The 66,901-nt window shown below is 45.9% G+C and overlaps 3 protein-coding genes, 1 long non-coding RNA gene and 3 pseudogenes across 4 annotated transcripts; 4 read left to right on the top strand and 3 right to left on the bottom strand.

Moving 5' to 3' along the window:
- Nucleotides 1-733: 733 nt before the first annotated feature.
- Nucleotides 734-2,223, bottom strand: LOC147980962 (uncharacterized; annotated as a pseudogene).
- Nucleotides 2,224-22,578: 20,355 nt separating this feature from the next.
- Nucleotides 22,579-23,598, bottom strand: LOC147980961 (uncharacterized). The gene has a single exon (XM_087515815.1). It carries the CDS (start codon nt 23,596-23,598, stop codon nt 22,579-22,581), a length of 1,020 nt encoding a protein of 339 aa, XP_087371941.1.
- A 10,182-nt stretch (nt 23,599-33,780) lies between these two features.
- On the top strand, nt 33,781-34,509 carry LOC147980960 (uncharacterized; annotated as a pseudogene).
- Nucleotides 34,510-34,879: 370 nt separating this feature from the next.
- Nucleotides 34,880-53,989, bottom strand: LOC147980959 (uncharacterized). Its single transcript, XM_087515814.1, has 2 exons — nt 53,054-53,989; nt 34,880-35,059 (listed from the first exon to the last, which is right to left on the bottom strand). The coding sequence occupies exons 1-2, from the start codon at nt 53,987-53,989 to the stop codon at nt 34,880-34,882; spliced, it is 1,116 nt and encodes a 371-aa protein (XP_087371940.1).
- Nucleotides 53,990-55,292: 1,303 nt separating this feature from the next.
- Nucleotides 55,293-58,820, top strand: LOC147980958 (uncharacterized). The gene is made up of 3 exons (XR_015599851.1): nt 55,293-55,691; nt 56,175-56,825; nt 58,139-58,820. It is a non-coding gene; the product is annotated as an uncharacterized LOC147980958 (long non-coding RNA).
- A 4,873-nt stretch (nt 58,821-63,693) lies between these two features.
- On the top strand, nt 63,694-64,344 carry LOC147980957 (putative E3 ubiquitin-protein ligase ATL45). The gene has a single exon (XM_087517001.1). The coding sequence runs from the start codon at nt 63,694-63,696 to the stop codon at nt 64,342-64,344; it is 651 nt and encodes a 216-aa protein (XP_087373127.1).
- A 1,152-nt stretch (nt 64,345-65,496) lies between these two features.
- On the top strand, nt 65,497-66,135 carry LOC125547089 (uncharacterized; annotated as a pseudogene).
- The last annotated feature ends 766 nt before the right edge of the window (nt 66,136-66,901 follow it).

Here is a 66,901-nt window from a genome sequence, read left to right as displayed (position 1 = left end):
ATAGGTAAACTAATTGCCTATCCTATTACATGACCGTCATACAAATCGGTTGAAGATATTCCGTGCTACCATCTCCCATCGGATAGATCCAGTAACCAAACGCTCCCTGGCCTCCGTCGGAGTGAGTAGCGACCACATACGGATCAACGCAGTGGCTCGGAAGATAACCTGTAAAAAATGAATATTTGTTGCTCTGTTGAAAACCAAATCATTTCTACAGTTCCATACTGCCCATAATAAAGCACATGCTCCTACGTGAATGTGTCGTGCTGTTTCGGACTCTATTCCGTTAAGCCACGTTTCAAATAACGTGCTGACAGAACTCGGAGGAGTAATATTAAAGGCAATATAGACCGTCCGCCATAAGACTTTTGCCAACTGGCACTCAAGAAAAAGGTGTTTGATGGTTTCATCCCGATGGTAGAAGCTACACCTAGTAGGTCCTGTCCAGTTATGCTTTATCAAATTATCCTTGGTCAAGATTACTTGTTTATGTACAAACCACATAAACACTTTAATTTTCAAAGGAACTTTAACAACCCAAACATATTTGAAATTAGGAATGGAGCTGTTGACTGATTCCTGTTGTTACACGCACAGGAGCTCTGCTCTCGTGATTTTTATTTCCTTTGATGTGATCCTGTAGAAAAAGAAATGCAGCTATGCGTAGTAAATATTTTTTTTTTGAACAACAAAAGGCGCACGAAGCGCCAAACTTTCCATTCAGCTCAGCTCAATAGCAACATACAGCATGAATTACAAAGCCCTCAAACTCGAAATTAGAGAGGAGAGAAACTACAGGGCAAGCCATGTTCCTGTGAGCCGAAGCAAAACAACATATGTCAGGTTCTACATTTGATGTAAGAACCTGATGAGCGACGTTGTGAGCAATTCCATTAATTTCCCTGGAAATATGGAACACTCTAAGTTGAAGGTCTGAAGAGTAGCAGAAGAAATCAACTAAAACTTTCCTGATAGTCCAAGGGGTAGCAGTTTCAGTAATCTTTCTACTAGCCGCAAATGAAGCCAAAGAGAGACAGTCTGTGAGGAAGGTCAGCTGGCTGATGTTGAGACATTTAGCTACTTTTGCAGCCAAGAGAAGAGCTAACGCTTCAGCGTGCAGAGGAGTACTTGTAATGGATGTGGAAGCTTGAATCTGCACGCTGACTTCCTTCTGATCGTGCGGCAAAGATATGTAGATACCAACTCCAGTGGCTGCTGTTCCCTGCAATAAACCTGGAATTTTTTTGCACTTAAAAGATGCATCAGTATATACTTTCGGTCCCGTGATAAGAAGATCTGATTTAAGCGTTTGTCCCTGCAAGGGAAGTTGATTAGTATGGGTTAAGATACAACTGGAGTTTTGAGGCTGATGGTGTGAAGAACTGTTAAGCAGATCACAGAAATCATTAGATAGAGAAGTAGCAGCAATATTAACTTGGTGAGGGGTAGCTTTCTTTCTATCAAAAAGATAATCATTCCTCGCTTTCCAAAGACACCACATAAAATTTAGAATGTTGACAACAGAAGCATGCGGATGGTTCATATTAAGTAAAGCAAGAATAATACTATGGATATTGGTATATGTCTGAACTAAAGCATCTGTTCTGATGAACCAAGGATGAGAAAACCAAGCAGCTCTAGCGAAGTCACAAAGAAAAAACATGTGAACCTCATCCTCTTGCTGACCACATCTGCAACAATATTGAGAAATATGTGCGGAAAAGCGCCCAACCCTCAAACCTGTGGGAAGCGCTTTCCTAAGGAGTCTCCAAGCGAAAGTTTGAACTCTGGGGATCATCAACTTTTGCTTCCAAATCAACTTGAGAAGATTTTTCATCTGCAAAGAAACTTGGGAAGGAGTATTTCTTGGATTGGCATGAATATCCTGCAAACACAATTTATAAGTGGACTTGGAAGAACAAGTACCATTAGGAGTTAGATCCCAACATAATATATCCGGGCAATCTTGGTGAATAATGTCAGTTTGATTGATAACAGAGGCTAGAGGCTGTTGAAAGAGAGAGTTAATGAGGTCATTGTTCAGACTTTCTGACCCGGTATCCAAAGGTCCTTAACAAGAGAAGGATATATGTATCCTGAAGGCTGAATAATAAGATTGTCATGATCAGAAGCCCAAAGGGAACACCAAGGGGTACTCCAAAGAGAGATATTCCCTTGCGTGAGTTGGTAAAAAGAGTGATCTTTCAGTTTAGGCAACATTTTTAAAATGGATGACCAGAAAGTAGATTTTGGAGTAGTAGAAATAGCAGTCCAAATAGAGGCATCATGGAAGTATTTAGATTTGAGCACAAGATGAAGGTGGGAGGAAGGGTCTTTAGCAAGCCTCCAAGCAGCTGCAAGAAGTAAGCCCTCATTAATTGCTTGCAAGTTCCTAATGCCAAGACCACCTTCCTGTTTGGAATTGCAAATGTCCTTCCAAGCCCTAAGACAAAGGCTCTTGTTAGAATTATTCTCTCTGATTCCTGTCCACCAAAAGTTCCTTATAATAGCAGTGAGCTTGGCTATAAACTTTTTGGTAAACAAAATATTAGACATGTAGTACACAGGAATAGCAGAGAACACAGATCTAATGAGCTCAAGCCTAGCAGCATGAGAGAGCATATTAGCTTTGTAAGCAGGCAATTTATTCAGAAATTTATCAATAACAAAGTTGTAAGCAGCTGTTCTATTTTTAGCAGGAAGAATAAGCGGATGACCAAGATGGGTGAAATTGTTATCCATGATAGAAACAGGAAAAACTTGCTTAATCTCTTGAATAGTGGTTTGACTAACATGAGTACTAAAAAGAATAGCAGATTTGCCCAATTTGGTGTTTGGCCTGAAATATAATAAAGGTGATGGATGAGTTGAGCCATAGAATTTGCTTCCTGCATAGTGGCTTGACCACAAACCAACAGATTATCTGCAAACAACAGAGAATGAATAGAAGGGCAATCTGGACCAAGTGAAATACCCTGGAGATGATGAGCAGCTAGAGCTTCATTAAGAGCAACAGATAATTCATTGATAGCAATAACAAACAAATAAGCGTAGTAAATATTCAGTACGATTTTGGTAGAGCCTTGGATGTATAAGGCCAAAGCAAGGAGCGTGCCGGATTGAGCAGCGTAATGGAATCGTAACTCCAAGCTGTTGTGGCATGTCATCTTTTTTTTCTTCGCGGGTGCTTGTGGCATGCCATCTGTCTTTAAACCAATATAATGTGAACATAGCCTTGTTTCACACAGTCCTCTTAATTTGCACCGATTTGATTCAACTGTGTGTGTATCTACTACTTCTATAAAAAAAAGAGGGCGGAGAACCAAACAATCAGACCCCTCCATCAACAAGATCTAATGGCTCTTAATCCTCCGATGTTTAGCGCAACAAATCACGCATTAAGCCAAATCCACCCATCGCTAATCTTCCCCGCCGTTTAGAAAAATAAACCCGTTGCCGGCACATGACTGTACGACCTCTCACCTGCTCTCCGCACGACCTCTCTCGATCCCTCCTCCACCTCCCGTGTCGTTCGCTGCCCCGCCGTTCCTCCCGCAGCCTCGCGTCGTCGTTAGCCGCGGGAGTCACCCCGCCGCGCCTAGAGCCGCCTCCCACAGCCGCTCCTGTGAGGAGGAGGCATCCCGCACAAGATCCGGCCAGCAGGTGTTCCCTCACCCTATCCCATGACCAGGGATGGACCAGGGAGGCGTGCGCCGCCCGTATGGTTCACTCAACTCACACCGCCGTTAATCTAGGCCTCCTCCACACGCCGTCGATCTTGGGACCTGAAACTCCTTCACCTCACGCATGCAAGTATGCCATCGACTTCAGAACGATGCATACGGCCAACTTTATAAATAAGCAAAAAGGTTCAACAAGGTCTTAAAGTCTCCAACGAAAATAAAGAAAAGCTCACAAGAAGCAAAAAGGCCAATAACAAAACTAGCCAAAAGAAGGCACAACCGGCTGGCATAAGAGAAATAGGTAAACTAATTGCCTATCCTATTACATGACGTCATCCAAACCGGTTGAAGATATCCCGTGCTACCATCTCCCATCGGATAGATCCAGTAACCAAGCGCTCCCTGGCCTCTGTCGGAGTGAGTAGCGACCACATACGGATCAACGCAGTGGCTCGGAAGATAACCTGTAAAAAATGAATATTTGTTGCTCTGTTGAAAACCAAATCATTTCTGCAGTTCCATACTGCCCATAATAAAGCACATGCTCCTACGTGAATGTGTTGTGCTGTTTCGGACTCTATCCCGTTAAGCCACGTTTCAAATAATGTGCTGACAGAACTCGGAGGAGTAATATTAAAGGCAGTATAGACCGTCCGCCATAAGACTTTTGCCAACTGGCACTCAAGAAAAAGGTGTTTGATGGTTTCATCCCGATCGTAGAAGCTACACCTAGTAGGTCCTGTCCAATTATGCTTTATCAAATTATCCTTGGTCAAGATTACTTGTTTATGTACAAACCACATAAACACTTTAATTTTCAAAGGAACTTTGACAAACCAAACATATTTGAAATTAGGAATGGAGCTGTTGACTGATTCCTGTTGTTACACGCACAGGAGCTCTGCTCTCGTGATTTTTATTTCCTTTGATGTGATCCTGTAGAAAAAGAATGCAGCTATGCGTAGTAAATATTCAGTACGATTTTGGTAGAGCCTTGGATGTATAAGGCCAAAGCAAGGAGCGTGCCGGATTTAGCAGCGTAATGGAATCGTAACTCCAAGCTGTTGTGGCATGTCATCTTTTTTTTCTTCGCGGGAGCTTGTGGCATGCCATCTGCCTTTAAACCAATATAATGTGAACATAGCCTTGTTCCACACAGTCCTTTTAATTTGCACCGATTTGATTCAACTGTGTGTATCTACTACCTCTATAAAAAAAAGAGAGGGCGGAGAACCAAACAATCAGACCCCTTCATCAACAAGATCTAATGGCTCTTAATCCTCCGATGTTTAACGCAACAAATGACGCATTAAGCCAAATCCACCCATCGCTAATCTTCCCCGCCGTTTAGAAAAATAAACCCGTTGCCAGCACACGACCGCACGACCTCTCACCTGCTCCCCGCATGATCTCTCTCGCTCCCTCCTCCACCTCCCGTGCCGTTCGCTGCCCTGCCGTTCCTCCCGCAGCCTCGCGTCATCGTCAGCCGCGGGAGTCGCCCCGCCGCGCCTAGAGCCGCCTCCCACAGCCGCTCCTGTGAGGAGGAGGCATCCCGCACAAGATCCGGCCAGCAGGTGTTCCCTCACCCTATCCCATGACCAGGGATGGACCAGGGAGGCGTGCGCCGCCCGTATGGTTCACTCAACTCACACCGACGTTAATCTAGGCCTCCTCCACGCGTCGTCGATCTTGGGACCTGAAACTCCTTCACCTCACGCATGCAAGTATGCCATCGACCTGGTCTCGTGCCAAACCTGCTCTCCCGCCAGCCGTTAACCTCGCCTCACCGCGGATCTGAAGCATCGTATTCATATATTCTTCTTTAGGCAGGTTTGTGTGGGCCTCTGCTCCTCTCCAGGCCCCCCCTTCAATCTTCCTCTGTCCCCTGTCTTTCTGGGTATGCTCTGCCAGTCATGGTGCTCCATCGTCATAATAACTGCACTAGCCTTATTAAATGCATGGTAGTGAACTGAACCTCACGTTCAGATTTCTGTTCGCACTATTCCCTTGTGAAGTCTCTTTGTTTTATCATGCACATGATTCAGATTCAAGAGGAGGCGAGGAACTTTCGGCTGTTGATGGATGTACGACAATGAGACCACTGAAATTCAAGAGCTGGCGGGCAACTTTGGGCCATTGATGGATGTGCTTGTCAGCAAGGGTGCTACATCCTCATTGCTTAACAAAGCTATGAGAATTAAGAGAATTGTTCAAGTATCATCTACCACTTCTGAAATATCTTTAACTGTTGAGGTAATTCAATGGCACATATATCAAATAGAATAGGTGAATTACTGTTCTCACCTTGTCTTTGCTTCTTGATTCTAGGTAAGAACAACTTTCTTTGAAGGAACTGTGTTGATTCTTTAGTTTCAGACATTTATGACTAGGGTGCTTCAGCCATAACAATACATGGTCGATCACGGCAACAACGCTACAACAAATTTGTCGATTGGGACTATACTAACCAGTGTGCATAGAAGGCCCTTGACGATCCGCACACTAGTAGAAAACAGGGCTATGGTCCAGGCCGGCTCAGCCCATTAGTCCCGGTTCAGTGTAGAACCGGGACTAATGTGGGCATTGGTCCCGGTTCGTGAGCCCAGGGGGCCGGCCGTACCACGTGGGCCATTGGTCCCGGTTCGTCTGGACCTTTTGGTCCCGGTTGGTGGGACGAACCGAGACCAATGGGCCTCGCTCCTGGCCCACCACCATTGGTCCCGGTTGGTGGCCTGAACCGGGACCAAAGGCTCCCCTTTCGTCCCGGTTCTTGCCACAAACCGGGACCAATGAGGTGCCTATATATACCCTCGCCCGCGAGCAGAGCACTCCAGTGCTCTGTTTTTCTCTGGCCGGCGAGGGGAGGGGTTTGTGGTGCTCTAGCTCACCTCCTATGCACATGAGGTGTTCGATGGAATGCCCGAGCCACACTACTTAAACTTTCTCCTCTCGAAGCTCGACCTCCAAGCTCCATTTTCCTCGAGATTTGTCTAGATTTAGCGGTCCGTCACGCCCCGTCCCCGTCTTCACCGCCGTCGATCACCCGCGCTGATCTCATCACCGACACCACCGTGGTGAGCCTCTTGTTCTTATCTTCTTTCTGAAAGGAAAAATATTCTTACTTGTCTGTTTAGATAGATACTTGTATCATTTTCTTACATTTATTATTGCATCTTATATAGTGCAATGGTTTTGGTATCCGCCCCCGTCGGCCCTCGTCCTGTCTATGATTCGGATTTGGTATGTATATTATCTTCATAACTATTGGTTCGTTTATTGTTTATGAAAATTATGCCGACCAACGTGACATAGATTTTATTTATCTAGGATGTATGTGAATCGGAAATGCCAACTGACCCTATTGTCGAGAGGTTAAATTTAGTTGAAGAAGAAAACAATTTGTTGAAGGAAAAAATAAAAAAAATTGAGGAGGAGAAGATGATATTGGAGTTGCATGTTGCGGATGTCGTCGATGATCACAAGATCAAGATGGATGCAATGCGCTTGAAGATTAGAAAGATTAGAAAATATGCCATTCATACCGAGGCTTGGTATCATTATGCCGTTGGATCAATTGTTACCTTGGTTGCGATTATGATCGCATTTGTTTTCGCATTGAAATGTTTTACATAGTTTCAATGTATGGTTTAATTAATTAGATGCTCTGGAGAGCTATATGTTGTTAGATGAGAACTATGTATGCACTTTGGTTTTAATGTGATGATGAACTTCTATTAATTTGGACACTTAATTATATATAATGCACGCAGATGAACCGGCAATGGATGTACGGTGACAGACACACCCGCGAGTACATTAAGGGCGTGCATGAGTTTCTCGATGCGGCTGAGGCAAACAAGCAGAATGGTTTTATGTGTTGTCCATGCACTGAATGTGGGAATACGAGGTCTTACTCTAACCGGAAAATCCTTCACTCCCACCTGCTTTACAAGGGTTTCATGCCACACTATAATGTTTGGACGAGGCACGGAGAAATAGGGGTTATGATGGAAGACGGCGAAGAAGAAGAGTACGATGACAACTATGTGCCCCCTGAATACGGTGATGCTGCAACGGGGGGAGCTGGTGAAGATCAAGAGGAACCAGACGATGTGCCCAATGATGCTGCCACGGGTGAAGCTGCTGAAGATAAAGAGGAACCAGACGATGTGCCCGATGATGATGATCTCCGCCGGGTCATTGTCGATGCAAGGACGCAATGCATTAGTCAAAAGGAGAAGCTGAAGTTCGATCGCATGTTAGAGGATCACAAAAAAGGGTTATACCCCAATTGCGAAGATGGCAACACAAAGCTCGGTACCGTACTGGAATTGCTGCAGTGGAAGGCAGAGAATGCTGTGGCTGATAAAGGATTTGAGAAGCTACTGAAAACATTGAAGAAGAAGCTTCCAAACGATAACGAATTGCCCGATAGTACATACGCAGCAAAGAAGGTCGTATGCCCTCTAGGATTGGAGGTGGAGAAGATACATGCATGCCCTAATGACTGCATCCTCTACAGCGGTGCATACAAGGATCTGAACGCATGCCCGATATGCGGTGCGTTGCGGTATAAGATCAGACGAGATGACCCTGGTGATGTTGGCGGCGAGCCCCTCAGGAAGAGGGTTCCTGCGAAGGTGATGTGGTATGCTCCTATAATACCACGGTTGAAACGTCTGTTCAGAAACGAAGAGCATGCCAAGTTGATGCGATGGCACAGTGAGAACCGAAAGAAAGATGGGAAGTTGAGAGCACCCGCTGATGGGTCGCAGTGGAGAAAAATCGAGAGAAAGTACTGGGATGAGTGTGCAAAGGACCCAAGGAATGTATGGTTTGCTTTAAGCGCGGATGGCATTAATCCTTTCGGGGAGCAGAGCAGCAATCACAGCACCTGCCCCGTGACTCTATGTATATATAACCTTCCTCCTTGGATGTGCATGAAGCGGAAGTTCATTATGATGCCAGTTCTCATCCAAGGCCCTAAGCAACCCGGCGACGAAATTGATGTGTACCTAAGGCCATTAGTTGAAGAACTTTTACAGCTGTGGAATGGAAACGGTGTACGTACGTGGGATGAGCACAGACAGGAGGAATTTAACCTTAAGGCGTTGCTGTTCGTGACCATCAACGATTGGCCCGCTCTCAGTAACCTTTCAGGACAGACAAACAAAGGATACCACGCATGCACGAACTGTTTAGATGACACTGAAAGTATATACCTGGACAAATGCAGGAAAAATGTGTACCTGGGCCATCGTCGATTTCTTCCGACCAACCATCAATGTCGAAAGAAAGGCAAGCATTTGAAAGGCGAGGCAGATCACCGGAAGAAGCCCGCCATGCGCACCGGTGATCACGTGCTTGCTATGGTCAATGATTTACACTACGTAATCTTTGGAAAGGGTCCCGATGGACTAGCTATTCCGAATGACGCTGAGGGACACGCACCCATGTGGAAGAAGAAATCTATATATTGGGACCTACCCTACTGGAAAGACCTAGAGGTCCGCTCCTCAATCAACGTGATGCACGTGACGAAGAACCTTTGCGTGAACCTGCTAGGCTTCTTGGGCGTGTATGGGAAGACAAAAGATACACCTGAGGCACGAGAGGACCTGCAACGTTTGCACGAAAGAGACGGCATGCCTCCGAAGCAGTATAAAGGTCCTGCTAGCTACGCTCTTACGAAAGAAGAGAAAGAAATCTTCTTTGAATGCCTGCTCAGTATGAAGGTCACGACTGGCTTCTCGTCGAATATAAAGGGAATAATAAATATGCCAGAGAAAAAGTTTCAGAACCTAAAGTCTCATGACTGCCACGTGATTATGACGCAACTGCTTCCGGTTGCATTGAGGGGGCTTCTACCGGAAAACGTCCGATTAGCCATTGTGAAGCTATGTGCATTCCTCAATGCAATCTCTCAGAAGGTGATCGATCCAGAAATCGTACTAAGGCTAAGGAGTGATGTGGCGCAATGTCTTGTCAGTTTCGAGCTGGTGTTCCCACCATCCTTCTTCAATATCATGACGCACGTCCTAGTTCATCTAGTCGACGAGATTGTCATCCTGGGGCCCATATTTCTACACAATATGTTCCCCTTTGAGAGGTTCATGGGAGTCCTAAAGAAATATGTCCGTAACCGCGCTAGGCCAGAAGGAAGCATCTCCATGGGCCATCAAACAGAGGATGTTATCGGGTTTTGTGTTGACTTCATTCCTGGCCTTAACAAGATAGGTCTCCCTAAATCACGGTATGAGGGGACACTGACTGGAAAAGGCACTCTTGGAAGAGACTCAATAATATGCAGGGACGGATATTCTTGGTCTCAAGCACACTACACAGTTCTACAGAACTCTACCTTGGTGACCCTGTATGTCGATGAACACAAGAACAGTCTGCGCTCCAAACACCCGGAGCAGTGCGACGACTGGATTACATGTGAACACATCACGACTTTCAGCAGTTGGTTGGAAACACGTCTCAGAGGTGACAACACTGTTTGTGATGAGTTGTACTTGTTGTCCAGGGGACCATCTTTGACTGTATTGACTTACAAAGGATACGAGATAAATGGGAATACATTTTACACGATCGCCCAAGATCAAAAGAGCACCAACCAAAACAGCGGTGTCCGCTTTGATGCAGCAACCGAGAGCGGAAAGGACACATATTATGGTTACATAGTGGACATATGGGAACTTGACTACGGACCTGATTTTAAGGTCCCTTTGTTTAAGTGCAAATGGGTCAATCTGTTAGGCGGTGGGGTACAGGTAGACCCACAGTACGGAATGACAACAGTGGATCTGAAAAATCTTGGGTACACTGACGAACCGTTCGTCCTAGCCAATGATGTGGCACAGGTTATCTATGTGAAGGACATGTCTACCAAACCGAGAAAAAGAAAAGATAAGGAAGCGAATACATCATACGATGAGCCAAAGCGCCACATAGTTCTTTCAGGAAAAAGGGACATCCTGGGAGTGGACGGCAAGAGAGACATGTCTGAAGATTATGAAAAGTTTCATGAAATTCCTCCCTTCAATGTCAAGGCTGACCCAAGCATCCTGATAAACAATGAAGATTATCCATGGTTACGGCGCAATAAGCAAATGACACAAGCAAAGAAAAAGTGAAGACTTTCTCCCGCAATAAGCAAATGCTATGTGGGTGAAATTATGATACCATCCCAACTTTCAACTTTTTCAGAGTTCATTTTAAATGCTTTCATGTCTTATGGTTCGAAACTTTGATACTTCGAAAGTGATTGTCCATTTTGTACACGAAGTGCATCAAGTTTTTGTCGTAACCCTCTCTACTTTTTGGAACATGCTATGTGGATGAAATGATGATACCATGCCAACTTTCAACCTTTTCAGAGTTCATTTTGAAACGCTTTCCAATTTCAGAGTCATTTAGCTCAAAGAATGAATTAATAGCAAACAGAATGAACTACAAAACTTTTATGAAAATAAAAACAATCAATTAAAATATTATGTTATGATCAACTAAAATAAAACTATAATATTCTTCAATAGCAAAAAGAATATAATTTGTGTGACCCAAAATCAATAGTAAAGTTATTCTAATTTTAAATAGAAATAAACTAGTGATTCACAAACTAGTGATTCATAAAAATAAATAGCAAAGAAGAAAAAAATTCTAATTTTATAGTAAAGTTATTCATAAACTAGTGATTCACACAAATTTTTAAAAATTCAAATTTAAACTATTTAAAATTTAAAACTAATGGCACTAACAGAAAGTTTATAATTTTTGTGACCTAAAAGCAAAAGGAAATCACTAAAAAACTGTAAGTATTTAGTTTTAAGTAGAAATAAAAAATAAATAGAAAAAAAATTCTAATTTTATAGTAAAGTTATTCATAAACTAGTGATTCACACAAATTTTTAAAAATTCAAATTTAAACTATTTAAAATTTAAAACTAATGGCACTAACAGAAAATTTATAATTTTTGTGACCTAAAAGCAAAAAGAAATCACTAAAAAACTGTAAGTATTTAGTTTTAAGTAGAAATAAAAAAAATAGAAAAAAATTCTAATTTTATAGTAAAGTTATTCATAAACTAGTGATTCACACAATTTTTTGGAAAATTCAAATTTAAACTATTTAAAATTTAAAACTAATGGCACTAACAGAAAATTTATAATTTTTGTGACCTAAAAGCAAAAATAAATCACTAGAAAACTGTAAGTATTTAGTTTTAAGTAGAAATAAAAAACCAAAAAATATAGAAATAAAAAAGAAAAAACCAAAAAAAATGCCACCTACTGGGCCTCCACGGCCTGAATACGACTAGAAACCCTACATGGGCCAGGATTCAGGCCCGCAGAAGGCCCAATAGGCCCACAGGCAAAGCAGTGTCAAATTAGGCCCATAGGCCTGCTATTCAGAGGAGTTCGGGAGGGAGGAGGCAGCAGACCTTATAAGCCAGTGCCGGCCGCTCTCAACTAGCGATGTGGGACTAAACTTATGGGCGCGGGCAGCACAAGGGCATTGGTCCCGGTTGGTGGCTCCAACCGGGACTAAAGGGGGCATTAGTCCCGGTTCGTGGCACCAACCGGGACCAATGCCACCCTTTAGTCCCGGTTGGTGCCACCAACCAGGACCAAAGGCCGCCGCTTCCCGCCCTTTGGGCTGCCGAAAATTGGCCTTTGGTCCCGGTTGGTGGTACCAACCGGGACTAAAGGGTGGCATTGGTCCCGGTTGGTGCCACGAACCGGGACCAATGCCCTTGCTATATAACCAGGACTTGTGAAAATTCCACATCTCCCTCGCCTCCCGTCGCCAGTTGCCCCCGCCGCCAGGCTGCCCAAATCGCTCGCGCGCTCCTCGTCGCCGTCGCCGCCGCCGGCCGCCATCCCCGTCTCCCCGTCCCCTTGCCCCGCGCCCGAGCCCACGCCGGCCGCCGCCCCGTGCCCCTGCCCCGTCCCCGAGCACGCACGGCCGCACCCCTACGCCCCGGCCCGCCCCCACCATTGTCGTCGTCGCCGGCGCCCGCCCCCACTGCCGCCCCTACCTCGACGCCGCCCCTCCTCCCCGTTCGGTCCGGCTCCGGCGACCCCCTTTTCTCCCTGTCCCCTCGATCATTTTCATATAATTTTTTTTCATATGCATATGTTGATTATATGGATGGATGGATGATGTATATGTTCATTATATGGATGGATGGATGATGTATGCTTTTTTTCATATAATTTTTTTAGGCAGATTTTTAGAATTTTTTGTGTATGTATGTTATGTTTATATGTATGTATGTATGTTCATATGTATGTATGTTTATGTTCAGATTTTTAGAAAATGTATGTATGTATGTTTATATGTATGTATGTTCAGATTTTTAGAAAATGTATGTATGTATGTTCATATGAAAGAAAAATGTATGTATGTATGTTCATATGCATATGCAAAAAAAATGTATGTTAATATATATGATGATATGTTCAAATGTTTGTATATTCATATGAACAATGAATTAGGCAAAACCTTTACTTTTTTCTACAATTTATATTTGATCATTATTTTAAAAAAAACAAGCAATACTACTTCATGTATTTTTAAGAAAGGAAGAAGAAGAAAAAGAATGAGAGGAAAAAGGAAATAAGAAGAGGAAGAAAGGAGAAGAAGAGGGGAGAGGAAGACGAGGAGAAATAAATAAGAAGAAGAAAAAAGAAGAAAAAGAAGAGGAGAGGAAGAAAGGAATAGAGGAGAAGAAGAGAAAATAGAATACTTTCTATTTTCTCTTCTTCTTCACTATTCCTTTCTTCTTCTCCTCTTTTTTTTCTTCTTTTTTTTCTTCGACACGTGGGGGGGGGGGTCGAGAACGTCGGACATTCATGAGAGAGGCGAGGAAGAAGGGGAAGAAGAGGGAGAAGAAGAGGAGAGGAAGAAGAGGAAGTCTTCTCCTCTATTCTTTCTTCTCTTCTTTTTTCTTCTTCTTCTTCCTCTTTATTTTATCGGAAACGAGGGTCGTCGAGAGGTCGAGGAGCGGTAGAGGAGAAACCCTAAATAGAAAGTATCGTCGGTGTGAGATACATGTACCGTCGGTGTCGGACACTACACCCACATCCCACAAGTGGCGCGGGCTTCGACGCCCACGTCACTTGTGGGACGTGGATGTAGTGTCCGACACCGAAGGCCACATGTATCTCACACCCACGAAACTTGCTAGCTATTTAGGGTTTCCTCTACCGAAAAGAAGAGGAGAAATAAATAAGAAGAAGAAAAAAGAAGAAAAAGAAGAGGAGAAGAAGAAAGGAATAGTGGAGAAGAAGAGAAAATAGAATATATTCTATTTTCTCTTTTCTCCACTATTCCTTTCTTCTTCTCCTCTTTTTTTCTTCTTTTCTTCTTCTTCTTCTTATTATTATTATTATTATTATTATTAGCCGGAAGTAGAGAGAGGTTTCCTAGTGTCAAAGTATTGAAGAAATCCATGCCTTCATCATTAGCCGGAAGTAACCAGGGCATGTTGGTACGAAGTTCTGCAAAGTTATTCTGGAATGGAGTCCCGGATAGAATAATCCGCTTTTTGGTACGAATTCAGCAAAGGCCTTCCAAATAGCGATATTCGGAAGGCTCTTGCTGAACTTTGTACCAAAAAGCGAATTATCCTATCTGGGACTCCGTTCCAGAACAACTTTGAAGAGCTTCGTACCATCATGCACATGTTACTTTCGCCTAATGATGAAGACATGGTTTTGTTGAATCCTTTGACACTAGGCAACCTACCGACCCCTCGGCGATCCTCTCGAACATGAGAGGAAGAAGAGGGTCATCTAGGGGTCGAGGGTTCCAGGGTCGTCGAGGGTTCGAGGGGTCGAGGATCGCCGAGGGGTCGAGAGAGGTTTCCTAGTGTCAAAGTATTGAAGAAATCCATGCCTTCATCATTAGCCGGAAGTAACCAGGGCATGTTGGTACGAAGTTCTGCAAAGTTGTTTTGGAATGGAGTCCCGGATAGAATAATCCGCCTTTTGGTACCAATTCAGCAAAGGCCTTCCAAATAGCGATATTCGGAAGGCTCTTGCTGAACTTTGTACCAAAAGGCGGATTATCCTATCTGGGAGTCCGTTCCAGAACAACTTTGAAGAGCTTCGTACCATCATGCACATGTTACTTTCGCCTAATGATGAAGACATGGTTTTGTTGAATCCTGAGACACTACGCAACCTCCCGACCCCTCGGCGATCCTATCGAACATGAGAGGAAGAAGAGGATAAAAAAAGAAGAGGAAGAAGAAAAAAAGAGGAGAAGAAAGAATAGAGGAGATCTTCTCCTCTATTCTTTCTTCTCCTCTTATTTTTCTTCTTCTTCCTCTTTTTTTTATTGGGAACGAGGGTCGTCGAGGGACATAGATGTAGTGTCGTCGTTGTCGATATATACCCCCTCCCGATAGCTTACTATGATTAGGTAGCAAGTTCTACGTTTGGCACTAATATATCCATCTATCATGTTTGAATAATAATTGCCATGTTGTAAATATTTGTAGAAACTATGGACACCGCCCTAGACGAAGCAACAAAAGAAGCGTTGTTGAGGGACATAATCGCAGAAGGAAGTGATGCCATCTCGTTGTTTCTCAACGAAACCGATGGTCTGGAAGGACAGGGTGAACAAGCTGGCTACGGTGACCTAATGCCGGTGCAAGAAGAAGAACATGAGGACGGCTCCGGTGACCCAATGCCGGTGCAAGAAGGAGACCGTGATGACGGCTCCGGTGACCGAACCGAGTCCGGCCAGGTATATATATTAGTTAAGCCTATGCTGACTAGCTGATTGACGCATTCATTGTTTTGGTATGTACACATATTAATTAAGTCTTTGTTCTTTTTTCTATCCCTCCGAATCGAGCACAACTTCGGTAAAGAGACGAGGCCCGAAGAAAAAGTTGAGCTCGGATGAAAAGTTTGAGATCATAGCAATCGCGCCCGACAGCCAACCTATTGAACCCCTCCGGACAAAGAGCGCATTTGTTGCTCAGTGCGGGGTTCTGGTTAGGGACAAGATCCCGATAAGCATCCAGCAATGGTTTAAGCCAGCTATAGAAGACCCTGAGGTGTCTTATGTCAATGATATGCAGAAAAATGATCTTTGGACTGAGCTGAAGTCAAATTTCACCCTACCGCCTGAGGATAATCCAGAGAACCCAGTTAAAGAGAAATTAATCAAGTCTTTTGCTCTGAAGAGGATGGAAGAACTATTCAGGAGGTGGAAGAAAGAGCTGAATAAGTTTGTCGAAAAAAATGAGACACCAGAATTCAAGGGCAGATATGAGAAGATCAGAGATCACTGGCCCGCAATTGTGGCCCACAAGACATCAGAAAAGAGTAAGAAGATGTCGGCGACAAACAAGCAAAATGCTGCGAAGAAGAAGCTTCACCATCGCACGGGGTCAGGTGGCTACCTCGTAGCCCGGCCTAAGTGGTCCAAGAGTGAGAATGATCTGGTTCATAAAGGGATCGAACCAGAGACAAATAACTGGCCAGACCGTTGCCGGACTTGGTTCTTCGGGGCTGGCGGAACCCTGGACCCTGAAACAGGGAAGTGCATTTGGACGAACGATCAAATGGACATACCAGTCAGTAAGCTTAAGCAGTATATCGAAGCAGCGCAGGAAGGGACGTTCTTTCCAGACAGAGAGAACGACGAGCTCACAATGGCCCTCGGGAATCCTGAGCACCCTGGACGGACACGAGGCACGCCAGGCTCCGTTCCGTGGAAGGTTGGGTTTCCGGATGCAGGCGGTTACAAATCCCATGAGAGGAGGAAAAAAGTGCAGCAGACCCAAATGCAGGCGCTGCAAGCAAGGGTGGACGCGATAGAGGAACGAGAAGCAAATCGCAGCAAACGTACTGCCGAAGCCTCCCCGCCATCTCAGCGCAGAAGCAGCGTGGCTTCCACCGAGCTGCTTCAGCTAGAGCATGCCTTGACGGCTCCTGCCAGCTATCCCGTGGATGCTATCACGGAGTCTCAAAATTGCCACCTTATGACGCAATGGATGAATTTGAAGGTCAAGGCGGCTGTTGGCTCTGTTTATCCTACTGAACCCGGCGCAACTTTTCACCACCGGCCGATTCTAGAAGGATATGCTAGGGTGATGGTGGATGAGATAACGGAGGGATTTGAGGACCTCCAGCTTGACCACCCTACCGGTGAAGGGGAGACTCAGCTGGGGTCTGCTCTGAAGACTCCATGCCTATGGCGGAAGGACCTCATCAACCTTCCGAACTGGACGCCACCACCTCCTCCTCCTCCTCCGGCGAGTCAGGGCACTCCGCCTCCACCGCCTCCTCCTCCTCCGGCGAGTGACAATCAGGGCCCTCGGCCGGCTCCTTCTCCGGCGCGCGGCGGCACTCCGCCTCCTTCTCCGCCTGCGCCGACGCGCCCGAGCAGCCCGCCTCCTCCTTCTCCGCCTCGCCAGCAAGGGCGGAAGAGACCTGCCGCCGCTGCAGCTGCTCCGGCGCGTCGTAGTCCTTCTCCTCCGCCGCTTAAGCAAGTAAAGAAGACAACCGCTACGTCTGCTCGGTCGGCGTCTAGCAGTACAACCAGAGGCGGGAGGACATACAGATTCGGTCCTTCTCTGAAGACTCCAGAGAAGTTACCATACGAGAGGACCCAGGAGGAGAACGCCGAGATCGCGCGAGAAGAAGTGAAGAAATTCTTTGAAGGGGTGAAAGCAAAGAAACATCCACCTCCGGAGGAGAAGGTAGATCGGGTGAAAGTGAAGCGCACTCTGGCTGCCCTGACAAAACCACCGAAGTCTGATTCGCCGAAAGGAAACTATGACCGCATTATTGGAAAGGAATTTGCCGAAGCGGAGCGGTCGGGAAGTACTGTCAGTGATCAAAGGCTGAAACAACGACGAGCTGGGAAACAAATTGCCCAGCTCGGCGAACAAGCGAAGCAATCGTGCCCCCCGCTCAAGGTGCCTAGCCACAACGTCGATAATGATCCGAGGATGGTGCCCGGTTATAGCAATCCTGCAGATTACCTTCCCGACGAAGTACATTATGACCCCATGGACGTGCAGATACAAAGATACGAGTACGGGAAGCCTCTCGTCAAAGATGAAAGATCTCTATCAACGATGATGCGAAGATTGCATGATTGGTACTTGAAAATCTGCAGAGACTCTGGGGGGAGGAGTACTTTGTATGCGAGAGTTAAACCGGAGCATGACCTCGTTGGAATTGATCTGTTGCCTGTTCCATTTGAGGAGTTCTATCAGTTCTTCAATCAATTGGCCCTTGATAAAGCAACTGTCACCTGCTACTGTCTGTAAGTAGTACTACTTCTGTCATTAAGTTTCTCTATATAGCTTAGCTCTTTCATTGCATGTATTTATAATCATCCTCACTATATTATGCAGATTGAAGATCATCGAATTGAAGAAAAGACAAGTCGGTGATATTGGGTTCATTAACACAAATCTCATAGATGCAACTCAGGTTAAATTTCATGCCGCAGAAACCGAGGCCAGCATGCTAGAATCGTTGATAATAAATCAAAACAAAGATATAATACTCTTTCCTTACAACTTCAAGTGAGTGTTACTGTCTTATGCATATTCGGTTTCCCTTATATATTAGTCAAGGTTATAGTAATGTAATTGATGAGTTATGCATGCGTGTGCAGTTTCCACTATATTCTCCTACATATTAAGCTTGAGCAGGGACTAGTAACCGTCTTAGACTCAAGACGAAAAGATCCCAAGGACTATGCAGACATGACTCAAATACTCGAGAAGTAAGTTCAATCGATCATTATCCACCATATCAGCAACTTTGTTCATTTCCTGATATATCAAGTAATTGTTTTCTTTGTCCGGCAGGGTTTGGAGAAAATTCACCAGAAAAGCTCCGGAACTGCCGAAGGAGCTGCAATTTAGACACCCGAAAGTAAGTACTAGCTATAGTAGCATTTTAAGCGCATCTACTAGTCATTCAAGCGCTAGTTTCATCAATACCATTTGGCATTCTTGCTTATCAGTTTGATTAACCTCTATTTCTTGTAAAGTGGTTGTGGCAGCAACAAGGGAATGATTTCTGTGGTTACTATGTTTGCGAGTCCATCCGCCACACGACCTGTGAGCGGGGCTACACTGACGAACAATATGAAGTACGTAAATAACAACATTCACAATTTTATTTTATTACCATCATTTGTGTTGAGTTTCATTCATTCATATATATATGTATTGACCCCCTTCTTTAAATTAGATGTTTCGGAAGCGGGATGAACTCCTAGCACCAGCTCGCATGCGAGGAATTCAAGAGGAATTGGCGGCATTCTTTCTTGACCACGTGATCCCTGAAGACGGAGAATTCTATGTTAACCCTGAGTCCGTATGATTATATTTGTAAGAGATAATTACTGTATATATGTAGCCGGTAGTGTCAGATAGATATACGAGAACTTGTTGTTCGACCAATCTCTCGGAGAAGGAGAGGTGGTCGATATCACTTCTCTCTGTATATATGCATATATGTTCATGACGATCTTCTGTTTCCTTCGTTTGCTTACTAGCTAGCTAGCGTGTCTAGTCCTCTCTATATACGTATGTATAGTACGTAGCGTCGACCAAGCACAGACATAACAGAGGACACTTCTCTCTATTAATTATAACTAGCTAACACAATATATGAAACACCTAAATTAACCCCCTAAAACCCCCAACCCCCCCCCCCCCTTTCAAAAAAAAAACAAAAACCCCAGCCACAGAAGTGCTGACGCGTGGATGCCTATTGGTCCCGGTTGGTGCCACCAATCGGGACCAAAGGCCCTCCACGTGGGCAGTGCGCAGAGCCCAGTCAGGAGACCCTTTGGTCCCGGTTGGTGCCGTGGGCATTGCGCAGAGCCCAGTCAGGAGACCCTTTGGTCCCGGTTGGTGGCACCAACCGGGACCAAAGGGTCTCCTGACTGGGCTCTGCGCACTGCCCACGTGGAGGGCCTTTAGTCCCGGTTCTGGATTGAATTGGGACTAAAGGGTGGAGGTATTAGTACCGACACTTTAGTCCCGGTTCCTGAACCGGGACTAAAGGCCATTACGAACCGGGACTATAGGCCCTTTTTCTACCAGTGGCATGTCATTGGAAATGGTGATATATTCTCATTTACATCAGTTTACATGATTTACATGATTAGTATATACATCAGTTTACATGATTTACAATTTTAGCAAAGTTTGCTTGTGATACACATTTTAACTTGTAATGGTGTAATCAAAATATTTTCAAATAATTACAATTCCTCACTTTTCTCTAAATTTATACCACAAAGCAGGAAGAACTGCCAGCAATAATCAGGAAGTATGAAATCTAGGCGTTATAGAAAATTATCAACTATTATCAAACATTTATATGCTCCCATTGTTTTGCATAGCCTATGGAAAGGAAGATTCCCAACAGTGGTAAGGGGAACAAGGTAAAACTTCTCAAAAAATCTATTATCTTTCTTTCACGTAAATGAGGTGTTGCAACTAGCTCAATTCTGCAGGAGCTTGGGATTTTTGAGAGCACTTCCAATCATTAACTAAATTAGGGTCTTCAGATTCCACCTTAGTTCCCGATAAAATGAATTATGCTCCAGTTTTTACTTTTCAAAATCTCTAACTTTTGGCCCAACTTTCAATGGTCACCTACCATAAGAAGTGCTATTCATGGCTGCAAAACATTGATATTTCTAGAAGTTTTTAACGCTCTGCATATACCTTTTTTGTATCTGGCATGATACCTTTTCAATACTTGCAACCATTCCATAATTTTAATAGCTATTTTTTCTGTCTTCTGCAGTGGCTCAACCGGAGCATATAAACTGTTATATTCACATTTGCTGCTCTTCTACGAATGTCTGACTGATCCCTCTTCTTTGATCTCAAAATTCAGATGACAATTACTCCTATCTTTAGAATCAGTATATTTGGTTCCTGATTGTAGATGCGTAATGGTTGATGACTATGCATTCATATTGTTTATGTAGTTAGTGAAAGGTCTGTATAATGCATAGTTTACATTGAACTGATAGCTGATAGACAAGGTAAACTGTAGCATGAAATCGTTGTAATTCATGAGGATACATGCAAAGTCAGCATTACTTATGCTCATAGGTCCTAACATTTTTTGTAATACATTTACTTGCTTAATTAATAACCTCTCTACGTCTCTATAGTAGATGCGATGTTTGATTGATCAGTCTAACAGTGTCTGATCACCACTAAAACAACCTATGAAGTGATTTGTTAAACATAATGGAACACATGGTTGGCAGGAAATGTATATACGTATATGCCCTTATGTGGACCTGTATTAAATTTCTTTGGTGCTAATGCGTGACATTTGATACTTGACAGCCTTGGATATTTACTGAGATAAAAGAACAAAGGGACTTGGATATTTACTGAGATAAAAGAACAAAGGGACTGGGATATCACATTTGGTGAGACTCTGAGTATTCTGAAAGATTCAATGTGCTTCTGTCTCGAACACTAGGGCTCTAATATAAAAGGTGAGTCCTCTCATCTCTGAGAGTATGTAGAAATTAGGACATTTGCTTTTTCATATTTTCACAGGGACGGTATAATTATTGAAAACTGATGTTGGGTGTGATTATGTACAAGGAAGAAGCTTTTGACTTGTTGAAGACACAAGGTCTAGCATGTCTCACCTTGATGTTAAATATGCGTTTAATGGGCATTAACAAGCTTTGGATATAAACTACTTTTGCTTTCTTGGCGGCGGCTCTTGGAGGGAAGGAGCATCATGTTGTGAACATTGTTATCTTGAAGACACAACTTTTTGTTGGTTAGCTGGCATTGTTTGATAAAGAAATAGTCAAATGTCGTTTATGTTGCATGAGGTTTTTTAGAGGAGCTCATGCATTCTGAGGATTTCTAAAGGCTTTGGAGTTGCTAATTTGAACAACCCATATGATTAATGGAAGCTCATGTTTGTGTCATCCATTGCGGCTAATTATAGCAAACGTGGATGGCTGGGTTTTGAATTCAGCCTAAGAGTGTGCCCCCTTACTACTTGCCCCCAGCTGTCATTGCAATCTGGTGTAGTTTGGGTTTGTATCCTTGTAAGACTGATTTTTTCATGTTACTTTTTGTTGGTTTGATTTTTCTGGTGTTAGAACCCTTCCACAACACTATAATAAAGATTTTGTGTGTTTCAGCAAAATACAAACCAACATTTTTTCTCCATGATATCAGGTGCGTCTATAAAAAATAGACGTTCCTCAATGCTTGAAAACATTGCCGCTGAGGTGCTTATTTAGGCTATGAAAATAATATGTTGATTACGTGGGTGGGTTGCACGTGCAAGCTTACTAGTAGAATTAAAATAGACCTTGCTGTTTTGCTGGACTGTTTTTGTTTCAAAATTGCTAGACTAAATACATGCATAAATATCAATGCTAGACTTGCCCAGATTGTTTTTATGATCACTGCATACCTATAGATTACGATCTTGAGCTGTTCGTTATTTGATAAAGGTCAGGGCGATCACATCTGTAACTTACTAGGAGCACTAGCAGCTCACCGCAGGTAACCAGGCTGCATTCTTGGCCTTAGTTACTTGCAGAATATGTGGTGTAATGATCTTAGTTATGAGGATGTGAGATGTTATGCAAGATTAGAGCATCTCCACCCGTTCGGCCTCCCAGGACGTCGAAAAAACGCTTCCGGGGGCCGAACCGGCGTGAACTTTCGGCGTGGGAGCGAACGTGTTCCCAGCCGTCGTCTCCAGGTCGCTCTCAAAAGTCCAAAAACGACACAAAATTCGGCCAAACTCGGCGATTTTCATTCAAATTTGTACAAAAACAAAAACATGATTTAAAACTACATAAAAACGGCCACTACGCCTAGCCCTACTACGTCGCCACTGCTGTACGCCTTCTACATGCCGAGGAGCCTGTAGAACCGGGTGTAGTCGCCGCCGCCCCCGCCCTGCCTACCGCCGTCACTGCTGCACCCCTGCCCAGGGTCGCCGACGCGCGGGGGGTTGGTCGGCCCGGGCTCGACCTCGTCGTTGTTGCTGAGGACGACGACGCCGCCCTCATAGCGGTCGTGGCGCCGAGCTTTGATCTCCGCATAGGCCCGGCGCCGGCGCTCCACCTGCTCGCGAAGTAGTCCTCCTTCGCCCACTTGAGGGCGATCTCGTCGTTGGCGGCCATGGCCTCGTGCTCCTTCTTCATGGGGAGCAACCCCGGCTCGGTCTTCAGCCGGACGAGGCGGTAGGAACGAGGGGAGGGGCGGCCGCCCTCGTTGATGACAAGGGCGCCACTTCGGGTGCGGCGCCCAAGCGGTGTCTCCTGCGGCTCCGGCTTGACTGGGCAGAGCGCTGGCGAACCGGAGGAAAGATAGCCCAAGCCCGACGAGGAGGAGGTCGCCGTCTCCATTCGACGCGGCGTCCAGGAACTACCGCGGCGGCGAGAGAAGGACAGGAGTGGCGGGTACTCCAGGCGCGGCGTGTTGTCGGCCTCGATGTGCTTGAGGACGGCCTCGTGGGTGCGGCCGGGAACGCCCCACCATTCGCGCCGCCCGTCGGCGTTGAGGCGGCCGCGGGGCAGGGCGCCGTTTGCGGAGGCGACCTGGTCTTTGTGGCGGCGGTCGAAGTACATCGTCCACAGCGTGTGGCTGTCGGCGGCATACCTCGGCTCATTCCGTTGCTCCTCCGTCAGCGACGACCGGATGCGCGCTATCTCGGCGCGCCGTTTCGCGTCGGTGGGCACCGGGACGCCGCCGGCGTTCAGCCTCCACGAGCCCGGCACCCGCATGTCCGAGGGCGCCGTGTAGTCGGCCTCGTAGAGGAGGCGCATCTCGTCCTCGCGCAGATGGTGTTGGCCGAAGCCGTTCGCCGCTGCGGCGTCGCCTGGGTAACGCTCAGCCATTGCTCGTCGGCGGGGGGAAGAGTGGGAGATGTGGCGAGAATGGCGACTGTGGCGTTAACCGACGGGGAGGTCGGCTTTTATAGCCGAAGATGGGCGGTGAGAAGCTGCCCGCTGGGTGCCGCGTGGCGGGAGCGGGCGGATGCGCATTGCGGCCGCCTTCACTGCGCCGCCCGTAAGGCATCAATGGAAGGCTGACCTGCGTGGCAGCCTTGGCATTGATGCTCGCGGGAACCGAGGCAATGAGGACAACGAAGGCGGCGAGTCACTGACTCGGCAGGCCCATTCCCGTTCGCATCAAAAAATTGTTTCCCCGACGCCCTCAGGCGTCGGGTTCGGTCTGATTCCGCCGACGCCAAAATCGGTCCGAGATGGCGAAAAATGGATTTCTGGGAGCGCGGCTGGGTCGAATTTTTGGCACCGACGACAAAAAAGGGGCTTGTTGGGGGTGCGGTTGGAGATACTCTTAGCTACATCAGCTATGAGTATTGCTGCATCTGCGATAAATTGGCTCTGTCATGTAAAATAATACACCCTACTCTTGTAACTTACAATGGAATGGAAACTATATAAGAATTAAAAAAAGTGTTGTCAATTCAGAGTGCTCTAATGACAATGTTTTCCCTAATTCAATCTGTGGATATGAAGAAGAAGAAGAATAGTGATTTATCAGTACTAGTAAGTATGCACGTGCAACGCACGTATCATAATTTTTTTAAAAACCTATTTTAAATCTTAACCTTTTAGTGGGTTTTCTTACCAAGCCATTGAAATATGTTGCATGCCCAACAATGAGAGCGCACATGTAATATACGGTCCACAGACATGTTTTCACAAAAAATTCATGATTACATAATGTAATATATGGTCCACTGACATGTTTTCACAAAAAAAATCACAGTCACATAAATAGATTATATTTTTTACATATTAAAAAAAACATTATGTACTACGCCCTTTGTAAACTAAACTACAAAAATGTCAAGTATTAACGTACAAAGGAGATATTTATTAGAAGAATTGATTTTTTAGAGAGATAGAAAATATTGGATTGTTTTTAGAGAAATAAAAAGAATGAATTGAGTCTCGATTGAAAAAATGACAAATATATTCATGTATTAAATTTTACTCCCTCTGTTTGGAATTACTTGTTTTAGATTTGTCTAGATATGGATGTATCTAGCACTAAAATGAGTCTAGGTACACCTAGACAAATCCAAGACAAGTAATTTAGAACGGAGTAAGTAGAAAACATAGATAAAAAAAAGAGATACGACAGAGGAGCCGCCCCCTCACACCGTCACCTACCTTCCCACCGCCCCTCACATTTCTCCCCGTCGTTCCCCATTCTTCCTTGGTCGCCAGCTCCCTCTCTCCACCCCACCCCTTCCCTTCGTCCCCACCGCCAGCAAGAAGTTCGCATCCCCTTTTCGTCGAATCCGGTCGCCCAAGTGGGCGAGGAGGTCCCCCAGCTCGGCATGCTCGCGAGCATCCCAGCGTTAGGCTCCGTCGGATGCGCGAGACTTCCACGCCCCTGCACTTCCAAGCCATTCTTCGAATCCGTTTGCCGAAGTGCCCAAGGAGGCGCTCGAGCTCGGCGTATTCACGGGCGACCCAGCGCGAGGCGGGCGCGGAGGCCCGCAACAAGCTAACAAGGAGCGGGCGTGGGTGCACAAGAATATCTGGGCACAGTTCGATGCATCCACTGGTATGAGCAAATCAATTGTTGCTTCCTTCTCTCTGTTGCTTGTGGAATGAGCTAATAGATCGCTTCAAAATGCTCTGAGCTTGAGCACACAAAGGAAAGGTACAGCTGAGCCGTGGAGATGTGCAGGAGCCAGTGAGATACGGCCACCTCCCAGCCAGCTCACCAGCCTCCGCGAAGATGTGTAGGAGCCAGTAATATATGGCCATTGCATGTTCTCACATTTTATCTCTCTAATTGATTCTCACGGCTCAGCTCCAGCTTTCCTTAGTGTACTGATTGATTATTTTGCAATTTGCACAAGTCAATAATATATTAATGTTATGAAATGAATTCTCATCTCTGTATTAACCATCAGGATTAATTCTGACTTGATCTTAGTCCTTAGACATTACTTCGTGTCTGGATTATCCTATCTTTGCAATTAAATTTTAATTCATACTGTACGTTTACCATGTACTAATGTACAAATGTAATTTCAATCAGGTGTGCCTCTGTGTGATGTGCTATTCAAAATCCCTCTACATATTTCCCCCTTCTTAAATTGTGTTATTCAAGATACAATGGCACTCGATAATGCTTGCTAAGAAGGTCTGCAATATGAACTGGACTGTTGCTTGCCAGATGACTGGAAGATGGGTACTTCATCCTCTCTTTTTTTGTCAAGCAAGATAAATAAGGTTCATGCATTGTAATGAAAACTGCAGATTTAGCTAAACTCAACTGATGGTGTAATATATCTTCCTATGAGCAGCAATAATGATATATTCTTAGGAGTAATAAGGCGTCGCTGCATAAATATACTTGACTTTCAAATGAGTGTGTCAAGAGGTTTAATTAGCGTCGATCCCTACTCTAATCATAGCTGGATATCTCACTCCTGTACTATTTGAAACTTATCAACTAGATCTTCAGAATAACAGAAATTTGCTAGATAAGCTAAAGTTAGAAGGGGAAGTAAACATTAAACATTTCAGATAGTGAAGGTGAATATCTGATATGTCATCATTGTGTGTTTCCCGCTGTAGATAAATTTGCTTGCAGGGCTCTTGATGATATATCCACTTTCATCAAATGCTTAAGGGTATGGTCACTTGGAGAAGACATAGCTATGACTACAAAGATCTGTTTTTTCAAGTGACGAATTGTAACCTTATATCCTTTATTACTTGGAATTGAAAATCACTGGAAGCAATCCGTAATTAATTTGGAGAGAATCTCTTATTCTTTTCTGTCTTGCTCCTGTTCAACATAGGTTGTACTCCCTTTGTAAAGAAATATAAGAGCGTTTAGAACACTTAAGTAGGGAGTATATCTTTATCATTATCATGGTATATTATTGCCATTGAGGAGTCTTCCCATGTAGCGTTTAGATCACCATCAGGTGCAGACATACCCTTTCTCCCACATACTACAGCAGTATCCCTCCAATATGATGTATAGAAATTATCATGGTATAGAAATTATCATGGAGTATATCTTTATCATTATCATGGTATATTATTGCCATTGAGGAGTCTTCCCATGTAGCGTTTAGATCACCATCAGGTGCAGACATACCCTTTCTCCCACATACTACAGCAGTATCCCTCCAATATGATGTATAGAAATTTGCTTGCTAAGAAACTATCTTTATCATTATCATGGTATATTATTGCCATTGAGGAGTCTTCCCATGTAGCGTTTAGATCACCATCAGGTGCAGACATACCCTTTCTCCCACATACTACAGCAGTATCCCTCCAATATGATGTATAGAAATTTGCTTGCTAAGAAACTATCTTTATCATTATCATGGTATATTATTGCCATTGAGGAGTCTTCCCATGTAGCGTTTAGATCACCATCAGGTGCAGACATACCCTTTCTCCCACATACTACAGCAGTATCCCTCCAATCTGATGTATAGAAATTTGCTTGCTAAGAAACTAATCAATAAAGGGCAGCCCCAGTGCATGTAGCTCCCGCTTGCGCAAGGTCTGGGGAAGGGTCCGATCACTTTGGGTCTATTGTATGCAGCCTTTCCCTATATTTCTGTAAGAGGCTGTTTTCAGGACTTGAACCCGTGACCTCATGGTCACAAGGCAGCAGCTTTACCACTGCGCCAAGGCTCCCCTTCTTGCTAAGAAACTAATCAATAATCTATGAAATTTAACTGGATTAATTAAGGATCAAGCCACTCACCTTGTGGCTACAATCCACCAGATCCATCTCTCCACGTTCCTGCATGTGAAGAATTGATCAATTCTTTAAGTCAGAAGTACTGCATACCTTATACATGAAACCCTTACTAAAAATTCAGAAGAATAGTTCTCAAAAAAAATTCAGAAGAATATGCAGAATATCCATTTTTATTGACATAGATATCTGCAGTCCTAGACAAAATGTGACCATAATCCACACTACTACACATGAATTACTATATAGCTACCTTATGGGGCCTATATGCCTGATCCTCATATCTTGTTTGGCGAAGAGTTCACCAGTTGCATTTAGTCTTGAATGGAGAAGATTGCGCATGTTATTGTACAACTGGGCAATGGTGTGGAGCTCCATAAGCGACGGCGACGACTCTAGCTGTCCTTCTGGCCTACGCATCCCAACAGAGAAGCTTTAGAAACTAATCTGTTTACTCCTCGTTCAGGATCAGTAATGAACATATTATTGCACAAATTAATTTACCAAAACCGGGTTCTCATTTTTGGTGATGAAACTGTAGCAACATGGGCATGGTTTTTGTCAATACTACAAAAGAGGGGGATATTTGATCATTGCAAACACCATTGATGCAGGCTTGACACAACTGGATTATAGATCAATTATCTTCTCACTTCAGTAACACCATGATCTTGTACTTGCTTTTTTGAAAATATTGGAAGAACAACCTATGATCTGGTACCAATTTTTGGCACAACCATTAATTCCCAAAGTGATTCACCAGAGTGCTTTATGCTTCCCAACAGGTATGCATTGTACAATATGGATTTCCTCTTAACCGATTGGAAGCATACCGCAACATGGATGCACACAAGGGCTAGCCTAAGCATGCAGGTAGATGGATTATAGACGTCTTGTTAATGCTGGTGCAAGGATGCAATATCCATGAACGAGCGCAACGTCGGTGGATCTGTATGTTTGAGTTCAGAATTTTGAAAGAAAGGGGATATGGGAAACAAGAAGAGGGGAGCTCTACCTTGGCTAGGATCCATAACGGCGAGGTAGCACCGCCGACTGTTGGGACCAGGTGTTGGGCGTCTGTTGGGCGTTGCCGCCGCCGGTGTCGTGGGCAGGCGGCTTGGGGTGCTCGACAGCGTAGGTGGCCTCGATGGCCTGGAACTCAACCTCGCTCGTCCGCGACATCCCAGTAGAATTCGTCGGCGTCATGGGCGGCGCAGCCACCGGAGCTAGGGCTGGGCGACGTATGGAGGTGCGGCGGCGTTGTGCGAGAAAAAAAAATCATGATGCCGATCGATCTGAAGGGCAGAGCGTGTGCGGGGCAGACGTGGGTCAAGAGCTGAACGTGTGCGGGGCAGACGTGGGTGGCAGAACATTGAATCTGAGCCATCCAATCGGATGGCAGACCGCTGAATTAATCTGTGCTGTTAGATTTTATTAGATGTAATTGATCGTGGGGTGCAGGTTATCTTGTGTACATTTTATGGTGTGGTTGTAGGGGAATTCATGTTTGCTCTTTTAATAGTAGTGTAGAAGTGTTTTTTTTGAAACAGAGGCAAAAGACTTGCCTCATTCATTAATAAAGGAGGAGAGTTTTAGAGTACAAATTAGTGACTCCACAACATAGCCCGTCCGTCAATAAAAGGGAAAATAACAACTACTCTCGCGGCATGATAATGCTCAGGTGCCTAGCTCCTGCGGTGACCCAAAGTTTGGCTTCATCTTGGATTAGTTTTAGAATGTAGAAGGGGGGCGTTGATTTCTTACTAAAAACTCTAGCGTTCCTCTCATTCCAGATGACCCAACCGACAAGCATAGTAAGGGAAGCCATGGCCTTCCGATTCGCCGTATTGGGCTTCGACATGTTTGTCCACCAATATTTGATGCTGCGCTCCGCCTGCCATTGATGGATCTCGAGAGCCCCTAGGCCAAGCCACTCCTTTACCAATCTCCATACGCGCAAGGTGAATCTGCGCCGAAAGAAGAGGTGCGCGGACGTCTCGTTTGCCCTTCTGCAGAGGGTGCATAGGCCGCAATTCTCCCAACCTCGCTTCTCCAATCTATCCCCCGTCCATATCCTGTTTTGAATTGCTAGCCAAGAGAAGAACTTGACCTTGGGAGGTGCCCAAACCTTCCAAATAGTCTTGTTCATGGTTGTCGTCGTGGAGCCCAAGAACTGGATCCTATAAGCAGAGGCCGCCGAATACTCACCGTTGGCCTCAAATTTCCAGGATATGTCGTCATCAATGTCCGGTGAAAGCTGGAATTGCTCCAAGTGGACCCAAAGGTCCACAAACTCCACAATGTGGTTGATCGTTAGGTTGATGGAAGGATCGATCTTGTGCACCCAAGCATTGTCTCGCAGAGCATCCCTCACCACCCACTTCCTTCGCTTGGAGGCTGTGAAGATGAGGGGGGCGATATCCTTAGGTTTTTTCCCTCTCAACCATGGTGCCTCCCAGAAGGGCGTCTTCCCTCCATTTCCCACGGTAATGACAGTGGAGGCGTAGAAGAGGTCCATATCCACCTCAGAGCACGGGTTTCCTAATCCCACCCATAGTCTAGTCGGGTCCTTCCACTCCACCCACGGCCATCTCAACCTTAGAGCTCTTGCAAATTTCCCCAATTGCAGCACTCCAAGCCCGCCGAGATGCGTAGGGAGGCAAACAGTCTCCCAGTTGACCTTGCATTTTGCACCTGAAGTTTGACTCTGAGCTGACCACAGGAAAGCACGCTCAATTCTATTGACATTGTGTAGCATGCCGGCGGGAATGTTCAGGGAGGTGATGTGGTAGACGACTTGTGAAGTGAGGACCGATTTGACCAAGGCCGCCCGGCCTATTGTGGTGATGTTTCTCCCTTGTCATGGAGGAAGCCTCGCAGCCACCTTGTCCTCAAGGTGTTGGAAGTCCACCCTTTTCAGCTGCCAGATGGATAATGGGAGTCCCAGGTACTTCAATGGGAAAGAAGTTCGCGAGGCGGGCAGACTGTGGAGTATGTCGTCAAGGTTTAGGTTGCCACAGCGAATTGCGACAACAGAGCTCTTCTGAAAGTTGGTGGACAGACCGGTGACCCCTCCAAAGGCACTAAGGATGGCCGCAAGGTTGGCCACGTCTTCCCGTGAGGGGGAGATGAAGATCGCTGCATCGTCGGCATACAGGGAGGTACGAACAGTAGATCCACGCCCTCGGATTTTCTGCAGCAGGTTGTGACTTGTGGCAATGTCGAGGAGCTGCTGCAAGGGGTCGATCACGAGGACAAAGAGTAGGGGTGAAAGGGGGTCCCCTTGTCTGAGCCCTCGACCATGGCAAATGGCGGCCCCGGCAATACCATTGAGGAGGACGCGCGAAGAGGACGTGCATAAGAGGGCTGCCACCCAATCCCGAAAGCGGTCCGGAAATCCCAACCGACGGAGTAGGTCAAGGATGTACTCCCATCGTACCGAGTCAAAGGCCTTCCGGATATCCAACTTGAAGAGCAAGGATGGAGTTTTGTTTCTGTGTAGGCGTCGCGCGAGGTTTCTCACGTACATGAAGTTGTCGTGGATGCTTCGTTTCTTGATGAAAGCACTCTGCGCAGTGGAGACAAGGTTGTTCATGAAAGGGCAAAGGCGGGACACCAACACCTTGGCGATGATTTTAGCAATAGCATGGATGAGGCTAATGGGGCGGAAATCCCCGATCTCCTCCGCCCCATCCTTCTTTGGTATGAGCACAATGTTGGCCGAGTTGAGCCAGTGAAGATTTGTCGTTTGGAGGCTACTGAACTGGTGAATGACTCTCATTACATCAACTTTGATAATGTGCCAACATTTCTTGAAGAAGCTTCCCGTGAATCCATCCGGTCCCGGGGCCTTGTCGCCCGGCATAAGATCAATGGCCGCTTTGACCTCGTCTTCAGTGATGTTATCATCAATGCCAGTGAGGTCAACCACCCTAAGGTTCAGGTTCTCCCAGTTTAGATCCATCGATCTGGGTTGTCCCCCTCCCAGACTGCTCGCAAAGTGGTCATGGATAATTTCCTCTTTTTCCTCATGGTCCGTGATCCATCCAGAATTCTTCTTGAGCCTGTGGATGTGATTCTTTCTTCGCCTTGAGTTGACCCTGAGGTGGAAAAATTTGGTATTGGCGTCTCTCTTCTTGATGCTAGCAATGCGAGCACATTGCTTTTTGCGCGCCCTCTCAACCGCTGCCAGGCTGACGACACGACGCTTGAGTCGAGCCCGAAGTTCCCTTTCTCCCACCGAAAGGATGCGCGTCTCTTGGGCAACGTCAAGACGAAGGATGACGAGGAGGGCCGCATGAAGATGCAACTTTGCCTTGGAGAAGAGTCTGTTACTCCATTTAGACAAATGACGCCCCGTTTGCTTGAGCTTATGGAAAAGCCGTTGGTATGGCTCCGTGTGGGCACACGGCTCCTCCCAAGCCTTGGACATGGTGTCAAAAAATCCTGGGATACAGGACCAGAAATTCTCAAATCTGAAGCATCTTGGTCGCTTCGGTCCCCTGTCATCAGCAAGGAGAAGGGGGCAATGGTCTGATAGCGAAGAAGAAATGGCGTGAAGCACATGAGAATCAAAATGCATGTCCCAGTCGGCGTTGCAGAAAACCGAGTCCAGCTTGCACAGAGTAGGGTTTTGACGCTCGTTACTCCAAGTGAAGCGTCTGTTCTGGAGGTGGATCTCTTTTAGTTCACAAGTGTCTAGTGTAACACGGAAGCGGTTGAGGCGGCTGCGATTGATGTTCCTGTTATTTTTATCTCGCGCTCGGTAAATCTGGTTGAAGTCGCCCATGACAATCCATTTAGTGCCATTGATGGGTTTTTGAGCGATCAACTCACTGAAGAAATAATCCTTTCTGTTGGAGGCCGTTGGACCATAGACACTAGTGATCTTGAAAGGGGTATCGGAATGAATGACGTTGACCGTTGCGGAAAGGCAGAACTCAGTGATGTGGACATCGGATATGCGAACGACACTATCATCCCAGAGCATGAGGAGGCCCCCTCTGGATCCAGTGGCCGGACGCTGAGCAAAGCTACGGAGTCTATTACCACCAAGGTAGGAGGCGACGTACTGGTCGACGTTTTCCATCTTGGACTCCTGAAGGCAGACGATGTGGCATGAGGTGGAGGCGATCGTCTCGTGCACAGTCGCATGTCTGTCCGGGTCATTTAGCCCTCTGACATTCCAGCACAAAAAATTAACCTTTGTAGAAGTGTAGATAGTAGTGTAGAAGAAAAAGTTGGCAATGCTTCTAAAATGTATTGGCAATGTCTCCATTGCGATGCACGGATAATTATTTAGTAATTAATAAAGATGAATGCATATATCAATTGATGGAGAGACCGGGCATTTTGACCTCCTTTTCCAAAAAAAACACTAGAACCTAGAGGGGATGGCACCGGCATATACGAAAAACCTAGAGGTGGCCGAAAGCACTTGACTCTTCGATCCCTCCATGGATAGTTGTTGATGATTTCAATGAGATTATATATTGGAATGAAAACGAAGGGTAAGCTAAGGTCCCAGGCTCCCAGCGTTGTAAGCAAAACAGCCTCTCCACTACATTCTAAATGTATACGGCCGTATTATAAGAAATCTAACACATGTACTTCCTCTGTAAGAAATATAAGAGAGTTTAGATCACGCTTTTATAGTTCTTTAGAAGGGAGTACGTATATATGGAATATTTTTATATACATACGTATTAAAATAATTTAATTAGACGATACAATAACAACCGCTTCGTTATCTTTTTCTGCAAATCAACCTATGATTGGATGGTTAAATAAAAAGTGGTATCCCCGCCAGGTTTCAAGTCTCGGTGCTCGCATTTACCTTGAATTTATTTTAGAATTTTCGGCGATGCATTTTCAGTGGAAAAAGATGTTCCCGTCGACTGCGAGTCGTCTACGATGACTTCGTAAAATCTCAAGATGATATGCCGGCTCAGTCTCTCTAAGGTGTTCATAAAGACATGGTGTTTGTGTGTGCATTCATAAAAATAAGTGTGTGTGAGACTATATATATATATATATATATATATATATATATATATATATATATATATGAGCGTTTGCGTCTGTAATAATGTGTTAAAAAAATATTAGTTATCTCTTCCTCGGTTCCTCATATGTTGACTCGTTGGCTCGTTGCTTGCTTCGTCTGTACGCATTGGAACTCTTGCGCGATGAAGACTTCACGAGGCGATTATTAAGCCCGCAAGGACTTCGAAATTCCTGAGAATGGCTTAATTAGCTAGCCAGTTCTACGGTCAAATCAAGAGTTCAATACACGAGAGGCCATGTCCATAGGTTGCTTCGTCGACGCGTTCTTGCTGGCCATGTTCTACATCGTGTGCATCGGCAGCACGGCCGTGATGGTCAGCATTTTCATCGACCAGGTGCGGAGGCCCCACAGCATGGGCTCCATCGTCAAGTCCTCGTTCTTACTCATCTTCTGGGTCATTTTCTTCGCTGTTACGTGCACGGTCTTGTGCTGCTTCACCTTCTCGCAGTCGGCGGTGCGTCCATGCCTGGCCTCCGCCTCCGGGGCTCTCCGTGGCGCGGGCCGGCTTCTCTGCCTTTCGTGCCGGTGTGCGGGCGCCAGGCTACGGCGCGGAAGCGGCGGCGGCGGCAGCGGCAGCGCTCTGCCGCAGTTTCTGGACCAGACATCGAGTCATATGCCCGTGCTCGCCCGGGAGCCACCGGTGCATGGCGGCGCGTGGGTGGCGACAGCGTATGACATCCCGGCAAGTTTGTATATCTAGCCGTCTGTAGCTCTGTGTGAGCTGCATTTCTTTTTATCCTTTTGTTTACCTGGAGATTGTGGAACATTGTTGGCACTTTTGCCTTTTTTTATTAATAAGATGGCCGTATGCATCGTTTTGATGCAGAGGCCGAAGAGACCTCCTTTTCGAAAAAAAACCAGCAGTGCATCGACCAGTGGCTGCATGAGCACTCGACGTGCCCGGTGGCCGGTGTGCCGGTGCGTCGTCTTCGCACCGTTACCGGCCGAAATGCAAATGGTATGAACGTATGAGTGACGCTGGTGATGAGATGTAAACGGAGCGAAGAGAACTCAAAGACGTGAATGTACTACTGCATGCGAGTGAGGCTTCTCTGGTCACAAGCATGTAAAGGCATTTCCGATCAATCTCTAAAAGATAGCGGAGTATCCAGCCGAGTAAACTTTAGTGGAGTATTTAAACTCCACTAAATTTTGGTCGATTCTAGCCAATCCCTTAAACCTAGCGGAGTAACACAATAAATTTGCATAAATTTAATCTAATTTCAATGAAATTTGCATGCATTTAAACATAAGTTCAACATAAATAGTTTTGACAACCGAACATTCACCATAAATGTAAACCTAAACTAATCTACACTAAAAACTACTCAAATTCAACGACTGAAGTGGAGGTCGAGCCAATCCTTCCTCGTCAGGCCACCCTCGGTAAGAGCTGGGTCCGGGCCGGTGCCGTCGTCGGGGAAGACAATCCACCACTCCTCGACGTCAATCTCGTTCTCCTCGCCGCCCTTCTCGCCGCCTTCCACCTCCGATTTTTTGTCCAAAAGGACCCCCTGGCCAACATAAGCAAAAAGGTTCAACAAGGTCTTAAAGTCTCCAACAAAAATAAAGAAAAGCTCACAAGGAGCAAAAAGGCCAATAACAAAACTAGCCAAAAGAAGGCACAACCGGCTGCCATAAGAGAAATAGGTAAACTAATTGCCTATCCTATTACATGACGTCATCCAAACCGGTTGAAGATATCCCGTGCTACCATCTCCCATCAGATAGATCCAGTAACCAAACGCTCCCTGGCCTCCGTCGGAGTGAGTAGCGACCACATACGGATCAACGCAGTGGCTCGGAAGATAACCTGTAAAAAATGAATATTTGTTGCTCTGTTGAAAACCAAATCATTTCTACAGTTCCATACTGCCCATAATAAAGCACATGCTCCTACGTGAATGTGTCGTGCTGTTTCGGACTCTATTCCGTTAAGCCACGTTTCAAATAACGTGCTGACAGAACTCGGAGGAGTAATATTAAAGGCAATATAGACCGTCCGCCATAAGACTTTTGCCAACTGGCACTCAAGAAAAAGGTGTTTGATGGTTTCATCCCGATCGTAGAAGCTACACCTAATAGGTCCTGTCCAGTTACGCTTTATCAAATTATCCTTGGTCAAGATTACTTGTTTATGTACAAACCACATAAACACTTTAATTTTCAAAGGAACTTTAACAACCCAAACATATTTGAAATTAGGAATGGAGCTGTTGACTGATTCCTGTTGTTACACGCACAGGAGCTCTGCTCTCGTGATTTTTATTTCCTTTGATGTGATCCTGTAGAAAAAGAAATGCAGCTATGCGTAGTAAATATTTTTTTTTGAACAACAAAAGGCGCATGAAGCGCCAAACTTTCCATTCAGCTCAGCTCAATAGAAACGTACAACATGAATTACAAAGCCCTCAAACTCGAAATTAGAGAGGAGAGAAACTACAGGGCAAGCCATGTTCCTGTGAGCCGAAGCAAAACAACATATGTCAGGTTCTACATTTGATGTAAGAACCTGATGAGCGACGTTGTGAGCAATTCCATTAATTTCCCTGGAAATATGGAACACTCTAAGTTGAAGGTCTGAAGAGTAGCAGAAGAAATCAGCTAAAACTTTCCTGATAGTCCAAGGGGTAGCAGTTGTTGGAAATATGCCCTAGAGGCAATAATAAAAGCATTATTATTATATTTCCTTGTTCATGATAATTGTCTTTATTCATGCTATAATTGTATTATCCGGAAATCGTAATACATGTGTGAATAACAGACACCAACATGTCCCTAGTAAGCCTCTAGTTGACTAGCTCGTTGATCAACAGATAGTCATGGTTTCCTGACTATGGACATTGGATGTCATTGATAACGAGATCACATCATTAGGAGAATGATGTGATGGACAAGACCCAATCCTAAACATAGCACAAGATCGTATAGTTCGTTTGCTAGTGTTTTCCAATGTCAAAGTATCTTTTCCTTAGACCATGAGATCGTGTAACTCCCGGATACCGTAGGAGTGCTTTGGGTATGCCAAACGTCACAACGTAACTGGGTGACTATAAAGGTACACTACGGGTATCTCCGAAAGTGTCTGTTGGGTTGACATGGATCAAGACTGGGATTTGTCACTCCGTATGACGGAGAGGTATCACTGGGCCCACTCGGTAATGCATCATCATAATGAGCTCAAAGTGACCAAGTGTCTGGTCACGGGATCATGCATTACAGTACGAGTAAAGTGACTTGCCGGTAACGAGATTGAACGAGGTATTGGGATACCGACGATCGAATCTCGGGCAAGTAACATATCGATTGACAAAGGGAATTGCATACGGGGTTGATTGAATCCTCGACATCGTGGTTCATCCAATGAGATCATCGTGGAGCATGTGAGAGCCAACATGGGTATCCAGATCCCGCTGTTGGTTATTGACCGGAGAGTCGTCTCGGTCATGTCTGCTTGTCTCCCGAACCCGTAGGGTCTACACACTTAAGGTTCGGTGACGCTAGGGTTGTGAAGATATGTATATGCAGAAACCCGAATGTTGTTCGGAGTCCCGGATGAGATCCCGGACGTCACGAGGAGTTCTGGAATGGTCCGGAGGTAAATAATTATATATAGGAAGTGCTGTTTCGGGCATCGGGACAAGTTTCGGGGTTATCGGTATTGTACCGGGACCACCGGAAGGGTCCCGGGGGTCCACCGGGTGGGGCCACCTATCCCGGAGGGCCCCATGGGCTGAAATAGGATGGAACCCAGCCCATAGTGGGCTGGGGCGCCAGCCCCTATAGGCCCATGCGCCTAGGGTTCCACCATGGAAGAGTCCATGTGGTGGAAGGCACCCCTAGGTGCCTTGGGGGGGAGGGAATCCTCCCCTTGGCCGCGGCCCCCCCTAGTAGATCTCATCTACTAGGGCCGGCGCCCCCCCATGGCACCCCTATATATAGTGGGGGAGAGGAGGGATTTCATACCCCAGCCCCTGGCGCCTCCCTCTCTCCCCGTTACGTCTCTCTCGCGTAGTATAGGCGAAGCCCTGCTACTGTGACGCCCTGCATCCACCACCACGCCGTCGTGCTGTTGGATCTTCACCAACCTCTCCTTCCCCCTTGCTGGATCAAGAAGGAGGAGACGTCTCCCGTCCCGTACGTGTGTTGAACGCGGAGGTGCCGTCCGTTCGGCGCTTGGTCATCGGTGATTTGGATCACGTCGTGTTCGACTACATCATCACCGTTCTTTTGAACGCTTCCGTGCGCAATCTACAAAGGTATGTAGATGCATCCAATGGCTCGTTGCTAGATGAACTCCTAGATGATCTTGGTGAAACGAGTAGGAAAATTTTTATTTTCTGCAACGTTCCCCAACAGTGGTATCAGAGCTAGGTCTATGCGTAGTTCTTCTTGCGCGAGTAGAACACAATTTGTTGTGGGCGTAGATTTGTCAACTTTCTTGCCGTTACTAGTCTTTTCTTGCTTCAGCGGTATTGTGGGATGAAGCGGCCCGGACCAACCTTACACGTACGCTTACGTGAGACCGGTTCCACCGAGTAACATGCACTAGTTGCATAAGGTGGCTGACGGGTGTCTGTCTCTCCCACTTTAGTTGGAGTGGATTCGATGAACAGGGTCCTTATGAAGGGTAAATAGAAGTTGACAAATCACGTTGTGGCTTTAACGTAGGTAAGAAGACGTTCTTGCTAGAATCCTAATTCAGCCACGTAAAACTTGCAACAACAATTAGAGGACGTCTAACTTGTTTTTGCAGCAAGTGGTTTGTGATATGATATGGCCAAAGTTGTGATGAATGATGAATGATCTATATGTGATGTATGAGATGTTCATGCTATTGTAATCGGATTCACGACTTGCATGTCGATGAGTATGACAACCGGCAGGAGCCATAGGAGTTGTCTTTATTCTTTTATATGACCTGCGTGTCATCAAGAAACGCCATGTAAATTACTTTACTTTATTGCTAAACGCGTTAGCCATAGTAGTAGAAGTAATAGTTGGCGAGCAACTTCATGGAGACACGATGATGGAGATCATGATGATGGAGATCATGGTGTCAAGCCGGTGACAAGATGATCATGGAGCCCCAAGATGGAGATCAAAGGAGCTATGTGATATTGGCCATATCATGTCACGATTATTATTTGATTGCATGTGATGTTTATCATGTTTTTGCATCTTGTTTACTTAGAACGACGGTAGTAAATAAGATGATCCCTCATAACAATTTCAAGAAGTGTTCTCCCCTAACTGTGCACCGTTCCTAAAGTTCGTCGTTTCTAAGCACGCCGTGATGATCGGGTGTGATGGATCCTTACGTTCACATACAACGGGTGTTGACGAGCCTAGCATGTACAGACATGGCCTCGGAACACATGCAAAACACTTAGGGTTAACTTGACGAGCCTAGCATGTACAGACATGGCCTCGGAACACAGAAGACCGAAAGGTCGAGCATGAGTCGTATAGAAGATACGATCAACATGAAGATGTTCACCGACGTTGACTAGTCCGTCTCACGTGATGATCGGACACGGGCTAGTTAACTCGGATCATGTAATACTTAGATGACTAGAGGGATGTCTAATCTAAGTGGGAGTTCATTAATAATTTGATTAGATGAACTTAATTATCATTAACTTAGTCTAAAATCTTTGCAATATGTCTTGTAGATCAAATGGCCAACGTAGTCCTCAACTTCAACGCGTTCCTAGAGAAAACCAAGCTGAAAGACGATGGCAGCAACTATACGGACTGGGTCCGGAACCTGAGGATCATCCTCATAGCTGCCAAGAAAGATTATGTCCTACAAGCACCGCTAGGTGATCCACCCGTCCCACAGAACCAAGACGTTATGAACGCTTGGCAGACACCTGTTGATGACTACTCCCTCGTTCAGTGCGGCATGCTTTACAGCTTAGAGCCGGGGCTCCAAAAGCTTTTTGAGAGACATGGAGCATACGAGATGTTCGAAGAGCTGAAAATGGTTTTTCAAGCTCATGCCCGGATCGAGAGATATGAAGTCTCCGATAAGTTCTTCAGCTGTAAGATGGAGGAAAATAGTTCTGTCAGTGAGCACATACTCACTATGTCTGGGTTGCATAACCGCTTGTCTCAGCTGGGAGTTAATCTCCCGGATGATGCGGTCATTGACAGAATCCTCCAGTCGCTTCCACCAAGCTACAAGAGCTTTGTGATGAACTTCAACATGCAGGGGATGCAAAAGACCATTCCTGAATTGTTCTCAATGCTGAAATCAGCGGAGGTAGAAGTCAAGAAGGAACATCAAGTGTTGATGGTCAATAAAACCACTAAGTTCAAGAAAGGCAAGGGTAAAAAGAACTCCAAGAAAGACGGCAAGGAAGTTGCCGCGCCCGGCAAGCAAGCTGCCGGGAAGAAGCCGAAGAATGGACCCAAGCCTGAGACGGAGTGCTTTTATTGCAAAGGGAAGGGTCACTGGAAACGGAACTGCCCCAAATACTTAGCAGACAAGAAGGCCGGCAAAACAAAAGGTATATTTGATATACATGTAATTGATGTGTACCTTACCAGTACTCGTAGTAACTCCTGGGTATTTGATACCGGTGCCGTTGCTCATATTTGTAACTCACAGCAGGAGCTGCGGAATAAACGGAGACTGGCGAAGGACGAGGTGACGATGCGCGTCGGGAATGGTTCCAAGGTCGATGTGATCGCCGTCGGCACGCTGCCTCTGCATTTACCTACGGGATTAGTTTTAAACCTCAATAACTGTTATTTAGTGCCAGCTTTGAGCATGAACATTGTATCGGGATCTCGTTTAATTCGAGATGGCTACTCATTTAAATCTGAGAATAATGGTTGTTCCATTTATATGAGAGATATGTTTTATGGTCATGCTCCTATGGTGAATGGTTTATTCTTAATGAGTCTCGAACGTAATGCTACACATGTTCATAATGTGAGTACCAAAAGATGTAAGGTTGATAATGATAGTTCCACATACTTGTGGCACTGCCGCCTTGGTCACATAAGTGTCAAACGCATGAAGAAGCTCCATGCAGATGGACTTTTAGAGTCTCTTCATTATGAATCATTTGACACGTGCGAACCATGCCTTATGGGTAAAATGACCAAGACTCCATTCTCAGGAACAATGGAGCGAGCAACCGACTTATTGGAAATCATACATACTGATGTGTGCGGTCCAATGAGTGTTGAGGCTCGCGGTGGATATCGTTATGTTCTCACCCTCACTGATGACTTGAGTAGATATGGATATGTCTACTTAATGAAACACAAGTCTGAAACCTTTGAAAAGTTCAAGGAATTTCAGAGTGAGGTTGAGAATCAACGTGACAGGAAAATCAAGTTTCTACGATCAGATTGTGGAGGAGAATACTTGAGTCATGAATTTGGCACACACTTAAGGAAATGTGGAATAGTTTCACAACTCACGCCGCCTGGAACACCTCAGCGTAACGGTGTGTCCGAATGTCGTAATCGCACTCTATTAGATATGGTGCGATCTATGATGTCTCTTACCGATTTACCGCTATCTTTTTGGGGCTATGCTTTAGAGACTGCCACATTCACTTTAAATAGGGCTCCGTCGAAATCCGTTGAGACGACACCGTATGAATTATGGTTTGGGAAGAAACCTAAGCTGTCGTTTCTAAAAGTTTGGGGATGCGATGCTTATGTGAAGAAACTTCAACCTGAGAAGCTCGAACCCAAGTCGAAAAAAACCGTCTTCATAGGATACCCAAAAGAAACTATTGGGTACACCTTCTACCTCAGATCCGAAGGCAAGATCTTTGTTGCCAAGAATGGGTCCTTTCTAGAGAAAGAGTTTCTCTCGAAAGAAGTAAGTGGGAGGAAAGTAGAGCTTGATGAAGTATTACCTCTTGAACCGGAAAATGGCGCAACTCAAGAAAATGTTCCTGAGGTGCCTGCACCGACTAGAGAGGAAGTTAATGATAATGATCAAGATACTTCTGATCAAGCTCCTACTGAGATTCGAAGGTCCACAAGGACACGTTCCGCACCAGAGTGGTACGGCAACCCTGTCTTGGAAATCATGTTGTTAGACAACGGTGAACCTTCGAACTATGAAGAAGCGATGGCGGGCCCGGATTCCGACAAATGGCTAGAAGCCATGAAATCCGAGATAGGATCCATGTATGAAAACGAAATATGGACTTTGACTGACTTGCCCGTTGAACGGCGAGCCATAGAGAATAAATGGATCTTTAAGAAGAAGACAGACGCGGATGGTAATGTGACCATCTATAAAGCTCGGCTTGTCGCTAAGGGTTATCGACAAGTTCAAGGGGTTGACTACGATGAGACTTTCTCACCGGTAGCGAAGCTAAAGTCCGTCCGAATCATGTTAGCAATTGCCGCATTCTACAATTATGAGATATGGCAAATGGACATCAAAACGGCATTCCTTAATGGTTTCCTTAAGGAAGAATTGTATATGATGCAGCCGGAAGGTTTTGTCGATCCTAAGAATGCTGACAAGGTGTGCAAGCTCCAACGCTCGATTTATGGGCTGGTGCAAGCATCTCGGAGTTGGAACATTCGCTTTGATGAGATGATCAAAGCGTTTGGGTTTACACAGACTTATGGAGAAGCCTGCGTTTACAAGAAAGTGAGTGGGAGCTCTGTAGCATTTCTCATATTATATGTAGATGACATACTATTGATGGGAAATGATATAGAACTCTTGGACAGCATCAAGGCCTACTTGAATAAGAGTTTTTCAATGAAGGACCTTGGAGAAGCTGCTTATATATTAGGCATCAAAATCTATAGAGATAGATCAAAACGCCTCATAGGTCTTTCACAAAGCACATACCTTGATAAGATATTGAAGAAGTTCAATATGGATCATTCTAAGAAGGGGTTCTTACCTGTGTTACAAGGTGTGAAATTGAGCTCAGCTCAATGTCCGACCACGGCAGAAGATATAGAAGAGATGAGCGTCATCCCCTATGCCTCAGCCATAGGTTCTATTATGTATGCCATGCTGTGTACCAGACCTGATGTAAACCTTGCCGTAAGTTTGGTAGGAAGGTACCAAAGTAATCCCGGCAAGGAACACTGGACAGCGGTCAAGAATATCCTGAAGTACCTGAAAAGGACTAAGGAAATGTTTCTCGTTTATGGAGGTGACGAAGAGCTCGTCGTAAAGGGTTACGTCGACGCTAGCTTCGACACAGATCTGGATGACTCTAAGTCACAAACCGGATACGTGTATATGTTGAATGGTGGAGCAGTAAGCTGGTGCAGCTGCAAGCAGAGCGTCGTGGCGGGATCTACATGTGAAGCGGAGTACATGGCAGCCTCGGAGGCAGCACATGAAGCAATATGGGTGAAGGAGTTCATCACCGACCTAGGAGTCATACCCAATGCATCGGGGCCAATCAAACTCTTTTGTGACAACACTGGAGCTATTGCACTTGCCAAGGAGCCCAGGTTTCACAAGAAGACAAGGCACATCAAGCGTCGCTTCAACTCCATTCGTGAAAATGTTCAAAATGGAGACATAGAGATTTGTAAAGTACATACGGACCTGCATGTAGCAGATCCGTTGACTAAACCTCTCCCTAGAGCAAAACATGATCAACACCAGAATTCCATGGGTGTTCGATTCATCACAATGTAACTAGATTATTGACTCTAGTGCAAGTGGGAGACTGTTGGAAATATGCCCTAGAGGCAATAATAAAAGCATTATTATTATATTTCCTTGTTCATGATAATTGTCTTTATTCATGCTATAATTGTATTATCCGAAAATCGTAATACATGTGTGAATAACAGACACCAACATGTCCCTAGTAAGCCTCTAGTTGACTAGCTCGTTGATCAACAGATAGTCATGGTTTCCTGACTATGGACATTGGATGTCATTGATAACGAGATCACATCATTAGGAGAATGATGTGATGGACAAGACCCAATCCTAAACATAGCACAAGATCGTATAGTTCGTTTGCTAGTGTTTTCCAATGTCAAAGTATCTTTTCCTTAGACCATGAGATCGTGTAACTCCCGGATACCGTAGGAGTGCTTTGGGTATGCCAAACGTCACAACGTAACTGGGTGACTATAAAGGTACACTACGGGTATCTCCGAAAGTGTCTGTTGGGTTGACATGGATCAAGACTGGGATTTGTCACTCCGTATGACGGAGAGGTATCACTGGGCCCACTCGGTAATGCATCATCATAATGAGCTCAAAGTGACCAAGTGTCTGGTCATGGGATCATGCATTACAGTACGAGTAAAGTGACTTGCTGGTAACGAGATTGAACGAGGTATTGGGATACCGACGATCGAATCTCGGGCAAGTAACATATCGATTGACAAAGGGAATTGCATACGGGGTTGATTGAATCCTCGACATCGTGGTTCATCCGATGAGATCATCGTGGAGCATGTGGGAGCCAACATGGGTATCCAGATCCCGCTGTTGGTTATTGACCGGAGAGTCGTCTCGGTCATGTCTGCTTGTCTCCCGAACCCGTAGGGTCTACACACTTAAGGTTCGGTGACGCTAGGGTTGTGAAGATATGTATATGCAGAAACCCGAATGTTGTTCGGAGTCCCGGATGAGATCCCGGACGTCACGAGGAGTTCCGGAATGGTCCGGGGGTAAAGAATTATATATAGGAAGTGCTGTTTCGGGCATCGGGACAAGTTTCGGGGTTATCGGTATTGTACCGGGACCACCGGAAGGGTCCCGGGGGTCCACCGGGTGGGGCCACCTATCCCGGAGGGCCCCATGGGCTGAAATAGGATGGAACCCAGCCCATAGTGGGCTGGGGCACCAGCCCCTATAGGCCCATGCGCCTAGGGTTCCACCATGGAAGAGTCCATGTGGTGGAAGGCACCCCTAGGTGCCTTGGGGGGGAGGGAATCCTCCCCTTGGCCGCCGCCCCCCCTAGTAGATCTCATCTACTAGGGCCGGCGCCCCCCCATGGCACCCCTATATATAGTGGGGGAGAGGAGGGATTTCATACCCCAGCCCCTGGCGCCTCCCTCTCTCCCCGTTACGTCTCTCTCGCGTAGTATAGGCGAAGCCCTGCTACTGTGATGCCCTGCATCCACCACCACGCCGTCGTGCTGCTGGATCTTCACCAACCTCTCCTTCCCCCTTGCTGGATCAAGAAGGAGGAGACGTTTCCCGTCTCGTACGTGTGTTGAACGCGGAGGTGCCGTCCGTTCGGCGCTTGGTCATCGGTGATTTGGATCACGTCGTGTTCGACTACATCATCACCGTTCTTTTGAACGCTTCCGTGCGCAATCTACAAAGGTATGTAGATGCATCCAATGGCTCGTTGCTAGATGAACTCCTAGATGATCTTGGTGAAACGAGTAGGAAAATTTTTGTTTTCTGCAACGTTCCCCAACAGCAGTTTCAGTAATCTTTCTACTAGCCGCAAATGAAGCCAAAGAGAGACAGTCTGTGAGGAAGGTCAGCTGGCTGATGTTGAGACATTTAGCTACTTTTGCAGCCAAGAGAAGAGCTAACGCTTCAGCCTGCAGAGGAGTACTTGTAATTGATGTGGAAGCTTGAATCTGCACGCTGACTTCCTTCTGATCGTGCGGCAAATATATGTAGATACCAACTCCAGTGGCTGCTGTTCCCTGCAATAAACCTGGAATTTTTTTGCACTTAAAAGATGCATCAGTATATACTTTCGGTCCCGTGATAAGAAGATCTGATTTAAGCGTTTGTCCCTACAAGGGAAGTTGATTAGTATGGGTTAAGATACAGCTGGAGTTTTGAGGCTGATGGTGTGAAGAACTGTTAAGCAGATCACAGAAATCATTAGATAGAGAAGTAGCAGCAATATTAACTTGGTGAGGGGTAGCTTTCTTTCTACTAAAAAGATAATTATTCCTCGCTTTCCAAAGACACCACATAAAATTTAGAATGTTGACAACAGAAGCATGTGGATGGTTCATATTAAGTAAAGCAAGAATAATACTATGGATATTGGTATATGTCTGAACTAAAGCATCTGTTCTGATGAACCAAGGATGAGAAAACCAAGCAGCTCTAGCAAAGTCACAAAGAAAAAACATGTGAACCTCATCCTCTTGCTGACCACATCTGCAACAATATTGAGAAATATGTGCGGAAAAGCGCCCAACCCTCAAACCTGTGGGAAGCGCTTTCCTAAGGAGTCTCCAAGCGAAAGTTTGAACTCTGGGGATCATCAACTTTTGCTTCCAAATCAACTTGAGAAGATTTTTCATCTGCAAAGAAACTTGGGAAGGAGTATTTCTTGGATTGGCATAAATATCCTGCAAACACAATTTATAAGTGGACTTGGAAGAACAAGTACCATTAGGAGTTAGATCCCAACATAATATATCCGGGCAATCTTGGTGAATAATGCCAGTTTGAATGATAACAGAGGCTAGAGGCTGTTGAAAGAGAGAGTGAATGAGGTCATTGTTCCAGACTTTCTGACCCGGTATCCAAAGGTCCTTAACAAGAGAAGGATATATGTATCCTGAAGGCTGAATAATAAAATTGTCATGAACAGAAGCCCAAAGGGAACACCAAGGGGTACTCCAAAGAGAGATATTCCCTTGCGTGAGTTGGTAAAAAGAGTGATCTTTCAGTTTAGGCAACATTTTTAAAATGGATGACCAGAAAGCAGATTTTGGAGTAGTAGAAATAGCAGTCCAAATAGAGGCATCATGGAAGTATTTAGATTTGAGCACAAGATGAAGGTGGGAGGAAGGGTCTTTAGCAAGCCTCCAAGCAGCTGCAAGAAGTAAGCCCTCATTAATTGCTTGCAAGTTCCTAATGCCAAGACCACCTTCCTGTTTGGAATTGCAAATGTCCTTCCAAGCCTAAGACAAAGGCTCTTGTTAGAATTATTCTCTCTGATTCCTGTCCACCAAAAGTTCCTTATAATAGCAATGAGTTTGGCTATAAACTTTTTGGTAAACAAAATATTAGACATGTAGTACACAGGAATAGCAGAGAACACAGATCTAATGAGCTCAAGCCTAGCAGCATGAGAGAGAATATTATCTTTGTAAGCAGGCAATTTATTCAGAAATTTATCAATAACAAAGTTGTAAGCAGCAGTTCTATTTTTAGCAGGAAGAATAAGCGGATGACCAAGATGGGTGAAATTGTTATCCATGATAGAAACAGGAAAAACTTGCTTAATCTCTTGAATAGTGGTTTGACTAACATGAGTACTAAAAAGAATAGCAGATTTGGCCCAATTTGGTGTTTGACCTGAAATATAACAAAAGTGATGGATGAGTTGAGCCATAGAATTTGCTTCCTGCATAGTGGCTTGACCACAAACCAACAGATCATCTGCAAACAACAGAGAATGAATAGAAGGGCAATCTGGACCAAGTGAAATACCCTGGAGATGATGAGCAGCTAGAGCTTCATTAAGAGCAACAGATAATTCATTGATAGCAATAACAAACAAATAAGCGTAGTAAATATTCAGTACGATTTTGGTAGAGCCTTGGATGTATAAGGCCAAAGCAAGGAGCGTGCCGGATTGAGCAGCGTAATGGAATCGTAACTCCAAGCTGTTGTGGCATGTCATCTTTTTTTTCTTCGCGGGTGCTTGTGGCATGCCATCTGTCTTTAAACCAATATAATGTGAACATAGCCTTGTTTCACACAGTCCTCTTAATTTGCACCGATTTGATTCAACTGTGTGTGTATCTACTACTTCTATAAAAAAAGAGGGCAGAGAACCAAACAATTAGACCCCTCCATCAACAAGATCTAATGGCTCTTAATCCTCCGATGTTTAACACAACAAATCACGCATTAAGCCAAATCCACCCATCGCTAATGTTCCCCGCCGTTTAGAAAAATAAACCCGTTGCCCGCACACGACCGTACGACCTCTCACCTGCTCCCCGCACGACCTCTCTCGCTCCCTCTTCCACCTCCCGTGTCGTTCTCTGCCCCGCCGTTCCTCCCGCAGCCTCGCGTCGTCGTTAGCCGCGGGAGTCGCCCCGCCGCGCCTAGAGCCGCCTCCCACAGCCGCTCCTGTGAGGAGGAGGCATCCCGCACAAGATCCGGCCAGCAGGTGTTCCCTCACCCTATCCCATGACCAGGGATGGACCAGGGAGGCGTGCGCCGGCCCGTATGGTTCACTCACCTCACACCGCCGTTAATCTAAGCCTCCTCCACACGCCGTCGATCTTGGGACCTGAAACTCCTCCACCTCACGCATGCAAGTATGCCATCGACTTCAGAACGATGCATACGGCCAACTTTATAAATAAGCAAAAAGGTTCAACAAGGTCTTAAAGTCTCCAACGAAAATAATGAAAAGCTCACAAGAAGCAAAAAGGCCAATAACAAAACTAGCCAAAAGAAGGCACAACCGGCTGGCATAAGAGAAATAGGTAAACTAATTGCCTATCCTATTACATGACGTCATCCAAACCGGTTGAAGATATCCCGTGCTACCATCTCCCATCGGATAGATCCAGTAACCAAACGCTCCCTGGCCTCCGTCGGAGTGAGTAGCGACCACATACGGATCAACGCAGTGGCTCGGAAGATAACCTGTAAAAAATGAATATTTGTTGCTCTGTTGAAAACCAAATCATTTCAGCAGTTCCATACTGCCCATAATAAAGCACATGCTCCTACGTGAATGTGTCGTGCTGTTTCGGACTCTATCCCGTTAAGCCACGTTTCAAATAACGTGCTGACAGAACTCGGAGGAGTAATATTAAAGGCAATATAGACCGTCCGCCATAAGACTTTTGCCAACTGGCACTCAAGAAAAAGGTGTTTGATGGTTTCATCCCGATCGTAGAAGCTACACCTAGTAGGTCCTGTCCAGTTACGCTTTATCAAATTATCCTTGGTCAAGATTACTTGTTTATGTACAAACCACATAAACACTTTAATTTTCAAAGGAACTTTGACAACCCAAACATATTTGAAATTAGGAATGGAGCTATTGACTGATTCCTGTTGTTACACGCACAGGAGCTCTGCTCTCGTGATTTTTATTTCCTTTGATGTGATCCTGTAGAAAAAGAATGCAGCTATGCGTAGTAAATATTCAGTACGATTTTGGTAGAGCCTTGGATGTATAAGGCCAAAGCAAGGAGCGTGCCGGATTTAGCAGCGTAATGGAATCGTAACTCCAAGCTGTTGTGGCATGTCATCTTTTTTTTCTTCGCGGGAGCTTGTGGCATGCCATCTGCCTTTAAACCAATATAATGTGAACATAGCCTTGTTCCACACAGTCCTTTTAATTTGCACCGATTTGATTCAACTGTGTGTATCTACTACCTCTATAAAGAAAAAGAGAGGGCGGAGAACCAAACAATCAGACCCCTTCATCAACAAGATCTAATGGTTCTTAATCCTCCGATGTTTAACGCAACAAATCACGCATTAAGCCAAATCAACCCATCGCTAATCTTCCCCGCCGTTTAGAAAAATAAACCCGTTGCCAGCACACGACCGCACGACCTCTCACCTGCTCCCCGCACGACCTCTCTCGCTCCCTCCTCCACCTCCCGTGCCGTTCGCTGCCCCGCCGTTCCTCCCGCAGCCTCGCGTCGTCGTTAGCCGCGGGAGTCGCCCCGCCGCGCCTAGAGCCGCCTCCCACAGCCGCTCCTGTGAGGAGGAGGCATCCCGCACAAGATTCGGCCAGCAGGTGTTCCCTCACCCTATCCCATGACCAGGGATGGACCAGGGAGGCGTGCGCCGCCCGTATGGTTCACTCAACTCACACCGCCGTTAATCTAGGCCTCCTCCACGCGCCGTTGATCTTGGGACCTGAAACTCCTTCACCTCACGCATGCAAGTATGCCATCGACCTGGTCTTGTGCCAAACCTGCTCTCCCGCCAGCCGTTAACCTCGCCTCACCGCGGATCTGAAGCATCGTATTCATATATTCTTCTTCAGGCAGGTTTGTGTGGGCCTTTGCTCCTCTCCAGGCCCCCCCTTCAATCTTCCTCTGTCCCCTGTCTTTCTGGGTATGCTCTGCCAGTCATGGTGCTCCATCGTCATAATAACTGCACTAGCCTTATTAAATGCATGGTAGTGAACTGAACCTCACGTTCAGATTTCTGTTCGCACTATTCCCTTGTGAAGTCTCTTTGTTTTATCATGCACATGATTCAGATTCAAGAGGAGGCGAGGAACTTTCGGCTGTTGATGGATGTACGACAATGAGACCACTGAAATTCAAGAGCTGGCGGGCAAATTTGGGCCATTGATGGATGTGCTTGTCAGCAAGGGTGCTACATCCTCATTGCTTAACAAAGCTATGAGAATTAAGAGAATTGTTCAAGTATCATCTACCACTTCTGAAATATCTTTAACTGTTGAGGTAATTCAATGGCACATATATCAAATAGAATAGCTGAATTGCTGTTCTCACCTTGTCTTTGCTTCTTGATTCTAGGTAAGAACAACTTTCTTTGAAGGAACTGTGTTGATTCTTTAGTTTCAGACATTTATGACTAGGGTGCTTCAGCCATAACAATACATGGTCGATCACGGCAACAACGCTACAACAAATTTTTCGATTGGGACTATACTAACCAGTGTGCATAGAAGGCCCCTGACGATCCGCATGTCATTGGAAATGGTGATATATTCTCATTTACATCAGTTTACATGATTTACATGATTAGTATATACATCAGTTTACATGATTTACATGATTAGTATATACATCAGTTTACATGATTTACAATTTTAGCGAAGTTTGCTTGTGATACACATTTTAACTTGTAATTGTGTAATCAAAATATTTTCAAATAATTACAATTCCTCACTTTTCTCTAAATTTATACCACAAAGCAGGAAGAACTGCCAGCAATAATCAGGAAATATGAAATCTAGGCGTTATAGAAAATTATCAGCTATCATCAAACATTTATATGCTCCCATTGTTTTGCATAGCCTATGGAAAGGAAGATTCCCAACAGTGGTAAGGGGAACAAGGTAAAACTTCTCAAAAAATCTATTATCTTTCTTTCACGTAAATGAGGTGTTGCAACTAGCTCAATTCTGCAGGAGCTTGGGATATTTGAGAGCACTTCCAATCATTAACTAAATTAGGGTCTTCAGATTCCACCTTAGTTCCCGATAAAATGAATTATGCTCCAGTTTTTACTTTTCAAAATCTCTAACTTCTGGCCCAACTTTCAATGGTCATCTACCATAAGAAGTGCTATTCATGGCTGCAAAACATTGATATTTCTAGAAGTTTTTAACGCTCTGCATATACCTTTTTTGTATCTGGCATGATACCTTTTCAATACTTGCAACCATTCCATAATTTTAATAGCTATTTTTTCTGTCTTCTGCAGTGGCTCAACCGGAGCATATAAACTGTTATATTCACATTTGCTGCTCTTCTACGAATGTCTGACTGATCCCTCTTCTTTGATCTCAAAATTCAGATGACAATTACTCCTATCTTTAGAATCAGTATATTTGGTTCCTGATTGTAGATGCGTAATGGTTGATGACTATGCATTCATATTGTTTATGTAGTTAGTGAAAGGTCTGTATAATGCATAGTTTACATTGAACTGATAGCTGATAGACAAGGTAAACTGTAGCATGAAATCGTTGTAATTCATGAGGATACATGCAAAGTCAGCATTACTTATGCTCATAGGTCCTAACATTTTTTGTAATACATTTACTTGCTTAATTAATAACCTCTCTACGTCTCTATAGTAGATGCGATGTTTGATTGATCAGTCTAACAGTGTCTGATCACCACTAAAACAACCTATGAAGTGATTTGTTAAACATAATGGAACACATGGTTGGCAGGAAATGTATATACGTATATGCCCTTATGTGGAACTGTATTAAATTTCTTTGGTGCTAATGCGTGACATTTGATACTTGACAGCCTTGGATATTTACTGAGATAAAAGAACAAAGGGACTTGGATATTTACTGAGATAAAAGAACAAAGGGACTGGGATATCACATTTGGTGAGACTCTGAGTATTCTGAAAAATTCAACGTGCTTCTGTCTCGAACACTAGGGCTCTAATATCAAAGGTGAGTCCTCTCATCTCTGAGAGTATGTAGAAATTAGGACATTTGCTTTTTCATATTTTCACAGGGACGGTATAATTATTGAAAACTGATGTTGGGTGTGATTATGTACAAGGAAGAAGCTTTTGACTTGTTGAAGACACAAGGTCTAGCATGTCTCACCTTGATGTTAAATATGCGTTTAATGGGCATTAACAAGCTTTGGATATAAACTAGTTTTGCTTTCTTGGCGGCGGCTCTTGGAGGGAAGGAGCATCATGTTGTGAACATTGTTATCTTGAAGACACAACTTTTTGTTGGTTAGCTGGCATTGTTTGATAAAGAAATAGTTAAATGTCGTTTATGTTGCATGAGGTTTTTTAGAGGAGCTCATGCATTCTGAGGATTTCTAAAGGCTTTGGAGTTGCTAATTTGAACAACCCATATGATTAATGGAAGCTCATGTTTGTGTCATCCATTGCGGCTAATTATAGCAAACGTGGGTGGCTGGGTTTTGAATTCAGCCTAAGAGTGTGCCCCCTTACTACTTGCCCCCAGCTGTCATTGCAATCTGGTGTAGTTTGGGTTTGTATCCTTGTAAGACTGATTTTTTCATGTTACTTTTTGTTGGTTTGATTTTTCTGGTGTTAGAACCCTTCCACAACACTATAATGAAGATTTTGTGTGTTTCAGCAAAATACAAACCAACATTTTTTCTCCATGATATCAGGTGCGTCTGTAAAAAATAGACGTCCCTCAATGCTTGAAAACATTGCCGCTGAGGTGCTTATTTAGGCTATGAAAATAATATGTTGATTACGTGGGTGGGTTGCACGTGCAAGCTTACTAGTAGAATTAAAATAGACCTTGCTGTTTTGCTGGACTGTTTTTGTTTCAAAATTGCTAGACTAAATACATGCATAAATATCAATGCTAGACTTGCCCAGATTGTTTTTATGATCACTGCATACCTATAGATTACGATCTTGAGCTGTTCGTTATTTGATAAAGGTCAGGGCGATCACATCTGTAACTTACTAGGAGCACTAGCAGCTCACCGCAGGTAACCAGGCTGCATTCTTGGCCTTAGTTACTTGCAGAATATGTGGTGTAATGATCTTAGTTATGAGGATGTGAGATGTTATGCAAGATTAGAGCATCTCCAGCCGTTCGGCCTCCCAGGACGTCGAAAAGACGCTTCCTGGGGCCGAACCGGCGTGAACTTTCGGCGTGGGAGCGAACGTGTTCCCAGCCGTCTTCTTCAGGTCGCCCTCAAAAGTCCAAAAACGACACAAAATTCGGCCAAACTCGGCGATTTTCATTCAAATTTGTACAAAAACAAAAACATGATTTAAAACTACATAAAAACGGCCACTACGCCTAGCCCTACTACGTCGCCACTGCCGTACGCCTTCTACATGCCGAGGAGCCTGTAGAACCGGGTGTAGTCGCCGCCGCCCCCGCCCTGCGTACCGCCGTCACTGCTGCACCCCTGCCCAGGGTCGCCGACGCGCGGGGGGTTGGTCGGCCCGGACTCGACCTCGTCGTTGTTGCTGAGGACGACGACGCCGCCCTCATAGCCGCCGCGGCGCCGAGCTTTGATCTCCGCATAGGCCCGGCGCCGGCGCTCCACCTGCTCGCGAAGTAGTCCTCCTTCGCCCACTTGAGGGCGATCTCGTCGTTGGCGGCCATGGCCTCGTGCTCCTTCTTCATGGGGAGCAACCCCGGCTCGGTCTTCAGCCGGACGAGGCGGTAGGAACGAGGGGAGGGGCGGCCGCCCTCGTTGATGACAAGGGCGCCACTTCGGGTGCGGCGCCCAAGCGGTGTCTCCTGCGGCTCCGGCTTGACTGGGCAGAGCGCTGGCGAACCGGAGGAAAGATAGCCCGAGCCCGACGAGGAGGAGGTCGCCGTCTCCATTCGACACGGCGTCCAGGAACTACCGTGGCGGTGAGAGAAGGACAGGAGTGGCGGGTACTCCAGGCGCGGCGTGTTGTCGGCCTCGATGTGCTTGAGGACGGCCTCGTGGGTGCGGCCGGGAACGCCCCACCATTCGCGCCGCCCGTCGGCGTTGAGGCGGCCGCGGGGCAGGACGCCGTTTGCGGACGCGACCTGGTCTTTGTGGCGGCGGTCGAAGTACATCGTCCACAGCGTGTGGCTGTCGGCGGCGTACCTCGGCTCATTCCGCTGCTCCTCCGTCAGCGACGACCGGATGCCCGCTATCTCGGCGCGCCGTTTCGCGTCGGTAGGCACCGGGACGCCGCCGGCGTTTAGCCTCCACGAGCCCGGCACCCGCATGTCCGAGGGCGCCGTGTAGTCGGCCTCGTAGAGGAGGCGCATCTCGTCCTCGCGCAGATGGTGTTGGCCGAAGACGTTCGCCGCTGCGGCGTCGCCTGGGTAACGCTCAGCCATTGCTCGTCGGCGGGGGGAAGAGTGGGAGATGTGGCGAGAATGGCGACAGTGGCGTTAACCGACGGGGAGGTCGGCTTTTATAGCCGAAGATGGGCGGTGAGAAGCTGCCCGCTGGGTGCCACGTGGCGGGGGCGGGCGGATGCGCATTGCGGCCGCCTTCACTGCGCCGCCCGTAAGGCATCAATGGAAGGCTGACCTGCGTGGCAGCCTTGGCATTGATGCTCGCGGGAACCGAGGCAATGAGGACAACGAAGGCGGCGAGTCGCTGACTCGGCGGGCCCATTCCCGTTCGCATCAAAAAATTGTTTCCCCGGCGCCCTCACGCGTCGGGTTCGGTCTGGTTCCGCCGACGTCAAAATCGGTCCGAGATGGCGAAAAATGGATTTCTGGGAGCGCGGCTGGGTCGAATTTTCGGCACTGACGACAAAAAAGGGCTTGTTGGGGGTGCGGTTGGAGATACACTTAGCTACATCAGCTATGAGTATTGCTGCATCTGCGATAAATTGGCTCTGTCATGTAAAATAATACACCCTACTCTTGTAACTTACAATGGAATGGAAACTACATAAGAATTAAAAAAAGTGTTGTCAATTCAGAGTGCTTTAATGACAAAGTTTTCCCTAATTCAATCTGTGGATATGAAGAAGAAGAAGAATAGTGATTTATCAGTACTAGTAAGTATGCACGTGCAACGCACGTATCATAAATTTTTAAAAAACCTATTTTAAATCTTAACCTTTTAGTGGGTTTTCTTACCAAGTCATTAAAATATGTCGCATGCCCAACAATGAGAGCGCACATGTAATATACGGTCCACAGATGTTTTCACAAAAAATTCACGATTACATAATGTAATATATGGTCCACTGACATGTTTTCACAAAAAAAATCACAATCACATAAATAGATTATATTTTTTTACATATTAAAAAAACATTATGTACTACGCCCTTTGTAAACTAAACTACAAAAATGTCAAGTATTAACGTATAAAGGAGATATTTATTAGAAGAATTGATTTTTTAGAGAGATAGAAAATATTGGATTGTTTTTAGAGAAATAAAAAGAATGAATTGAGTCTCGATTGAAAAAATGACAAATATATTCATGTATTAAATTTTACTTCCTCTGTTTGGAATTACTTGTTTTAGATTTGTCTAGATATGGATATATCTAGCACTAAAATGAGTCTAGATACACCTAGACAAATCCAACACAAGTAATTTAGAACGGAGAAAGTAGAAAACATAGATAAAAAAAAGAGATACGACAGAGGAGCCGCCCCCTCACACCGTCACCTACCTTCCCACCGCCCCTCACATTTCTCCCCGTCGTTCCCCATTCTTCCTTGGTCGCCAGCTCCCTCTCTCCACCCCACCCCTTCCCTTCGTCCCCACCGCCAGCAAGAAGTTCACATCCCCTTTTCGTCAAATCCGGTCGCCCAAGTGGGCGAGGAGGTCCCCCAGCTCGGCATGCTCGCGAGCATCCCAGCGTTAGGCTCCGTCGGATGCGCGAGACTTCCACGCCCCTGCTCTTCCAAGCCATTCTTCGAATCCGTTTGCCGAAGTGCCCAAGAAGGCGCTCGAGCTCGGCGTATTCACGGGCGACCCAGCGCGACGCGGGCGCGGAGGCCCGCAACAAGCTAACAAGGAGCGGGCGTGGGTGCACAAGAATATCTGGTCACAGTTCGATGCCTCCACTGGTACGAGCAAATCAATTGTTGCTTCCTTCTCTCTGTTGCTTGTGGAATGCGCTAATAGATCGCTTCAAAATGCTCTGAGCTTGAGCACACAAAGGAAAGGTACAGCTGAGCCGTGGAGATGTGCAGGAGCCAGTGAGATACGGCCACCTCCCAGCCAGCTCACCAGCCTCCGCGAAGATGTGTAGGAGCCAGTAATATATGGCCATTGCATGTTCTCACATTTTATCTCTCTAATTGATTCTCACGGCTCAGCTCCAGCTTTCCTTAGTGTACTGATTGATTATTTTGCAATTTGCACAAGTCAATAATATATTAATGTTATGAAATGAATTCTCATCTCTGTATTAACCATCAGGATTAATTCTGACTTGATCTTAGTCCTTAGACATTACTTCGTGTCTGGATTATCCTATCTTTGCAATTAAATTTTAATTCATACTGTACGTTTACCATGTACTAATGTACAAATGTAATTTCAATCAGGTGTGCCTCTGTGTGATGTGCTATTCAAAATCCCTCTACATATTTCCCCCTTCTTAAATTGTGTTATTCAAGATACAATGGCACTAGATAATGCTTGCTAAGAAGGTCTGCAATATGAACTGGACTGTTGCTTGCCAGATGACTGGAAGATGGGTACTTCATCCTCTCTTTTTTTGTCAAGCAAGATAAATAAGGTTCATGCATTGTAATGAAAACTGCAGATTTAGCTAAACTCAACTGATGGTGTAATATATCTTCCTATGAGCAGCAATAATGATATATTCTTAGGAGTAATAAGGCGTCGCTGCATAAATATACTTGACTTTCAAATGAGTGTGTCAAGAGGTTTAATTAGCGTCGATCCCTACTCTAATTATAGCTGGATATCTCACTCCTGTACTATTTGAAACTTATCAATTAGATCTTGAGAATAACAGAAATTTGCTAGATAAGCTAACGTTAGAAGGGGAAGTAAACATTAAACATTTCAGATAGTGAAGGTGAATATCTGATATGTCATCATTGTGTGTTTCCTGCTGTAGATAAATTTGCTTGCAGGGCTCTTGATGATATATCCACTTTCATCAAATGCTTAAGGGTATGGTCACTTGGAGAAGACATAGCTATGACTACAAAGATCTGTTTTTTCAGGTGACGAATTGTAACCTTATATCCTTTATTACTTGGAATTGAAAATCACTGGAAACAATCCGTAAGTAATTTGGAGAGAATCTCTTATTCTTTTCTGTCTTGTTCCTGTTCAGCATAGGTTGTACTCCCTTTGTAAAGAAATATATGGTATATTATTGCCATTGAGGAGTCTTCCCATGTAGCGTTTAGATCACCATCAGGTGCAGACATACCCTTTCTCCCACATACTACAGCAGTATCCCTCCAATCTGATGTATAGAAATTTGCTTGCTAAGAAACTAATCAATAAAGGGCAGCCCCAGTGCATGTAGTCCCGCTTGCGCAAGGTCTGGCGAAGGGTCCGACCACTTTGGGTCTATTGTATGCAGCCTTTCCCTACATTTCTGTAAGAGGCTGTTTCCAGGACTTGAACCCGTGACCTCATGGTCACAAGGCAGCAGCTTTACCACTGCGCCAAGGCTCCCCTTCTTGCTAAGAAACTAATCAATAATCTATGAAATTTAACTGGATTAATTAAGGATCAAGCCACTCACCTTGTGGCTACAATCCACCAGATCCATCTCTCCACGTTCCTGCATGTGAAGAATTGATCAATTCTTTAAGTCAGAAGTACTGCATACCTTATACATGAAGCCCTTACTAAAAATTCAGAAGAATAGTTCTCAAAAAAAAATTCAGAAGAATATGCAGAATATCCATTTTTATTGACATAGATATCTGCAGTCCTAGACAAAATGTGACCATAATCCACACTACTACACATGAATTACTATATAGCTACCTTATGGGGCCTATATGCCTGATCCTCATATCTTGTTTGGCGAAGAGTTCACCAGTTGCATTTAGTCTTGAATGGAGAAGATTGCGCATGTTATTGTACAACTGGGCAATGGTGTGGAGCTCCATAAGCGACGGCGGCGACTCTAGCTGTCCTTCTGGCCTACGCATCCCTACAGAGAAGCTTTAGAAACTAATCTGTTTACTCCTCGTTCAGGATCAGTAATGAACATATTATTGCACAAATTAATTTACCAAAACCGGGTTCTCATTGTTGGTGATGAAACTGTAGCAACATGGGCACGGTTTTTGTCAATACTACAAAAGAGGGGGATATTTGATCATTGCAAACACCATTGATGCAGGCTTGACACAACTGGATTATAGATCAATTATCTTCTCACTTCAGTAACACCATGATCTTGTACTTGCTTTTTTGAAAATAATGGAAGAACAACCTATGATCTGGTACCAATTTTTGGCACAACCATTAATTTCCAAAGTGATTCACCAGAGTGCTTTATGCTTCCCAACAGGTATGCATTGTACAATATGGATTTCCTCTTAACCGATTGGAAGCATACCGCAACATGGATGCACACAAGGGCTAGCCTAAGCATGCAGGTAGATGGATTATAGACGTCTTGTTAATGCTGGTGCAAGGATGCAATATCCATGAACGAGCGCAACGTCGGTGGATCTGTATGTTTGAGTTCAGAATTTTGAAAGAAAGGGGATATGGGAAACAAGAAGAGGGGAGCTCTACCTTGGCTAGGATCCATGACGGCGAGGTAGCACCGCCGACTGTTGGGACCAGGTGTTGGGCGTCTGTTGGGCGTTGCCGCCGCCGGTGTTGGGTGCTCGACAGCGTAGGTGGCCTCGATGGCCTGGAACTCAACCTCGCTCGTCCGCGACATCCCAGTAGAATTCGTCGGCGTCATGGGCGGCGCAGCCACCGGAGCTAGGGCTGGGCGACGTATGGAGGTGCTGCGGTGTTGAGCGAGAAAAAAAAATCATGATGCCGATCGATCTGAAGGGCAGAGCGTGTGCGGGGCAGACGTGGGTCAAGGGCTGAACGTGTGCGGGGCAGACGTGGGTGGCAGAACATTGAATCTGAGCCATCCAATCGGATGGCAGACCGCTGAATTAATCTGTGCTGTTAGCTTTTATTAGAGGTAATTGATCGTGGGGTGCAGGTTATCCTGTGTACATTTTATGGTGTGGTTGTAGGGGAATTCATGTTTGCTCTTTTAATAGTAGTGTAGAAGTGTAGAAGTGTTTTTTTTTTGAAACAGAGGCAAAAGACTTGCCTCATTCATTAATAAAGGAGGAGAGTTTTAGAGTACAAATTAGTGGCTCCACAACATAGCCCGTCCGTCAATAAAAGGGAAAATAACAACTACTCTCGCGGCATGATAATGCTTAGGTGCCTAGCTCCTGCCGTGACCCAAAGTTTGGCTTCATCTTGGATTAGTTTTAGAATGTAGAAGGGGGGCGTTGATTTCTTCCTAAAAACTCTAGCGTTCCTCTCATTCCAGATGACCCAACCCACAAGCATAGTAAGGGAAGCCATGGCCTTCCGGTTCGCCGTATTGGGCTTCAACATGTTTGTCCACCAATGTTTGATGCTGCGCTCCGCCTGCCATTGATGGATCTCGAGAGCCCCTAGGCCAAGCCACTCCTTTACCAATCTCCATACGCGCAAGGTGAATCTGCACTGAAAGAAGAGGTGCGCGGACGTCTCGTTTGCCCTTCTGCAGAGGGTGCATAGGCCGCAATTCTCCCAACCTCGCTTCTCCAATCTATCCGCCGTCCATATCCTGTTTTGAATTGCTAGCCAAGAGAAGAACTTGACCTTGGGAGGTGCCCAAACCTTTCAAATAGTCTTTTTCATGGTTGTCGTCGTGGAGCCCAAGAACTGGATCCTATAAGCAGAGGCCGCCGAATACTCACCGTTGGCCTCAAATTTCCAGGATATGTCGTCATCAATGTCCGGTGAAAGCTGGAATTGCTCCAAGTGGACCCAAAGGTCCACAAACTCCACAATGTGGTTGATCGTTAGGTTGATGGAAGGATCGATCTTGTGCACCCAAGCATTGTCTCGCAGAGCATCCCTCACCACCCACTTCCTTCGCTTGGAGGCTGTGAAGATGAGGGGGGCGATATCCTTAGGTTTTTTCCCTCTCAACCATGGTGCCTCCCAGAAGGGCGTCTTCCCTCCATTTCCCACGGTAATGACGGTGGAGGCGTAGAAGAGGTCCATATCCACCTCAGAGCACGGGTTTCCTAATCCCACCCATAGTCTAGTCGGGTCCTTCCACTCCACCCACGGCCATCTCAACCTTAGAGCTCTTGCAAATTTCCCCAATTGCAGCACTCCAAGCCCGCCGAGATGCGTAGGGAGGCAAACAGTCTCCCAGTTGACCTTGCATTTTGCACCTGAAGTTTGACTCTGAGCTGACCACAGGAAAGCACGCTCAATTCTATTGACATTGTGTAGCATGCCGGCGGGAATGTTCAGGGAGGTGATGTGGTAGACGACTTGTGAAGTGAGGACCGATTTGACCAAGGCCGCCCGGCCTATTGTGGTGATGTTTCTCCCTTGTCATGGAGGAAGCCTCGCAGCCACCTTGTCCTCAAGGTGTTGGAAGTCCACCCTTTTCAGCTGCTAGATGGATAATGGGAGTCCCAGGTACTTCAATGGGAAAGAAGTTCGCGAGGCGGGCAGACTGTGGAGTATGTCATCAAGGTTTAGGTTGCCACAGCGAATTGCGACAACAGAGCTCTTCTGAAAGTTGGTGGACAGACCGGTGACCCCTCCAAAGGCACTAAGGATGGCCGCAAGGTTGGCCACGTCTTCCCGTGAGGGGGAGATGAAGATCGCTGCATCGTCGGCATACAGGGAGGTACGAACAGTAGATCCACGCCCTCGGATTTTCTGCAGCAGGTTGTGACTTGTGGCAATGTCGAGGAGCTGCTGCAAGGGGTCGATCACGAGGACAAAGAGTAGGGGTGAAAGGGGGTCCCCTTGTCTGAGCCCTCGACCATGGCAGATGGCGGCCCCGGCAATACCATTGAGGAGGACGCGCGAAGAGGACGTGCATAAGAGGGCTGCCACCCAATCCCGAAAGCGGTCCGGAAATCCCAACCGACGGAGTAGGTCAAGGATGTACTCCCATCGTACCGAGTCAAAGGCCTTCCGGATATCCAACTTGAAGAGCAAGGATGGAGTTTTGTTTCTGTGTAGGCGTCGCGCGAGGTTTCTCACGTACATGAAGTTGTCGTGGATGCTTCGTTTCTTGATGAAAGCACTCTGCGCAGTGGAGACAAGGTTGTTCATGAAAGGGCAAAGGCGGGACGCCAACACCTTGGCGATGATTTTAGCAATAGCATGGATGAGGCTAATGGGGCGGAAATCCCCGATCTCCTCCGCCCCATCCTTCTTTGGTATGAGCACAATGTTGGCCGAGTTGAGCCAGTGAAGATTTGTCGTTTGGAGGCTACTGAACTGGTGAATGACTCTCATTACATCAACTTTGATAATGTGCCAACATTTCTTGAAGAAGCTTCCCGTGAATCCATCCGGTCCCGGGGCCTTGTCGCCCGGCATAAGATCAATGGCCGCTTTGACCTCGTCTTCAGTGATGTTGTCATCAATGCCAGTGAGGTCAACCACCCTAAGGTTCAGGTTCTCCCAGTTTAGATCCATCGATCTGGGTTGTCCCCCTCCCAGACTGCTCGCAAAGTGGTCATGGATAATTTCCTCTTTTTCCTCATGGTCCGTGATCCATCCAGAATTCTTCTTGAGCCTGTGGATGTGATTCTTTCTTCGCCTTGAGTTGACCCTGAGGTGGAAAAAATTGGTATTGGCGTCTCCCTTCTTGATGTTAGCAATGCGAGCATATTGCTTTTTGCGCGCCCTCTCAACCGCTGCCAGGCTGACGACACGACGCTTGAGTCGAGCCCGAAGTTCCCTTTCTCCCACCGAAAGGACGCGCGTCTCTTGGGCAACGTCAAGACGAAGGATGACGAGGAGGGCCGCATGAAGATGCAACTTTGCCTTGGAGAAGAGTCTGTTACTCCATTTAGACAAATGACGCCCCGTTTGCTTGAGCTTATGGAAAAGCCGTTGGTATGGCTCCGTGTGGGCACACGGCTCCTCCCAAGCCTTGGACACGGTGTCAAAAAATCCTGGGATACAGGACCAGAAATTCTCAAATCTGAAGCATCTTGGTCGCTTCGGTCCCCTGTCATCAGCAAGGAGAAGGGGGCAATGGTCTGATAGCGAAGAAGAAATGGCGTGAAGCACATGAGAATCAAAATGCATGTCCCAGTCGGCGTTGCAGAAAACCGAGTCCAGCTTGCACAGAGTAGGGTTTTGACGCTCGTTACTCCAAGTGAAGCGTCTGTTCTGGAGGTGGATCTCTTTTAGTTCACAAGTGTCTAGTGTAGCACGGAAGCGGTTGAGGCGGCTGCGATTGATGTTCCTGTTATTTTTATCTCGCGCTCGGTAAATCTGGTTGAAGTCGCCCATGACAATCCATTTAGTGCCATTGATGGGTTTTTGAGCGATCAACTCACTGAAGAAATAATCCTTTCTGTTGGAGGCCGTTGGACCATAGACACTAGTGATCTTGAAAGGGGTATCGGAATGAATGACGTTGACCGTTGCGGAAAGGCAGAACTCAGTGATGTGGACATCGGATATGCGAACGACACTATCATCCCAGAGCATGAGGAGGCCCCCTCTGGATCCAGTGGCCGGACGCTGAGCAAAGCTACGGAGTCTATTACCACCAAGGTAGGAGGCGACATACTGGTCGACGTTTTCCATCTTGGACTCCTGAAGGCAGACGATGTGGCATGAGGTGGAGGCGATCGTCTCGTGCACAGTCGCATGTCTGTCTGGGTCATTTAGCCCTCTGACATTCCAGCATAAAAAATTAACCTTTGTAGAAGTGTAGATTAATAGTAGTGTAGATAGTAGTGTAGAAGAAAAAGTTGGCAATGCTTCTAAAATGTATTGGCAATGTCTCCATTGCGATGCACGGATAATTATTTAGTAATTAATAAAGATGAATGCATATATCAATTGATGGAGAGACCGGGCATTTTGACCTCCTTTTCCAAAAAAAAAAAAAACTAGAACCTAGAGGGGATGGCACCAGCATATACGAAAAACCTAGAGGTGGCCGAAAGCACTTGACTCTTCGATCCCTCCATGGATAGTTTTTGATGATTTCAATGAGATTATATATTGGAATGAAAACGAATGGTAAGCTAAGGTCCCAGGCTCCCAGCGTTGTAAGCAAAATAGCCTCTGCACTACATTCTAAATGTATACGGCCGTATTATAAGAAATCTAACACATGTACTTCCTCTGTAAGAAATATAAGAGAGTTTAGATCACGCTTTTATAGTTCTTTAGAAGGAAGTACGTATATATGGAATATTTTTATATACATACATATTAAAATAATTTAATTAGACGATACAATAACAACCGCTTCGTTATCTTTTTCTGCAAATCAACCTATGATTGGATGGTTAAATAAAAAGTGATATCCCCGCTAGGTTTCAAGTCCCGGTGCTCGCATTTATCTTGAATTTATTTTAGAATTTTCGGCGATGCATTTTCAGTGGGAGAAGATGTTCCCGTTGACTGCGAGTCGTCTACGATGACTTCGTAAAATCTCAAGATGATATGCCGGCTCAGTCTCTCGAAGGTGTTCATAAAGACATGGTGTTTGTGTGTGCATTCATAAAAATAAGTGTGTGTGAGACTATATATATATATATATATATATATATATATATATATATATATATATATATATATATATATATATATATATATGAGCGTTTGCGTCTGTAATAATGTGTTAAAAAAATATTAGTTATCTCTTCCTCGGTTCCTCATATGTTGACTCGTTGGCTCGTTGCTTGCTTCGTCTGTACGCATTGGAACTCTTGCACGATGAAGACTTCACGAGGCGATTATTAAGCCCGCAAGGACTTCGAAATTCCTGAGAATGGCTTAATTAGCTAGCCAGTTCTACGGTCAAATCAAGAGTTCAATACACGAGAGGCCATGTCCATAGGTTGCTTCGTCGACGCGTTCTTGCTGGCCATGTTCTACATCGTGTGCATCGGCAGCACGGCCGTGATGGTCAGCATTTTCATCGACCAGGTGCGGAGGCCCCACAGCATGGGCTCCATCGTCAAGTCCTCGTTCTTACTCATCTTCTGGGTCATCTTCTTCGCTGTTACGTGCACGGTCTTGTGCTGCTTCACCTTCTCGCAGTCGGCGGTGCGTCCATGCCTGGCCTCCGCCTCCGGGGCTCTCCGTGGGGCGGGCCGGCTTCTCTGCCTTTCGTGCCGGTGTGCGGGCGCCAGGCTACGGCGCGGAAGCGGCGGCGGCGGCAGCGGCAGCGCTCTGCCGCAGTTTCTGGACCAGACATCGAGTCATATGCCCGTGCTCGCCCGGGAGCCACCGGTGCATGGCGGCGCGTGGGTGGCGACAGCGTATGACATCCCGGCATACGCGCAACCGGAGGGTGGTGGCGGATCGGAGTGCGCGGTCTGCCTCGGGGAGGTGGAGAAAGGGGACACGGTGAAGCGGCTGCCGGTGTGCCTACACATGTTCCACCAGCAGTGCATCGACCGGTGGCTGCATGAGCACTGGACGTGCCCGGTCTGCCGGTGCAACCTCTTCGTGCCGTTGCCGGCCCAAATGGTATGACCGCATGGGTGACGCTGGTGATTAGAGATAACTGAGGGCAGAGAACTCAAAGACGTGAAAGTACTGCATCAGTGTTAGTAATTATTGAGTGAGGCTTCTCTGGTCAGAAGCATGTAACTGCACATTGTCTTTTGGAAACCGCAACAATCCAAACCCAAAGGGCAATGTAACATGGGGAAAACCTGCAATCTATTTGTTTCATGGATGTGCAAGTGGGGATGGCATCTCACCGGCATATACTGGGAACCTAGGATTGACCGGAAGCACTTGACTTAGGATTATCTTCACTCCCTCTACAGACTGGCTGACCAACCGTACGTGAATTGTTTGTATGGATATAAAAATAAAGGAGGTAACTTAAGGCCCCAGCGTTGCATGCAAAACAGCCTTTGCAGCATTCTAAATGTATACGGTCGCCTCGCCGTAGAAATCTGCCGACCATATTAAGATACTCCCTTCGATCTTTAAAAAATGTACTTCCAACTTTGTTTGGAAAGTCAAATTATTTTATGTTTGATCGTATTTATATAATAATAGACCAACATTTATGCCATCAAATTAGTAGCATTAGATTCATGATAAAACATATTTTCGTCATATACCTATTTGATTTCACAAACATTCACATATTTTTGCACAAACTCGGTCAAATTTTAAAATAATTTGATCCTTCAACAAGCTGGAAGTACACTTTTGCAAGGACGGAGGAAGTATGTATTTACAAATATGTGGAGTATTACATATCTATACACATTTAACCGTACTATACAACAACCGCTCGGTTAGTTGTCTCGCGGTTCCTCCTATGGTTGGCTCAATGGCTCGTTGCTTGCTTCGTCGCCTGTCGCATTGAAACTCTTGCGCGATGAAGACTTGACGAGGCGATTAAGCCCGCAAAACACTTCAAAATTCCTGAGAAACTGAGCCAGTATAGAGGGAGGCAGTGGCCTATCAAAAATGCTACACTTACGGAAGAACCTACGTACTGTTACGTAACTAAGTACTAATCCCTCCGCCCTTAATTTCAACTGGGTGGGGTCTCTCCCCTAATTTCCTCCAACAGAAAAAATACACCTAAGCTGTTACGTTAGTTTACGTAGGATAGCTACGTATAGCTAGCTAGTTCTACGGTCAATCAAGAGACCAGATGCCATGGCGTTGGATTGCCTCTTGCTGGCCATCACCAACACCGTCTGCATCGGCGCCACGGCCATGATGGTCTACGCGTTCGTTCAGCTGGCGCGGGAGCCCCACAGCAAGGGCTCCATCGTCGAGGCCTCCGTCTACCTCGTCTTGTCGGTCAGCCTCACGGCCTGCTTGTACACGGCCGCCTGTGGCAGCCTCTTCCAGTGGTCGGCGCTGCGTTGGTGCTTGGCCTCCGCCACCGGGGCACTCCGTGGCGCGGGCCGGCTTGCCATGCCGGTGCGCGCGCGCCCGCTGAAGCGTCGGCAGCCGCGGCAGCGCTCTGCCACAGTTTCTGGACCAGACACCGAGTCACATGCCCGCGCTTGCTTGGGAGCCACCGGTGCATGGTGGCGCGCGGGTGGTGACGGCGTATGGCATCCCGCATCCCGGCATACGAGCAGCCGGAAGGCAGCGATGGGTTGGAGTGTGTGATCTGCCTCGGGAAGGTGGAGAAGGCGGAAGCGGTGAAGCGGATGCCGGCGTGCCTGCACATGTTTCACCAGCAGTGCATCGACCAGTGGCTGCATGAGCACTCGACGTGCCCGGTGGCCGGTGTGCCGGTGCGTCGTCTTCGCACCGTTACCGGCCGAAATGCAAATGGTATGAACGTATGAGTGACGCTGGTGATGAGATGTAAACTGAGCGAAGAGAACTCAAAGACGTGAATGTACTACTGCATGCGAGTGAGGCTTCTCTGATCACAAGCATGTAAAGGCATTTCCGATCAATCTCTAAAAGATAGCGGAGTATCCAGCCGAGTAAACTTTAGTGGAGTATTTAAACTCCACTAAATTTTGGTCGATTCTAGCCAATCCCTTAAACCTAGCGGAGTAACACAATAAATTTGCATAAATTTAATCTAATTTCAATGAAATTTGCATGCATTTAAACATAAGTTCAACATAAATAGTCTTGACAACCGAACATTCAACATAAATGTAAACCTAAACTAATCTACACTAAAAACTACTCAAATTCAACGACTGAAGTGGAGGTCGAGCCAATCCTTCCTCGTCGGGCCACCCTCGGTAAGAGCTGGGTCCGGGCCGATGCCGTCGTCGGGGAAGACGATCCACCACTCCTCGACGTCAATCTCGTTCTCCTCGCCGCCCTTCTCGCCGCCTTCCACCTCCGATTTTTTGTCCAAAAGGACCCCCCGGCCAACATAATTGTCAAAAAGGACTACCCGTGGATATATTTGACAAAAAGGACCCCCTGGGCCGTGGCGACAGGCGACACGTGGCACCTGCCACCACGCCAGGAGGCGGCGGGCCCTGCCGCCACAGCAGGAGGCGCCCGCGCGGGGTATAATGGATTAGGTACAACAGCAGCAGCCGGGACGTAACGGGCCAGGCCTGGTGGGCCATGCTGC

The sequence above is a fragment of the Triticum urartu genome, chromosome 3A (genome assembly GCF_056163025.1).
Source record: "Triticum urartu cultivar PI428250 chromosome 3A, HENAU_Tu73, whole genome shotgun sequence".
Lineage (NCBI taxonomy): Eukaryota > Viridiplantae > Streptophyta > Magnoliopsida > Poales > Poaceae > Triticum > Triticum urartu.
Note: the sequence above shows the minus strand (reverse complement) of the source record. Positions and strands in the feature narration are given on the sequence as shown.

Bases quoted from the DNA above. Each gene is read 5' to 3' on its own strand.
- LOC147980961 (XM_087515815.1), bottom strand. From the start codon at position 23,598: ATGGCTGAGCGTTACCCAGGCGACGCCGCAGCGGCGAACGGCTTCGGC.
- LOC147980959 (XM_087515814.1), bottom strand. From the start codon at position 53,989: ATGGCTGAGCGTTACCCAGGCGACGCCGCAGCGGCGAACGTCTTCGGC. The intron at 35,060-53,053 runs GTACGCAGGGCG...TATGTTGGCCAG, and splicing joins GGGGTGCAGCAGTGACGGCG to GGGGTCCTTTTGGACAAAAA.
- LOC147980957 (XM_087517001.1), top strand. From the start codon at position 63,694: ATGTCCATAGGTTGCTTCGTCGACGCGTTCTTGCTGGCCATGTTCTAC.